The sequence below is a fragment of the Leptopilina boulardi genome, unplaced genomic scaffold (genome assembly GCF_019393585.1).
Source record: "Leptopilina boulardi isolate dan_hultmark-lab unplaced genomic scaffold, ZJU_Lbou_2.1 LbouV2_210, whole genome shotgun sequence".
Taxonomy (NCBI): Eukaryota; Metazoa; Arthropoda; class Insecta; order Hymenoptera; family Figitidae; genus Leptopilina; species Leptopilina boulardi.
The window spans coordinates 1,676,463-1,748,551 of record NW_026137764.1 but is presented as its reverse complement, the minus strand read 5'-3'; the positions used below and the strand labels follow the sequence as shown (position 1 = coordinate 1,748,551).

The 72,089-nt window shown below is 26.1% G+C and overlaps 1 protein-coding gene across 2 annotated transcripts; it reads left to right on the top strand.

Annotated features, from left to right (window-relative positions):
* Positions 1-13,767: 13,767 nt before the first annotated feature.
* On the top strand, positions 13,768-68,723 carry LOC127278666 (uncharacterized). Of its 2 annotated transcripts, none has more exons than XM_051300479.1 (18): positions 13,768-13,979; positions 23,365-23,425; positions 26,526-26,643; positions 28,670-29,142; positions 31,405-32,102; positions 38,067-38,185; positions 40,789-40,921; positions 44,352-44,500; positions 45,455-45,653; positions 48,467-48,619; positions 54,102-54,392; positions 58,311-58,452; positions 58,785-58,969; positions 59,301-59,490; positions 61,638-61,797; positions 61,988-62,111; positions 62,218-62,366; positions 68,372-68,723. In XM_051300479.1, exons 2-18 carry the CDS (start codon positions 23,373-23,375, stop codon positions 68,558-68,560), a joined length of 3,525 nt encoding a protein of 1,174 aa, XP_051156436.1. In that variant the 5' UTR covers positions 13,768-13,979; positions 23,365-23,372; the 3' UTR covers positions 68,561-68,723. The 2 variants fall into 2 exon arrangements, with proteins under 2 accessions (XP_051156436.1, XP_051156435.1); XM_051300478.1 differs by having other exon boundaries at positions 61,623-61,797.
* The last annotated feature ends 3,366 nt before the right edge of the window (positions 68,724-72,089 follow it).

Below are 72,089 nucleotides of genomic sequence, written 5' to 3'. Positions count from 1 at the left end.
ATACCTATTTGAATGAGATTGCTTAAATAGGTTTAAATATATCATGTTACAAAGTTGAAAAAATAATTGTAATTTTTTGCTTATTTCCTACCTTGACTTTAACCTCTTGCATGGTCCACGAAAATCGACGAAAAAAATTGTCCTTTAACATAATTATTCCTTGAAATCTAAGATTTCCATTGATTCCAAGAACAATAAAAAAATGTTGACGGGTTTGCCAGTAATTGAAAAAAAAGGACGAGCGTGCACGAAAAAAAATTCGACCGTTAATCGCTCGATTTTCCTGTCTCGCTGCCTCTTTCGTTCGTGCGCCAGGGCCGAAACAGAGGATTTTGACTAGGCGCTTTCTGGGCACCATTAACCCCTTCACTGTTACTGACCTCTATAGAGGCAAAAATAAGTCGTGCCACCAGTGTGCATGACCGCTATAGCAGCATCTTAAAAATAAAATAGTTTTACTTAATATAATATTAATGTTAATACATATTCTTAGGTTTTTCGGGTCGCTGAATCCGAATCTGAAGTCAAATTTTCAAAATTGAAGATGGCGGATCCAATATGGCGACCGAAAAAATTTTAAATTAAACTAATCTGGCTGAAAATGTTTACTCGAGAGTTTTTGGGGTCGCTGAATCCAAATCTAAAATCAGAAATTCAAAATTTTCTAAATTCAAGATGGCGGATCCAATATGGCGACCAAAAAAATTTTAAATTTAACTAATCTGGCTGAAAATGTTTACTTGGGGGTTTTTGGGGTCGCTGAATCCAAATCTGAAATCAGAATTTCAAAATTTTCAAAATTCAAGATGGCGGAACCAATATGGCAACCAAAAAAATTTTTAATTAAACTAATTTTGATGAAAATATTTACTTGGGGGTTTTTGGGGTCGCTGAATCAGAATCTAAAGCTAGAATTTTAATATTTTCAAAATTCAAAATGTCGGATCCAATATGGCGGTTAAAAATTTTAAATTGAACTAATCTGGCTGAAAATGTTTACTCGGGAGTTTTTGGGGTCGCTGAATCCAAATCTGAAATCAGAATTTCTAAAATTTTCTAAATTCAAGATGTCGGAACCAATATGGCGACCAAAAAAATTTTAAATTGAACTAATCTGGCTGAAAATGCTCACTCTTGGATTTTTGGGGTCGCTGATTACGAATCTGATTTTACTACTTCAAAATTTAACTACAACAAGATTGCTTCTTTACATTTTTTAAGTCATTTTCAAGCCATAATTTAAAATTTTTTAATTTCAATTAATTTTTTTAATTTTGTCATTTGCCATATGTGATCCAATATTTTGAATTTTGAAAATGTGACGTCTGATTAGTAATCAGCGACCCCAAAAACCCCCGAGTATCAAATTTCAAGCCAATCCGACCAATTTTTAATTTTATCATCCGCCATATTGGATCCGCCATTTTGAAGTTTGAAAATCTGACATCGGATTCGTAATCAGCGACCCCAAAAATCCCCGAGTGAACATTTTCAGCAAGAATAGATCGATTTTAAATTTTTTTGGTCGTCATATTAGATCCGCCATTTTGGATTTTGAAAATTTTAAAAATCTGATTGCTAATTTGGATTCAGCGACCATAAAAACCCCCGAGTAACAAATTTCAAGCCAATCTGACTAATTTTTAATTTTGTCACCCGCCATATTGGATCCGCCATTTTGAATTTTGAAAATCTGACATCGGATTCATAATCAGCGACCCCAAAAACCCCCGAGTGAACATTTTCAGCAAGATTAGATCAATTTTGATTTTTTTTGTCGCCATATTGGATCCGCCATTTTGAATTTTGATAATCTGACATCGGATTCGTAATCAGCGACCCCAAAAACATACAATATGGTAATATAAGATTTAAAAAAAAAAAATTTTTTTTTGCACACTGGTGGCACGGAAACACGATTTTTGCTTCACAGCGAAGGGGTTAATTACATTATTTTTACCTTTTTGTGAACATAAATTATTTGTATAACGCGAAAGATATCATAATTGTGTTATAAGTTAATTATACAGTTATTAAAATTAAATAATTGTAATAAAACTTATATATTTCATTATTAAAATATTTCACATACACAAACATAGAGTTATCTTTATTTTCACGCGAGTATGTTTTTCAATGACTCGCGGTGTAAGCGTTCGCACAATTTCGGACGGTAGTGTATTAGGTATACAATATATATATATATATATATAGAACATGAACTTGTTCCAAATTCGTATGTATTTTCCTGTACATGAACTGGTCAGAACTTGTACAAGTTCAGTTGCTGATCCTGTACAGGAAATTGTACAAGATCTTATACAGGGATTTTCAGTAGGGTAAGACCTATATTGCACTGAGAAAACTGTTTGGTATCATCTACTGAAGTTTGGTTCTCCAAACCAAATTTTTTATTTGATATATGTGCAACTAATCCGTTTGGTTCGGGCTACTAAATTTTTTCGTTGAATCATTTTGTTCGGTCTACCAAATTTTTTGTTTTGCACAACTAACTTATTGTTTTTAAGCAAACAAAAAATTTAGTTAAATGAAAAAAATTTTGTTCTTTTCTCAACCAAATTATTTTTTGGCTCACACTTATATTTTTTATTTTTCACTTAATTTTATCACTTTTGTTATCCTCTTTTATTACCCTATGTCTACTTAAATTAATTTCTATTGCGGAAAAACCTAACACTGCAAATCAAGAACGCTGACCACTACACTAAGAATCCTAGTGACAATGTGATAATGTGTGTATAAAGTATACAGGCTGGAGAAAAACTTCCGTTCTTTTAACAAGCTTTTTTCTCTCTGTTCGATATGCATCACTACACACACTTTTTTACCGAATTTCTGAAACACATAAAAATCCCGAAAACACTTGAATAAAACTGGACGACACGAAGAGCGAAGCATGGTTAACGTGTGACATATTTACGAGAACAGCGCATGCGCAATTGAGCATTCAGACGGTTTGGTTTGGAGAACCAAATTATTCAGTTAACAGACGCAAAAGCTTGAACGAAATTTTTGGTACAGCCAACTAAATTTCTCGATTCATTGCTTCTTTCGTTACTGTTATGTCAACTAAATTTTTGTAATCTTAACTAAAAGTGCTCCACCAAATTATTTTGATAACATTACATTATTATTTTTCTTAGTGTGTACTTAACATGTTAAAAACATACGTCTTAGGCTGGTTACTCTTGATGTAGAATCAACCATATAGAAAGCGGTGAAATTTTTTTATAATATAGAGATATATAAATAAGAATATAGAATCGCAATATCTAAAAAAAAAATAATGGCTTTACTTTTTTAAAAGGACACTCATTCTATATATATATATATATATATATTATACAAAAAAATTTCCAATTATATGTATTTTCTATTCGTTTTTATAAAGAATTTTCAAAAGAAGTTATTAATGTATTATTGTTTGATTTTATACCTATTTAAATTACAAAAATATAAAATCGTTATAAGAATGTTACTTTCGATAGAATATTTTTTTCAAGTGCGTAATTTATTATTCTGCTTTTAATCTTATTTTTTTATTATTTTCATTTTTAATTTACTTTTGATACATTTAATATATTGATTATTTTTTGAACTAGATTAGTGTTTCTATTAATTTTTTTCTTTTAATGTTTATTTTTATTTGAATAATAAAATAAACTAGGTATATTCAAATTAATATAATTTCTGTATTTTAAATAAATACCGTTCAATATAATAATAATAATAAAAAAGAAAATTTTTGGAGTTGAAAAGGTTGCAGTGTAAGTTTAGTGCAAGATTGCAAAATAAAATTATCGAAAGATTGCTCAGTAAGGTTGCACGGCAAGCTTGTAGCAAGGTTGGTGTAAGATTGCCAAATAACCTTGATTTGAACCTTAAAATTTTTTTAAAAAAATGTTTCATCCAATTTATAATATAATAATAATATAATATATAATAATAATTTATAAAATTTATATAATAAAATTATATAAACATTTTTAAAAAAATTTTAAGGTTCAAAGCAAGGTTATTTGGTAACCTTGCACGAACCTTGTTACAAGCTTACCGTGCAAGCTTACTGAGCAATCTTGCGATAGTAATATTGTGCAATCTTGCAGTAACCTTACACTGCAATCTTTCGCTAAGCTTACCATGCAACCTTGGGTTCTAAAAGAAGTCGACTTTTATAGAATCCTGTTCGGAGTTAAAATCTAACTACCTTTTTTTACGAACAAATAATTTTGTATATAATGTTAGTAACTTTAGTTTTTATTGATTTTTGAATATAGAAATAAGTTGAAAATTGCTTGATAAATATATATTATATTAATTTTATTTATTAATTATTTTTTTTAAAAAAGCCAAAAAAAAATTGTTTTTCAAAATAAAATATATATTTGCTCAGAGTAGGTAGTGGTATAAGCGAGGGAAGAACGTATAAATCATATCGATCCTAAGGAAATTTTATTGAAAGGATGTACCCGAATGAAAGTATATATATGTATATACACATACGTATAGAAATGAGAAGAAGAGAAGAAAGATTTCTTTTGCAGCTTATGCTCGTGCCATCAAAACGTCTAAGTTGTCAGAACTTTAATTCCAACGTCCTTCTACTTTCTTCCCTCTTTCCTTCAATGTCTAGGCGACTCCTGCGTCTGGAATTTATCACTCTACACTTTTCTGAAGACTTTCTTCCAGTCACTCTTATAAAGTCTAAATGATCCTGTGCGTATCAAGAATACGAAATGAAGTCTCGCTGGAATTTAAGGGCAATGACATGAAAAACTCAAGTATATATATATATATGTATTTAAAAAAAAGAGCCGCCATTCTATCACAATTTATTCATTAAAAGCAAAATTATCGACCTGACAATCGGATGATAAAAAAAGTCAATTAAAATATTTGATACTCTCTACTCTCTAAAATTTTAATTAGTTAAAGGCAACTAATGAAAAATAACTAATTATTAGCCAAAAAATAACAGAAAAATAATCAAATTTCACTGTAATTGAATTAATATCTGATAGAAGTTTCGTTAAAATTTAAGTTATTTTTACGTAACTTAAAAATGAATTTAACTGATAATTAGTTATCTGTGTTTGACGGTATTATCTACTGGATTTGTTTGCCAAAAAAAAATTTCAATTGTTCTATTGATTTTTAGTCAAACTGCGTGTTGAAATTTATTGTATCAACTGTCTGACTAAAATGGCATAATATCCCTTAAAAGTTTTAAGGTCTATTCCTACAGTAGTTTCATTTTGTTTGAATCAGACAAACTTTAACTTTTTACTATCAATTAGCATAATGTTAAAATATTTTTTAACGATTAAAAGATTCATGATAATTATTTTCCAGTAGTTCAGTCAAACGGAATTTAAATTCATAATTATGAATCGTACTGGCGAAATTTCAATATATATCTTTTGGCTTTAATTTTATATTCTTCCAATTTTCAGTAGTAGTACACAATTTTGGTCAGACAATCATCAATTTCGTCATTTCTATTGTTTGACTAAAATATTTTTTTCTTCTTTTAAATTGTTTATTATATATTTTTACAAGTTTTTGACTTTAGTCGCAGACTTTATCAAAATTTACGGTAAAAATTTTAAATAATATATTTAAAAAGTTTTAGTTTTATATTCTGATAATTCTGTTTTTCATTTAGTATAGTTTATTTGGTTTAAGTCAGTCAAAAAAAAAAAGTTGTAAAATTTTATTTTATAACAATATAAATTTTAAAAATTTATTATTTTTGCCTTAAATATATGCCATATTCTTTGTCAATGAAAATAGAGGCTAAATTATATTATAACTTTAACTTCTAAGAGGTCTTTAGGGAAATAATTTCGACTCTATTGAATAATATTTGAATATTTGAATCGTTTGATGATTATTTCTAGAAACAGAATTGCAAATCAACGTCAAACGACATTGAAATTTTCTTTAACGTGCTTTTCAAGAATGTATTAAACCGTTTCTTAATTGCGCAAACATGTTTTGGGAAATTTACTTTCCTTGAATACAAATTTTTTTACTAAAAAAAAAAAAAAAAAATTTAACTTCTAGTTTTATAATTTAAATTATTATTTACTATAAAACTAAAAGTTTATCAAATTCTTCATAAAAAAATCTAAAAAAATAATATAACAGAAATACCTATATATATATATATTTTTTTTTATCACAATTTCACTTTTCCCAGAATTTACGTGGAAATTCTTCTTTGTCTCAATTTGTCAACGTCGAGAATCCATAGTTCGCCTTGAACTCCATGAAAAAAATGGAGAATAAAGAAGGAAAAATGAGATTTTTCTACATCTTTCCTCTTTTAAGTTACACAATCACATCCTTATCATTTAAGTGTTTATTCTCTACTCAAAAAAATTTGTAGATGTATTTTATCACTTTTCAAAAAAAAAAAAAAAAAAAAAATGAAGAAAAAAAAAGCTATTTTAAAACTTGACAAGAAAATTTATCTTTGTTATTTATTTTGTTAAAATGTAACATATATATGTATATATAATATGTGAAAAAATAATAAAATTCATTCATCTGTTTTTTTCAATCACTTGTTTTTCCTACACATACAAATCCATTCATCATATAAAATTGATGGCAAACAAATCCAGTTCGCAACTTCTGTAAATACTCAAAAATCATAAACATTTCGTTAAAATGGAAAAATTCGACTTTTTTCATTCTAATATATTTTTTGCATTTAAAAAATATTTCAGTTTTATAAATAAAACATGTATATATATATATATATATATATACAATTTTAAATTGAAAAACTTTTTAATTCAATTGTATAAAATAAAGTTTTGGAAAAATAAATTTTATTTAAATTTTTCAAATTTCAACTTTTCTTTTCTTTTTTTACACACGTATTTTTTATTATTACCTTTTGTATCTTTTCGTTACATTTCTTTTTATCATATCGTTCGTAGCATGCAACATGGAAATTTTGCCCAAAAACTTTTGTTAAGAAGTATATATGTCTTACATTGACAGAGCCCAGAGAAGAAAGTTGAAACTTTATTTCAAAAGTGCACCCGCAAAATATTGTATTTTATATAACTTTATTATTCTGTCTCTGATATATATTGAGTAGAAATAATCGAGAAAGAAAAAGAATATTTAAAAATTTAAGAAAATTCCTTATCGAATTATTATTTTTAAAACAACTGATCGCGTAATATATGTTATTTTTGCATATATGAAATTTAATATATTTATTTTTAAAAAATTCATTTTTGAGAATTTTATATAATTATATATATATATATATATATATATTAAATTAAAAAAATTTCTTTATTGTAATTTGACGGACACACTAAACGAATATAAAAGGAAAAAAACTTCTTTTTCTCTCTCTTTTTTTTTCCTTAAAAATACCATAACTAAATCTGGATTTTCTCATTACGGATGCTTACGAAGCAGAAAAACTTATATAAATCGGTATCTCCGGTGCTAACTTTCAACGTTTCCTCTCCATGTCGCGCCACAGGAAGAAGTCCTCTTAAAATGCTGCTTTTTGGAGAAGTTTACTCCCCTGTAATCCGTTTAAACGTCGTCTGGAAATAGCTTTTATACTTTATTTTTGAAGACAAGTTTAAAGCTGCGCACTCGCAAGTCCTTAAATTGCCAGGTTTTTGGGGAAAAAAAAAAAAGTTACTCGCCTGTGTGCAATACATTGTCTTTATTACTGACAATACCGACAATGAGTTTATGTCGACTGCGATTTACCGACTGCAGTTTGTTTGCCATTTCGTACGTGCAAATTCAACTTTGCCGGATGTAAATATTGATTTACTCTAATTATTCACCGATAATTAAAATATAATTATAAATTTTTAATTTAAAAAAATAAATTTTGTAAATAAAATTAAAAAATATATATTTTTAATTAAATAATAAAATTAAATAAATAAGAATAAAAAAAATTATTATTTTGTGTTTGTTAATTGAAATATTAACAAAAAAATTACAATTAATTAATTAGGAAAATTAAAATCGATAATTATAGCAAACAAAATTAAAAAATAAAAAACTATATTTAATAAAGTGAATTTGAATTTATACATTGCATATACTCGAAATCATTATCAATTTTAATTAGAGGTAAAAATACTTTCAACGTTATTTTTTAATTGAAGTAGAATTAATAATTGATAGTATTACGCAAAAAAAAAAAATTACAGCTTAAATACCTTTTTTTTATCGATAAGGCGCATCTGGGTCAACGCAGCAGGGGTTGAACTTCTGAAAAGCTCAACTTTCTCGTATTATTGATCGATTGGTGGTTTGACTTTTTTAATACATACCTTTTGGTCTTTTTTTCTACTATTTTCTTTTTTTTTCACTTTTTTACAGTTTCAGAGGACTTTATAGAAATCGTAAAAAAAAAAATGTATGTACCAACACTTATTATGTCACCATGCTTTCAATTTTATAAGATTTATTTATTTATTTTTTTTTTTGAAAGAAAATATTTAAAATATGAGACAGATATAAATGAAAATATAAAAAGCAAATAACAAAATTATTATATAAAATATATATTGAATAATTGAATAATAATTGAATTTGATGCGTTAGATCATTAAGTTTGAAAATTCTCGTTTAAGGCAAAAAATTATACCATAATTTAGTTAAAAAGCGAAAAAATAGTTTATTTTTTTGTTTTAATTACAAAGTGAAATATTTTAAACATTTTTAGTTGTTTAACATAAAAAAATAGAAAATTTATTTGGTAAATACAATGAAAAAAGGTATATGAAAAAAGAAAAATAAAGTTAAACAATTTGCATATATCAATTTTTATTATTTAATTATTTTTTATGTAAATAAAATAAATTTTCAGAATTTTTAGAAATCATAAAATAAAAAGAAAACAATACACATTTTGTTTAACGAATAAAACTTTTCGAGTTTCAATAAAATTTTTTTTTTCGAATTTATATATAGTCTATATGAATGACAATGTCTCTGTAAAATTTATATTCTTCAAATCCCTCAGCAATACCTATCCACAACGATTTGAATTTATTCAGTTTACTATGTTAGGTTTTATATATATATATATATATATATATATATATATATATATATATATATATATATATTGTAAAAAATAAATTTTATTCGACTTTCAAAATTTAAATACAACAGACAAATTGAAACTAATTTATAAAACAGACGAAAATCCAAAAGTATAAATTAATTTCTCTTGATGCTTTAATTCGAGAGTATTTATTTAAAGTATTTGATTTAATTAACAATTTAAAACTGTAATTAAAATAAAATGTTTTAATTTATTGCTAAGTTTTATATATATACCAATATAAATAAAAGAGAGAAAATCTGTGTACCATGATTTGTCATTTACATTGCGAATGTTCTTATTGGGTTTCTGGAAGCCATGGTGAACTTTAATTTAGGAAAAACGTACTTGGTCCATACGGGTGAATGAGGGAGTTTGAGGAGGCAAAATTATTTGTTTTGGCGCTCTAGATTTATACGTATATATATATATATATATACGTATATATATATATGTGTGTGTGAAATTAAAAAAAAGTTACAATTATTACTTTTTCAAAATTTTTAAGTGGAAAAATAATAATAAAAATAAAATTCATAATCAAAAAAAGAGAATCTTATTTTAAAAGAGGAAATATGTCTTATTTTAAGATACAACATTTTTGAAAAAGTTCAAATTGAATTTCTGAATAGTGTAAAAACTGATTATCAAGCAATTTTGGCGAGCCCAATATGGCGGAAAAATTAAAAGTTGATTCGATTCGTTCAAAATTTAGGACTCGGGGGTTTTTTGGGTCACTAAATCCAAATTTGATGTCAGATTTTAAAAATTTTAAATGGTGGACCCAATATGGCCACTTAACATAGTGGAAAAAATTTAAAATTTATTCGATTCGTTCAAAATTCGGTACTTAGGGTTTTTTTATGAAAATCAAGTCAATTTTTAAAATTTGGACACCATATTGAGTCCGCCATTTTGAATTTTTTAATTCTGACCTCAAATTCGGATTCAGCAACCCCAAAAACTTTAGTATACACTCAATTCTAATTATGTTTAGTATTTGTTTTCTAATGTGGACATATATGTCCAAAATCACAAAGGTGGCACGACTTTTTTTGGACATATATGGGTCATCAACAGTCAAGTGGTTAACTGTGATATATAAAAAAATAAAAAGAAAAAAAAGTGATAAAAATTATCCAAGAAAATCTCGTTTTTTAAATAAAAGAAAAAAAATTTAGAAAAACCAAGCAACTGACAATCAGTAGATTGTATGGGATCTTTGTCGAAATAGTTTTATGATGCATTCTTCGTTCAATTACAGCCATAAAGAAATAAATACACACACGTCTAGTTTGTCAACCTTCCTACTATACGTTAGTTCCTCCCTAAAAGAGAGACTACTGGAGCCGTAGCGCCAACCAGTCTAGCCAAATAAAAGTTGTGGAAGTCATCCACTCTACTTATATCTCTATATAGGTATAGGATAATTCTTATATAAAATTTTCGTCTACCAAAATATTTAATATTTCCTTAGCTTAAGGCTCAACTTTTAATTTATTAAGGAGAATTTTTTTTCTCCACTTCCTCTCGAGAATAATTTTTCGTTTTCATTTTATTTCGAATGTGCCTATAAATTTATTATATTATTTGATTTAAAGTAAAATTTTAACAAATGTTTAAAAAATAATTTTTTATACCTAATTAATATTAAATAAAAAATTATTTTACATACAATGAAAAAGCATCAGATTATTTTCGTATTTTCCTATCGTGACACACATGCAAGATATGTTTTTTTTCGAAATATTTTTTTTTTTTCTCTAACATATAGTCGAGTTTTATATATTATGTACATATATTCACAATTTTTCTCTTGTATTTCATTTTTATATATTTTATTTTCCTTCTAGAAAAGCTCATACATTGGTATTTATGTATTGGACTGTATGAAAATCCCAAAGCTCTTTTTCTGCTAGGATGATTGCAACACAAATCGGGGGCTTTTCACATGAAAAAACTAAAAAATTGTCATATGTACTTTTTAAAAAATATAATGATAGAAAGGGACTTTTATGAAATTACGAAATCTTCTTTTATAATGGATAAAAAAACCAAGCTGTTTTTTTAAAAATACAAAATGTTTTTTTTTTAATTTATAATATATTATACCTATATCTTTTTATATTAAAAAAAAATCGCCATCGCTATTTCAAGAATCAAATAAAAACCTCAAAATTTAGACCAAATGTCATAATTCAAGAGGTGGATATAACCTCAAAAATTAGGTTAAAGCTTAAACGGCGAACATAACCTCAAAATTTAGGTCAAATTCACAGGTGAACGTATGTGTATCTTCAAATCTATTTAAATAGAGAGTTTGACGCGAATTCCAATATTAAATTATTTCAAAATGAATGAAAATGCTTTTTAAAATACGTGGAAGGTTTTTTCTTTTAATAATAACATTTAAGAGAATAATTCTCTTGTATTCTTTCAATTATTGAAGATTTATCAAAAAAATCATTGGTACTTTTACATCAGGGACTGGGAAATGCCTCGACTATATCAAAAGCATCATGTCTTTATACATCAAGAGTGATTAGTGTCCACCCTCATCGAAAAGTACAATGTAGAAATGAACGCGCAGAAAGTGGATACTTGAGATATTTTAACGCCTGTCCTCGAGGCTGTAAAGCAAGTTCACTTGCGTTCATCGGAAACTGTCTCGACGTCGATCAACGATCACGTTAAGCACTTATCGAAAAATTCAAGTGCTTCTCTACAAAAAAGCTCTAGGTGTATATATATATATATATGAGGCATTTTACGTGTAATGTCCTGAGTTAAAAAATTGATTTCTTGAAAAGAAGTGAAACTTGGGGAAATTGTTGTCCTACCTGATAGTAAAATATCCCAAAAAATTTTTTTGACTTTTTGCAAATTTTGGGGGAGATAGAGGGGGGTCAATTTTATCAATTTTCCCTCACACCGCTTACTATTTAAATTTTTTATGTCTATAAATGCAATTTAAAAAAGTTTGGCTAGTAAGTTTTCTGAAGGTTTATTCATGCTCTTTCCAGTGGTGAATTTCGGTTTTTAAAATTTTTGAATTTTGACCTTGATTTTCTATAATTAATCATAAATTTGCTATTTTCACTAAAATCGATGCGTCAGTACATCAGTACTACATCAGTACTACATCAGTACTACATCAGTACTACATCAGTACTACATCAGTACTACATCAGTACTACATCAGTACTACATCAGTACTACATCAGTACTACATCAGTACTACATCAGTACTACATCAGTACTACATCAGTACTACATCAGTACTACATCAGTACTACATCAGTACTACATCAGTACTACATCAGTACTACATCAGTACTACATCAGTACTACATCAGTACTACATCAGTACTACATCAGTACTACATCAGTACTACATCAGTACTACATCAGTACTACATCAGTACTACATCAGTACTACATCAGTACTACATCAGTACTACATCAGTACTACATCAGTACTACATCAGTACTACATCAGTACTACATCAGTACTACATCAGTACTACATCAGTACTACATCAGTACTACATCAGTACTACATCAGTACTACATCAGTACTACATCAGTACTACATCAGTACTACATCAGTACTACATCAGTACTACATCAGTACTACATCAGTACTACATCAGTACTACATCAGTACTACATCAGTACTACATCAGTACTACATCAGTACTACATCAGTACTACATCAGTACTACATCAGTACTACATCAGTACTACATCAGTACTACATCAGTACTACATCAGTACTACATCAGTACTACATCAGTACTACATCAGTACTACATCAGTACTACATCAGTACTACATCAGTACTACATCAGTACTACATCAGTACTACATCAGTACTACATCAGTACTACATCAGTACTACATCAGTACTACATCAGTACTACATCAGTACTACATCAGTACTACATCAGTACTACATCAGTACTACATCAGTACTACATCAGTACTACATCAGTAATTCTAAACCTATGCCTGGAAAGTTACATGACTTTATGTAGCAAAGTTTTAAACAATTATTTTTATTTGAGGTATATATATATAAATATAAATTTCGTTGCTTATTTTATCAGGGAAAGTTAATATTAATATATAGTATTCAATTTGCCCAGGACCTGAGAGAGCATATATATATTGCCGGTTGTGAAGATCTCGTAAAATACATAGTGTGGTGGCCGACCAGGTTTCGCCCTGAAACAGGGGCGCAAACTCGTTGTGACGATAGGGGTGGTTTAGGGACGAGGCTGACATTGCACCAAGTCCTTTACGCGAAACGATACTCGGCAGTACGTTTCCACCACCCATGCACGTAGTACGTACGCAGGCACGTGAGTTTTGGCGTATCAACCATCAATTTGCCACATTACCCCCCACCCCCTCTTCTCCCATTCCGGCAACGACTTACATAAAAATACAATTTAACTGTATTTTGCATATATATTTAAATATTTTATTGGCATAATTTTTTAACAAAAAAAATAACTCAAGATAAAAAAAAAATAAAAATATTTTTTCAATTTGTAAAAAAAGAAATGCTTACAATGAATGTAATTATAAACAAAGAATAGATAATAATGGAAATCAAGTAGCATCAATTTTTTTGCATCATGTTGCGATTAATTAACTTTTATACTAACACGGATCAACCGGTCGAATTCTGAAACGCGTCGCGTGATTATGATAAAGTTCAAAATGAAGTTAGATCTATTGATTTTATTCATCAAGAAATCACTTGGATTTATATTTTATTTTCCATTGGAAGTAATCGCAATTTTTTATTCTCACTGAGGCATTCGATTTTTACTACAAAATTGTAAGTATAATGAAAATTTAAAACTTTGTTTCTTTTTTTTATATATATTTTCATTCACTAACGAAAATATTTTCTATTATGAGTTTTGTTTTCAATATATCGTATAAGTAATTAATTAATTGTTTAATTAATATTTATTAGTTTTTTTACAATAATTGTGGAAATTGAAGAAAAAGAAAATTGTCTTGTTAAATCAACAAGTCGTTTAATAATAGAGGTTTGGTATAGTAAGTTTAATAAGATAAATTGTAAAATTTACTAAAAACTTGTATAATTTAATATGAAAATTTTGTTTATATATTTAACAGACTATTGTTATGTCATATTTACAATTGAAATTTAAAGCTCTATTGGAAATTTTTATTTTTTCAAACGATTGAATAATTTAAGAATTGTAAATTTCAGTAATATAATATTAAGTTATTAAAAATAAATAATAAAGTAACAAAATAATTATATAAATTAATTCCTCTGAATTTGAATTGTGTTGTAAAAAGTTCTTTACTAATTTCAATTAGTGGAAATTTTTAATAAATTTAAATTAGAGGATGACTTTCCGCTAATTCAGATTTAAATTCAATTTAACCAATATTTAATTATTTGTTCTCTAAATCTGAGTTAGTAAAAATTTTAACTAATTTGAAATAGTGACTGAATTTTTGTTATGAATTAGTTAAATTTTACTAATTTAGTAAGAAAATTTTTGCTAATTTAATAATAACTTTTTTTTATTTGTAACAAAATATTTAGCCCATAGTCAAAAAGACTATTAACTATTAAAGTTTATTAATACATTATTTAGTTCGAAATTAATAACAACATTGAAATAAAAGATCTGTATTATAAAATAACAATGATAAATTAACAAATTTAACAAATTCTTAGCAAACATTTAGTCACTAATTTAAACTAATTAAAATTGTATATATTAATTCAGATTTAAAGTATAGTGAAGTTTATTATTTAATTAAATTAATTAATTTATTAAGTATTATTAATATTATTATTACTAATTATTATATCCTATTCAGTTTTAATGTCATAAAATAATAATTGAATTATTTTTTCTCTGAGATAATTCTTGATAGGTGTTAAAATTGTTTAAAAAAGGTTTTTACGATTGACGTGAAATATATAAAAAAAAAAATGCTTTTACGACGGTTGAACAAACTTGAGAAAGTGGCCAATGAAAATATATATATATAGTTACCAGAGCAATTAGTAAAATATGGTTCAGACATTTATTGGCTGTAGCAACCAATTGTTTCGTTTTACTGAACGTTCGCAACAGTTCGCAGCTTGACTGATCCAACCAATTAATTGATTGTCAACCGCAATAGTTTCTGAGGACCGATTTCTTGCTATAGTTACATAAATCCTTAACATCACAATCAAAATTTGAAAATTACTTGAATACCCAAGTAGAAATATCCGTAGCTCGCCGTAATTAAACACCGGCATGGTACTGATCCAATACTGGCTGTCGGTATTGACTTTCAGTACTGGCAGTGTACTGACTAATACACTGAATCAGTACTATGTCGGAGGTAAAAAAATATTAAAACCAGTACTGGCAGTACACTGTCATTCACACCGAATCAGTACTATGTAGGTGATAAAAAACATTAAATGAAAAAGTCTTTAAATTATTTCAATAGGTAGAAAACGATGATTTTTTATTTAAAAAAATGTATATTAATTTCTTTCGAATACTTTCCCTCAAAATTTTGGATGTAATTGTAATGTATTATTATATACCTATATAAAATATATTTATGTTTTTTTAGTTATTTTAGTACTCATTGAAATATGTGCATTAAGTTATTTATCATGCATACAATAACAATAAGTTGAGAATTTTTTTCTAATAGTTTTAAAAATAAAGCAAATGTAATTTTTTCACTGTAATTTTTAAATATTATTAATAATTAAATATTAAATTTAAAAAATTTTTCACCATTCATATTTTACAGTCGTCTTTTATTAACTTATTTTTAATTATGTAATTCATCAATCATTTTTGTCTGTTTTAATATTATTTACGGTAAAAATAATTTATTAAAAATATTTAACTGAAATTGATATCCAGTTTTATTTCATTAAATCTTTGTAAAAATTGAAAAAATTTTGTGAGTTTAAAAAATTTAAGAATAAATTCATTTTATTTTCGTGATCAATAGATAATACAAACTTTGAAATCAAAACTTTTGTATTAGGTGAACTACTTCAAGTCAGCACTTCAAGCCAGCGCGGCTGTGCGGTATGCGTATCTGACTTGCGTTCTAAGGGTTTAGGGTTCGATCCCCCATGCGTGCGAGATTTTTCGTTCTTAGTTTTAAGTGTTATAAGTACAATATTTGTTCATGTGTAATATCAATTATTAAATAATTATTAAATTAAGTATAAGTGCAAAGTAAAAAAAATTAAATATTATGAATTTAAAAAAATAAAAAAATTTACAACACAAATTATTTTTTGTAAAATAATTTATTAAAAATAAAATAATTTAATTAATATAAATGATCATTATTATTTTAATTATTTATTGTTAATAATATTTTATATATTCTAAATAACATTAACTATTATTGGCTTCACATTACCTGTTCGTGGTAAAAATGGGAGTAATAAGCTAATAAGGATGAAATTTGCATTGGAAAGCGTGCTTTAGCATTTTGTAAAAAAGTGAGATTTTAAGTCCGGATGAGTACTTTGCCAGTATTATGCCAGTATTATTCTAGTACTACGTTAGTACTGGTGAGCGGGACAAAATCAGTACTGGACAGCGTTACCAGCCAGGGTTGGTCCACTACTGGCCCAGTACGGCAGTCAGTACCGTTATACTGACTGGCAGTGTTGGGTCAGTACTATGCCAGTGGCACATTTCTACTTGGGTATATATAATTATTTTTTCATTATTTAGTTTTGAAGCAGTTTACAATTTACTTTACTTACTCCCTAAATTTAAATTAGTGAAAATTTCTACTAATTTTTAGTCATTTTTTTTACTAAAACTTTAGTAAAAAAAAAATTCTTTTTAAAATAAATAAATAAAAATAAAATTTGTTTTTAAAAAAATGTTTTTTTTTATTTCAATATAATTTTTATGTAAAGTCATTCATTAAATTTTTTGTAAAAGATTTACAGAAAGATTATACATAAATATATATATATATTTGAAAAGTTTTGCAATTCTTTTATCCAGCAGGGATGAAAAAAATGATTTCTTCTTAAAATTTGCACAGCCAAGATTACGTGACAAAACACGATATAATAATTATCTCGACAAACATAAATCTTTTAAACGCAATATAGAAGGATTCTTTTCATATATGTATAGAGATTTTACGCAATTGAAATATGCAGCGAGAAAACAAAAATTTTATATTTCTTTTCACAACTATGTAAACTTATACTAATGATGGTAATAAAAATTAATCTCGCCATTAAAAAGTAATGAAATATAAAGAAAATATTAAGAGATTAATAAATGAGAGCAGAGATTTTTTGCAGCAACCTATTGACGAATATATATATTTCAATGCAATTTATTTATTTGTATGTATATTTTTTTGATTTTTGAAGCTATAATCCTATGAAAACAAATAGTAAAAAAAATGTACATCTTTGCGGGATAAAATAAGTTTGTACGTTGACAAAGGTGAGGAAAGAAAGCGGATAAAGATAAAGAATTTTGTCTGAATATTTCGAGATTGTAATATCGCATTTCTTATATTTGTATTTTAAATCGCATATTTCTATTGAGCAGTCAATAAAATTTGTCAAAAAAAAAAAATAATAATAATTAATAAAATTTTAAATCCTACAAAGAAAGACATGAAAAATATTTTATCTTTTCCATTGAATACCGAAAACAATTTATTATCTAAAAATTAATCATTTATCCTAATTTTGAATAATTTAATTTAAATTTATTCTTAAATTTAGTATATGCCGAGGGGGAATTTACTAGTAAAAATTGTATACACTTGACTACAACTACACATATTACCATTATTACCTTAGTATTATACTTTTTACAAGTATTACATACTACTATACCAAAATATTACTGTATTACAAAGTATTACACATATATTACTGAGTATTACCCTTTATTACAAAAAATATTACAGGTCAAATAGCACTTTCTTATATGTATAGAACTTTCAATAAAATTACTTAAAATTATTATTTAAGAGTAAAACTTTAAAATAAGAAATAGAGAAATAATTTAATATTTTTAAATATTAGGGTAAGTGCATCAATTACGACGAGAGCATCAATTACGGCGCGTTCATAAAAAATAACTATTATCACTATTATATTTAATATAACTGTTGCAAAATGATTAAAAAAAATTATTTTAATCTTTTTTTGATACAATTATTAATGAAGATGCACATTTAAACAATTATTAATTAAATTATTTGAGATCAAATTTTTTCCCTCGCAGTAATTGAAACATTTTTAATACTTCCATTGGCTCCAATTTCGACGGGCAAAGTATCTTCAAAGTACACGTAATTTTGGTCACCGAAACTGATACAAACGCGCCGCAATATGAAATTACGGTATTAGTTTTAATTTCTCATATTTGTTTAAATAATCGATTTTTATAAAGTTAAACATTTTTTTTAACATCTAAATAACATAACCTTTTAGTTTAATAAGTCTTAAATTGAGTTTATACAATAGAAATGTCGAATTTTTTATTTCAAAGGTGTTTTAACTTAAATCGCGCCGCAATTACTGCATTTACCCTACTTATAAAAGAAAATAATAAATTTCTCTTTTTTAAAACGTAAATAACTATTATTTCAAATGTTTTGAACTTTCTTTTAAAGAACAGGATAAATATAACTTATATAACTCCCGCGCTACATTTGAACAAGTGTTTAAAATTTTTACTTATATTAACATTTTTTGGTTTAATTTTCTTTAAATTTTTTAAAGTATTACACTATAATACCACAATATTACAAGTATTACACAATATTACATGGTATTACACAATAATATACACAGTAAAAACAAAGTCTTAAACCGTTTACACCTTAAATTAAGCCCATATATTTTGCATAAGTCTGTCCTTTTTTAATTGGTCTGACTCCGTTTACACCTTAAGAGCATTTGAACCTTCGTGACGTCACAAATCATGGCGCATGACACGCAAACTTCTCAGGTATGTGAAAAGCACAATTTTGAATATTTTTTAAAAAAACCTTTTGGAAAATGTTCAGAATAACATAGACTCTGTCTGTTATGTGCGGAAAATTCGAAATTTTGCGTTTAAAACGTTTTTTAAACAATGTTAAGGTCACAAATCATGGCGCATGACACGCAAACTTCTCAGGTATGTGAAAAACACAATTTTGAATATTTTTTAAAAAAACCTTTTGGAAAATGTTCAGAATAACATAGACTCTGTCTGTTATGTGCGGAAAATTCAAAATTTTGCGTATAAAACGTTTTTTAAACAATGTTTAAGTTGGTTATCACAAGTAAGGAAAAAAACACGAATTGCTTATATGTAGGCATTGTTTAAAAAACGTTTTAAACGCAAAATTTTGAATTTTTCGCACATAACAGACATAGTCTATGTTTCTCTAAACATTTTCCAAAAGGTTTTTTTAAAAAATATTCAAAATTGTGTTTTTCACATACCTGAGAAGTTTGCGTGTCATGCGCCATGATTTGTGACCTTAACATTGTTTAAAAAACGTTTTAAACGCAAAATTTTGAATTTTCCGCACATAACAGACAGAGTCTATGTTATTCTGAACATTTTCCAAAAGGTTTTTTTAAAAAATATTCAAAATTGTGCTTTTCACATACCTGAGAAGTTTGCGTGTCATGCGCCATGATTTGTGACGTCACGAAGGTTCAAATGCTCTTAAATTCAGCCTCAAAAATAGGCTGAAATCAAGATTTCTTTTTTAGTGTGTACTTATTATTACAAGACATTACAAAATATTACAGATATTACATCTATTACCGAGTATTACCAGGCAAGTGTACACTTGACTACCAGAGTAAATTCCCTCTCGGTATATGTCATATTCTCAAAATAAAAAAAATATATTCCAAATTTAAGAATATATTTCATAAATATTAACTATGTTTTTTAAATTAGAATATATTCAACTTAATTTAAAAGTAGAATATATTAAATTTAAGAATAAATTGCATTTAGATATTTTTAAATAAGTGCATAAATATAAATTAAAAAAAAATTTTCTTCATCTTTTTTTTTTTATTAGCTCTTTTATAAAGTTTAATAGTAACAGTGGGAATTTTTTGACTTTTGATCATTTTTTTTTTTATATTCTAAAGATAAAAAGGGACATTATTCACTTTAGCCTGCGAAGAAGAGTGAAAAAGAATTTTGGTCTGAAAAGAACCGTTTTCAACTTTTACGTATCGAGTCACTATCGAGGATTTGAAATTGCTATGGTTATTGGAGGGTCATGTAATGTTCATCATTAAATTTATAGGGAAAGCCCATCATATTTCGTATCGCATATATATATAGAGAGAGCAAAGTAAAATTTTTATACCAACATTTTTTATCTAAGGTATAATCCCTAATATTGTATATTTATATGACAATACTAACAACTTTGATTTATGTAATATATTATCTTTACTTTTTCATTCATTTTTTTTTATTTTTTATTTAAAAAAAATATATTTAAAAATTTTTTGTTTCTCGAATTTATAATTATTTGTCTATATTTACCTATAGTTTATTTATTTGATTTTTTAAAAAATCGACATTCTCTTTTATATTCTCTTTTATATTTACAGTTTTATAATATTCTCGTTACGAAAAACAGAGATAGAAAATATTTTATAACAATTTCAATACATGAATTCCAATTTAATTGTAATATACGTGAAGTATTTTCAATCATCAATAATTATACAAAATTTATTATTTTTAAATGTTCTTCATATGAGAGAGTTTAATTAATATATTCTTTTTTTCAATATTCATTTATCATTGCGATAAGTATTTTTATTTAATTTTTTTTTTTTTAAACAATTTTTAGTAGATTAAGGAAGGTCACGTAGAGAGAGAGAGAGAGAGAGAGAGAGAGAGAGAGAGAGAGAGTTTTGATATTGAGATGCTCGGAAAGCATGCAAACTGAATCGTTTATATACAGTTTATAGTGTCTGGAATGCAAAAAATTTTTCTGAATTTATATAAACTTTTTTAAATTCTCGACCATTTAATGTATTAAGTATCAGTCTGATTACACGGTTCACTTAAAGCGCTATTAAAGCGTATTAAATTCTACATCCAACGAGCCCTATTTGAATAGATTTTGTAAAAAATTAACTGAATTATTGTAGTTTTTCTCTTTACATCTCTAGTAGCTGATTCAAGAACATTATAGTTTTCTTTTCTTTTTCATTCTTAATTGTTTGTGTATAGTATTTGTTAAGTTCTGACAGTTTTTATTTCATGTTAGTCATGCTAACAATAAGTTTTTTCAACAAATATTAATTTTACAAATGAACTGTAAACAAACACGATTGGATAAAAATACTCCAAGTTATGAAGGTTTTACTAATTTTTATTTTTTGTTATTTTATTTTTTTTTAATTATCTTCTTGTACATGTTCATTTATGCACGGAAAAAAACAAAAAGTAATTTTTACTACTTTCATAGTAAAATGGGATCTGTCCGAAGTTTCTGCGCATCTCTGGCAACTTTTACTCCAAAAATAGTAAAATTTGCTCCAGAAATAGTAAAATTTACTCCAGAAATAGTAAAAATTATTACAAAAATAGTAAATTTTACTATTTTTTGAGTAAAAGTTGCCAGAGATGCGCAGAAACTTCGGACAGTTCCAATTTTACTATGAAAGTAGTAAAAATTACTTTTTCTTTTTTTCCGTGTGTCTTCGTTTAATAAAAATAAAAAACCTTATAGACAGCGGAGTAGTTTTCTTACAACTTTACAGCTGTGCAATAATTCTTAGCATACATAAGTTTTAATGGTTCTAAATTAATAAAATTTCAAATTTTTTTTAAAAAAAGTTTTTTTCAAATGAAATTGTACAAAGACATGAACGATTTCATGTGTGAGTACATGTACATGAACCTGCATAAGAATATGTAGAAGAACATGTACATTTTCTTGTATACTAATATTAAATGTTTTTTCTTGTACAAGACCTGTAAAGAGAAAAACTACAATAATTCAGTTAATTTTTTACAAAATCTATTCAAATAGGGCTTGTTGGATGCAGAATTTAATACGCTTTAATAGCGCTAGAAACAGTTAACATCAGTTAAAGTTGAAAAATTGCGAGAAAAATGACAACTTCTGAACATTTTTGTAATTTTTCTCATATAAATATTAATTTAAACAAAAATATCGAATATGGGCTAAAAAGCTCTGTTTTTCAGCTTCAAAATGAAAAAAAAATTTTGAAATCGGTGCAGAAATAAGAAAGATACAAAGGTTTTTATGCATAAACATACGTAAACATGGTTTTCTGGATCTAAAATAAAAATTTAGGGGTGTTTGGAGAATTTTATATATACCATTCTTCTTAGTTTTTTGTGACCTACAACCTCCAATAGGTTTCATAAGAAGTATATTTAAAAAAAATTTTTTGTAGCACCGTGTTATTATTTTAAAAAACTGTGCATTAATTCGACATTTTTGCCAATTACATAGTAAATAAATAAATATTTGAATAAATTAATAATTGAAAAATTATACTCTGTTCAAAAAAATTAAAGAATATACATTGAAAAAAATTTTTATTTAATTAAATTTAGTTCTTCATTTAAAAATGTGTGGCTAAACTCATCGACAAAATAAAAATAATGAACAATATTATAATTAAATTTTGTGAAAACTTTTAAGATTTTAATTAACTATTTTTTAACAAAACAAATTTATAATTTGGATTAGGTTCTTCAATTTAGCTTTGCCTAAGAATAGAACATAAACAAAGCTGATGGTGACGTAGGGAGAAGGACTAAATATGCGTTTCTCATCATAACATTAATAAACTTATACAAACTTTGAAATCGGATTGTTTCTTGGTATAGAGCGCGAAGCGTAACCATGGAAAAAACGAAGGGAAAAATTTCTAAAACGCAGATCTCATAATATTATGTAACGCAAAATGATTCAATGTACTTATATTTTTATTTTGTTTGCACTTATTTAGAAAGAGAATAAAAATAAAAAAATTAATTAATTTAATTTTAAAACTTTACTTAATAATTTTAAATACATATTTGTTTAAATTTAAAGAACATTTTACTTTATTCCCAATTAATAACTAATGAAATACTTCCAAAAATTTACCAACAGTTTATTTTTTTGACATTAAAAAATTATTTCTATTGTTTTAGAAGCCAATATGTCGGGAATGGAAGCACGTGGCGATGACACAAGCCCCACTCGTGAGCCTAGGTGAGAAATACAAGTATCTATATATCTATATATAAAAACATTTTAAATAAAAAATAATATCAGAGAAAGCAACATTATTTCAACTTTTTTAGCCCCCACAGTGCTGAAACTTTTCTAAAGATTTCCTAAAGATTTATTTGAAATGTTCGGAATATTTAATTGCAATGTTTAGTGAAAATTGTGTAAAAATTTAAATGTTGAATAATAGGCGAAAATTTCATTTAAATGTTCAGGAAAGTTTCGCGCTAAAAATTTATTCCAGTGGGACATTAAAATCTTTACATAATTTTCACTAAACATTGCAATTAAATATTCCGAACATTTCAAATAAATCTTTAGGAAAGTTTCGATGCTGTAGGGGAGATAACTTCAATAATAGTTCATTAATAAACTATTTATCACATTAACTATTCGCATTTATTACATATTTTTATAAATTATTTTTTAAGCCAATAAAATTAATTTTAGTACAATTATATTATTACAATAATAATATGTTTGTTTCTAGTAACAATCAAAGAAAGTTTTTATTTAAATTACAAAGGTAATGTGAATATTTGAATTAAATAAAATGTTTTGTTTGACACAAATAAACACTTCTTATATTATCTCAACACTCAATGATAACAAAATTTATTTCATTTATTTGGACCGTTGCGGAGAGCAACACTTGATTCATTTAACATAAATGCGTAGGCATATTTAATTACTGTTGGAAATGCAGGGGAACGTCCTCCTACAGGAGAGAGTTATATATGAGAGATTCTTTTTCAATCGCCCCAGCCCAAAAAGTCAATGTTCTGGGATTGGCTTCATACTTTGGTAAATTGTTCTCCTATATGATAGTAATAAATCCCTAAAATATAAACTAATTAAAAAAATATTTGTAGAAAGTAGAGGGGGTTGAAGTTTTGACGTTAAGGGTAACATTGTCATTTTCAAATCCGTTTAACTATGACAAAAGTTAATGGATTTTAATTTATCTATAATGAATTTTATTGCATTTTTCACGTACTTTTCAAAAATGTATACGAAATTTAAAAAAAAAAAATTTTAACCCCTTTTTTTTCAAAATCAACCCTTATTTTTCGATTTTCACCCCTTCGGGTATTTTTTTTTTTTTTTTTTTTATTTTCATTGGAAAGCTGAGGTTTTTTCCCATGAGCTATGTAAATATGAAAATGGGACAACAATAATTTTGTGAGTAACAGAATATTAAAGTAGGCGGTGCCGATAAGGGGTGTACCTGGAGATCATCTTTGAGGATTTAGATAGGCACCGCCTAATTTAATATTATGTTTCTCACAAAATTATTGTTGTCCCATTTTCATATTTACATAACTCATGGGAAAAAACCTCAGCTTTCCAATGAAAATAAAAAAAAAACAAAAAAAAATTCCCGAAGGGGTGAAAATCGAAAAATAAGGGTTGATTTTGAAAAAAAAGGGGTCAAAAAATTTTTTTTTTTAAATTTTGTATACATTTTTGAAAAGTACGTGAAAAATGCAATAAAATTCATTATAGATAAATTAAAATCCATTAACTTTTGTCATAGTTAAACGGATTTGAAAATGACAATGTTACCCTTAACGTCAAAACTTCAACCCCCTCTACTTTCTACAAATATGTTTTTAATGAGTTTATATTTTAGGGATTTATTACTATCATATAGGACAACAATTTACCAAAGTATGAAGCCAATCCCAGAACATTGACTTTTTGGGCTGGGGCGATTGAAAAAGAATCTCTCATATATCTATCGTTCCTCGTATATTAAAGTGATTAGTAAAATTATTTTGAACCCCATATAGACAATATATTTGTTCCAACACGAAATGTTTGAAAATAAAATATAGATGATTTTATTATTCTTAAATTTCCGTGCAGAAATTGAAATGTGGGCCTCATGAAGTACTGATCAGATTTCCCTATCTCTCATGCTTTTTTTGAGATTATTTTTATTTTAAATAAATGACAGTTTTTATACTTTTTTTGTTTCTTACTTATATTCTATTTAAAATTGTTACATATATACAGTATATAAAAATACATAAAATTAATATTGAAATATCTCGAACACATGGAGGATCGAACCCAGGACCCTTGGGTTGCGAGCCGTGTACTCTAACCACACAACAATGTTAATCTTATCATTAACACGTCTTCTTTTTGAACACTAAGACTCTATATTACCTTTTTTTTTATATAACAATTTCTGCACGGATTATAAAGGTGAAAAAATGAATTTATTTAGAATATAATCTTTTAGTCTAAATATATATATATATATATATATATATATATATATATATATATATATATATATATATATATATATATATATATATATATATGAAAATTAAATGAAAAAAAAATAATTCTTTTAAATAATTGAATAACAAAATTTTTGGAAAAAATTTCGATAATTTTTAGACGCCCTTTTGATTGGTTAAAGGTATTTAAAAAAAATTTTTTTAGACAAAAAAAATGAAAATGAAAAATAAATTTGACTTTTTTGGATGAAAAACGGGATTAAATAAAAACGTTAGCTCGGGTTGTTTCTTATAAAAACATATAGTTTCACCTTAGAGAAAAAAATATCGTGTCTTTCACTCCAAGAAAATCGAATTTATTTTTCATTTTCATTTTTTGTGGTCAAAAAAAAATTTTTATTCAAAAATACATTTTATCAATCGAAAAGGCGTCAAAAAAACTATCAAAAACTGATAATGGAGAAAATTTGTTTTTTCACCTCGATCACTTTACCTGAAATTTATCACATAATATAGGCCTCGTGAAGAAAAAAGCTTTTACAGTAATTTTTTTTTTCGTCACTCATCCATGATATTGTCATTTTGATTATTATCGATATATTCTAAAAAAAAATTTCATAATAATATTACAAGTAAATAAAAACAAACAAGTTGCGGTGTTTTAGTTTTGCAATGCAAAATAATTGTTGTCATTTTGAGAAAAAAAAAATTGACAATGAAAATGATTAATTATAGTCAAAAGAAACTAATAAACTTTCACTCATATATTTTGCTCTTTTTGAGAAAACTATTTTAATTGGGGTATGAAATAAATTTTCTATATTTAGAAAGATCAGAACGCACAGCGTCGCATTACCAATAAGGACATCACTACTTGCAGAACCACCACCTAAAGGAAATAATGGAGCACCACCAATTCCACGACGTCATTCTGCAACCCCAACGGTACACTAAATTCTAAATTGACATAAATGTAGTTATTAGTCTACTACAAATATAACATTCTTTAATATATATATATATATTTTTTTTTTTCACCTTATTATATATCTAATAATAATTTCATATAGAATTTATGAAATTTTTCACATGTTTACTTTATTGGAAATATATATTATTTTTTAATATAAATTGGTGTATTTAATATTAATGGAGATTATTAACTGAAATTCAATTATTTCCATAATAATGGATTATTGGCTTTTCCGCTATATACAAGTAGATAACTTGATACAACTCATTAGATCCGATAAATATAAATTAAAAAGCACATACATATTTATTTGAAACAAATATATTGTATCTACTTGAACAATTATTAAATAAATATGTATTTGTAACAGAGCTACAATAAACAACTATTTATTATAGGATTGAATAAAATTATTATTTGGAACAAATAAAATTTTATTTATCACAAATAAAACATTTTTATTTGAAACAAATATATATATTTTTTTACCTCTAATATATACAGATATTTAACTTTAAAACTGGAAAAAATATTGATAAAATAATATTATATACAAAAGAAACAAATTCGTTTCAATTAAATGTTTTCTTATTTTTATTTTAACAACAGTAAGGTAAGAAAATCGAATTTTTCCAATCGAAATTAATGACTTTTTTCCCAGTTGAGTAATCCCTCTTAAAACAACACTCAGGAAACTTAAATATTTACACACTGACAATAACACGTAAAATGTATTTTTTTCTTCAACAAAAAGTATTTGCGATATTACAAAAATGTATATGAATGTTTACCATATTAATTTTTACACTGGAAAAAAATTTATTTGATTCAAAAAATCGATTATTTGACTCTTATCAAATAAATATTTACTTGAACCAAATAATTTTTATTAGAATTAAAGAAACTGTATTTGAATCGGGCAAAATTATAGTAACCAGTAATAAGCCAGCACTGGTAGATATTCAAAATTCAGGGTTCTTTTTGCTTTTTACATTAATTGAGCAGCTGGAACGAAGAACCGACTCTTCGCTCGAACCATTAACTATTAATAATAATAATAAATTATTATAATAACTTTTAAATTGTTATTTTTTTATATTAACATTTTACTCTTTATTTCATTAGTCAAATAATTTATCTTCAAATATTATAAAATATATATTAATTATTTGTATTCGTTTAAATTACCGAAATTGACTGAAATTATTGGTTAAAATAGAGTTTATTTGATTCAAATATATTTTTTAAGTGCAAGAAAAAAAATTTGAGAACTTCATTAATAATGTTTTTTTATTATTAAAAAGTTTTAATATTAAATTTAAATTTCATAATTCCGTTTTTTATTTGATTCAAATATATTTTTTCAGTGTAAGAAAAAAAATTTGAGAACTTCATTAATTATGTTTTTTTATTAAAAATAATTTTTTTTTGTTAAATTTAAACTTAGGTAAATAAAAAAAAATTTTCAGGATGAAAATTAGTTTCAACATAAACCTCATTTTAAAAAATTCTGTCCAAAATGTAAATTGAGTTAAAATTCGGTTAAATAAAAGTTTTGTTAAATGTGAATTTGAAATAAAATGGTTTAGATATGAAAATTTGGTTTAAAATAAATTTTACTTTAATATACGATTTAAGGTATACACTAGTGTTGAATTATCCTGAATTATCTGAAGTATTGTGAATTATCATGAATTATCCTGAATTATCTCGAATTAATATGAATTATTCTGAATTATCTGAAGTAATATGAATTATCATGAATTACTTTGAATTATCTCAAATTACTATGAATTATCTTGAAGTATATGAATTATCATGAATTATCTGAAGTATCGTGAATTATCATGAATTATATTGAAATATGAAGTAGACCTTTTAGTAGGTCTTTACATTGATTTTCAAATTCTTACATTAAATAAAACTCGAATTAATATATAAGTTTTAGAATATAATACTCATGCATTTGTTTTACATTATTTATATAAATATTTATAGGTAGCACCTCCACCAATACCATTGAGGCCTCCGGTAATTCCAAAAAGAAATAGAAATGAACGTCCCCTTCTTCCAGCAACGAAAACAATTAATCGTTCAGAAATGAAGAAAAAAACAAACAACGAGACAATTATTACATCGTCCGGTGGGTATTTGGGTCCAATGATGATGATGGAGACATGGCACAATCATTCTGATGTGCAGTGTGAAAAATTGATTAATATCGAGCAGCCGATCAACTTAACAGGTCCATCCAGATTGGAAGCAAAGGAATTTGTCGACAATTCCGATAAGCTCGATTTCAACAAGACACTACTTAAGGACGCCTCGAGCTTTGAGGAACTTCCGAAGACATCCAGGGACATTGAGAATCGTCCTCACGAGAAGATAATCAAGGGTACGGATCTAAACATCGGGGAACTTAAAAAAGTCGAAAACCATTCACAACAATGTTCAACGACACAGAAGTGCAGGTAGGATTCTTGAATTAAATTAAAATATTATATAGTTAATACAAAATAATATTTATGGGTCAATCCATTTTATTTAAACTCACTGACAAAGAAAAATATTTAGTCCGAGCAAACAAAATCTGTTTGGCTAAAACAAATAATTTTGTTAGTTTTGTTAGCAATCAAACTGTTTGGTTGAATAAACAAAATTATTTTGTGGAGTGTTTTTTAAAACGTTTCCATATCAATTACTTCATCTATTGAGAAAATATTTGTTTTTAATAAACATATGGAAATATACGCCTAGCGTAAATTTAGTCTTAAAAGATAATCGAAATAATAGCATAACTAGGTATGACTCAAAATGAATAAAATGTCATTTTTTTTGTGGTTATAATACGGATGCCCGTCGGACCTCGGTACAAATAATAACAATTCAAATTACAGATGAATTCGAAAAACGTATGTTTACATAAAACAGAAAACATCTATATTACCTATTTACATTAACGAAAGAAATACAACGAAATTTAACGTAAACGATCGATACAAAGTAATAGAAAAAGAAGTTAAAACGATCAAAATAAAGAAAACGTTACGTATTGTTCTTTACGCTAGAAGTTTGGTAACGACGCCATTTTTAGTCGCCTTCTACGCAGGTTGATCGCGATTCGCTGACGTGGTAAAACCATGCAGTAAAACTGCTCATAAGGTAATACCTCCTCGTCTGTGGTAAAACCATTTATTGCATCCATATGGGCTTGTAGTAAAATTACTACTTTGAGGTAAGACCTCTTGCCCGTGGTAAGACCACTTCGGACTGCGTGTCCTACTGCGGTAAGACCGATGAAATGCATGCTCGGGATTTCGGTGGGGACCACTACAGCAGCGCGCGTATCGTGAATGGATACTACATATGGTTTTGCTTCGCCGGTAACGTAATTATCGACCTCCGATAAATTTACAAAATAAATATATTATAATTTTCAAACTTTCGTCACAACAAAAACAGCCTGTTTTGTTGCGTCAATCAAATTGTTTTGTAATGCCAACCAAAATATTGTTTTTACAACCAGTAATGATCAACTGAACGATTTTGTTTAGTTCACTAAATTTTTTTTTCTCAGTGTAAAGTTCTCGTCGACTAATTTTGAAAAATTACACTAGGGCTACAATTTCTCAAACGGTTTATCTAAAATTAATAAAAAATTTTTAATGTTAAATGGTTTTATATTCTTTCTGTAATAAAAATAAAAAGTTTCTGAAAATATTATAGAACAAAATAGAATTTATTTATTAAAATTATAAACAATAAAAATATTTAGATGTTTTAAATTAAAAACACAAAAATTAATTCCCAAAGTCTTATATTTTTTTGTTTTTTATTTTTATTATCGTTTTATATTTAATAATAATTAAAAAAATAAATGTTTAATGAAAATAGTATTTCTGCGGAATATTCGAGTGATATATAAAGTGAACAAGTAATTATGAAAGTACTATATATCTTCATGCGCCATTATTTAAAGATTAAATCAGTCATTGTGGTTATGCAATAAACAATTAATTGAATCATTCTATGTTCTAAGAGACTTAAATGTTACAGTTTCTGCATCAGGCTTAAGTCTTTTAGACAATATATAACGGTCGACTTGATGTGCAATGAAGTTTTCATCCGATGGTTTCAGATGCAATGAAATTAGAACGATAATACGCATTTAATGAATCTCTCATATAGACGCAAATTTAAAGTCATTTTATGGAAAACAGATTATGCAAGTTAAAATTGAAATTAAAGAATAATTATCACATCACAATTTAAATTAATTTTCTTTCTAATTAAGAAAAAACATTTTTAAAAAAAACTCCATTCAAAGAGAAAATAATTTTATCAACATCAAAGTAAAAAAAAGATCCATTTTAAAGTAGATAAATTACATTAAGAAAATTAAATCCGCCTTTCTCAGATGAAATAAAAAAAAGTTTACAAAACAAAACAAAATTTATCAAAAAGTTTAAATATAAAAAAAAAGTTTGTTTAAATCGAGGAAATAATGTTGAATAAATTTTTTTTTATTTTAAAACTATGAGTATCCAAAAAATTATATATATATATTTTTTTATTCTTTGTATATAAAGAAAAGAAAAAGATAAAAAAAAGAGAGAGCTTTGAATCGATCGGTTCACAATTGACTTTTGTTACCTTTTAAAAGGATGAAAACATCGCGAAAACCTTTTAAGCAAAGTTTGCTTTCATATATATATATATTTTTTTTTCTTTAGAGGCCAGAACGAGAGGTCAAACCTCCTCGATGGAGATGGGTTATTGAGAAAAAAAGGTTTCTCGCGAGATAAGACTTTTTTAAATAGAGAGATAAATTTTGAGAATATTTCTTGTTTGGCACGAAATCGGCAAGAAATTGAAAAACATTCTAAATTTGAACAATTGCAGGCGGCATCACAAAATTTAGAAAGACATCTTCATCATGATGAAACGTCAACTGTTGTTTATCAACATGTTACAAATAACAATAATGTTGATGATTCTCAAGGATTGCGTGACGATATTGAGAGACATTTTCACGAGATATCACCGAAATTTGATGAATTACAAAAAGCATCACACGAATTAGAGAGAAAATTACAGGAGAAAAGTGTAATTAGTGCAATTGAAAAAACATATCGTCTTAAATATGAGGCAGAATTGGAGAAAGCACGTGTTATGCAAAATAATAATAATTTACACAAAGAAAAGAATAATAGTGAAAAATTAGAAAAATTACCAAAGGCAACACAGACTAATTTACCGCCACCTTTGAGTTCCATTTGTCAAAATTCATCAGTACCAAAGCCCATCAGTGTTCGACAAGACAGCAATGTGTCTTCTGATAGTTTCAGTCAAACAAGTTCACCAAGTTATACGAGTAAAACCATGGAGGCACCATTAATACCACAAAGGCAATCAAATGGGAAAATTCCAGGTAAGAAATTTTTTTTTTAAATCTACAATAATTAGGGGAGAGTGCACAACAATAAGACACTTTAATTTTCTGAAAAAACGACTTAAAAAAATTGTCCTTACTCTAAATGTAAATCATGTTTATATCTCCAAAAATTTTAGCTACACTGATTCATTATTTACAAAAAAAAAAATGAAAAAACTGTTTTTACCATAGCAGAAATTTTTTTGCTTAAAATACAATAATGATTTTTATATAAATATAAGACAGTTTTGTTTTTAAATTTTACTTACTACTTCGTTTACTTAGGCTTCGGAGTTATAGACAATTAAAAAAAGGTAGTCAGGGTTGCACTGTAAAAAGAAAGGTATTAATTTAATACCGATTTCAGGTACTAAATTGTCATTTGGTACCTAAAATCGGTATTGTTTTAGTACTTTCTTTTTACAGTGTGAGCCACTGTAGAAAATCAATGAAATATGCAGATAAATGATTAATAATGACCTTTAAATGATAGAATGGCGCTCAAATACACTTGGAAATGAGAAAAAGAACCATGAAATTGAAATAAAAAGCCCTTATTAAATGTCGACATTTTTGCGATTAGATTTTCGCTTATATCACAAAGCTGGTCTGAAAAGTGAAAAAAGATTTTGAAAAATTTGTATTTCCTTTCTTTCCAATGAAAGTGGAGTTTTTAACACATCTTTAAGTCGAAAAATGAATTTCCATTGCAAGAACGCTTCATAATTGCAAAATTTTGGGTGGCTCAATTCTGACTCACGCGTCGTTTAATGTTATATCACACACAAAATAAACGCGTGATACAAACACCAAATTACGCTCCTTATTTTCATATAACATCTTAATAAATAATTCTAGTCAACTTACTTTGTCTTTGACATATTTTTTCTGTACTTAATTGTCTTCTTTTGAAAAAACAAAAAAGTTTTTTAATGTGCGTATAGCACTGACTCGCATAATACGTCTTTATTGTTCGCATACTTTACTGCAACACATGTGAAAAGTTCGCTGACATTGCTAACAAGTACTTACATACAAAGACAGATGGCGCTAGTGTGATAAAACAAAATAAACGCGATGGCTCAACTCTGACAACTGTCCAACCCTGACTACTATCCCCTACTTTCTTGTAATTGCTTGTGCTCAAAAATTAACCCTTAGATTGTAAGGTGGTTTTAGATCTACCTTGACTGTAACCATAGGTCACTCGTGCCCGGCGCTTTAAAAAATCGGACAAAATTCATAATGTTGCATTAACTATCGTAGAATAAGAACCAATCATTATATTGTTGAAATGTTTATTTGTTTAAATAATATATTTGTTTAAACAAACAAAAATAAATTTTTCCAAAAAAATCATAATTTTTAATAAAATCAATATTTTTTAAAATTTCAAACGCCATGAGTAAAGCTTAAAAGTGGTAGTTTAATGGGGCCGTCCAGATACCACGTGGACAATTTTTCATCACTTTTTGACCCCCCCTCCCCCCCTCGTGGACAATTGTGGACTTTTGACGAACCCCCCACCCCCCCTAAATGTCCACGTGGACTTTTTTTGGTGAAAATTTTTTGTTTGTATGTTTCATATTTTAAAATGGTAAATAAATAGATATTTAATAGTTATTAGAAAACATTTAGTCACTGTTTCTTTTAATTATAAAAATAATTTTCAAGTTTACTGCTAGTAAACTTAAAATTTTGCTAAGCAAAATAACATTTTTGGTTGAATCACATAACAATCACATTGGTAACACATCTTAGAATAACGTTTACCAACTAAATACCATTATTTTTAGGGTTCCGTACTCGGTTCGGAACCCTATTAATATCGGTTTTTTTGAAATCGTGTACCCCCCCCCCTAGCGGCCACATAAATTTATCTGGAGGGCTGAAAATTAGTACACATATGTATTTTCGCGTGTAGATTACAGGAAAATTATAGCGAACTTGATTGGAATTGATTAACATAGCGTTGTCAAGGAAAAACCATGAATTTTTACGAAAAATGCCTAAAAATGACTATGTACCCCCCCCCTAGCGGCCACATCTTTTGACATAAAGAGCTCAAATTTGACACACTTACGTATTTTTACGTGAAAATTACAGGAAAATTATAGCGAACTTGATTCGGATCAATTTACATAGCGTTGTCAAGGAAAAATCAAAAATTTCGAAAAAAATAATTTATTCTCCCTAGCGCACACAATATTCAACCCAGACAGATCATATTTAGTATACAAATGTATTTTTACGGGAAAAATACAGGGGAAAAAAAGCGGTCACGATTAGAGTTGATGATTAACTTTTTATCAAGTTTTTCAAGAAAAAATGACAATTTTAGAAAAAAAATGTATTTTTCCACCAAAAACGAACAAAATTTTATTTAAAGGAAATTAAATTTATATATTTTAACGTATTTTTACGTGTAGATTACAAGAAAAATATAGCGAGCATGATTGGAGTTGATTATCATAGCGTTGTCAAGGAAAAACCATGAATTTTTACGAAAAATACCTAAAAATGAGTATGTACCCCCCCCCCCTAGCGGCCACATCTTTTGACATAAAGAGCTCAAATTTGACACACTTACGTATTTTTACGTGAAAATTACAGGAAAATTATAGCGAACTTGATTCGGATTAATTTACATAGCGTTGTCAAGGAAAAATCAAAAATTTCGAAAAAAATGATTTATTCTCCCTAGCGCACACAATATTCAATCCAGACTGTTCATACTTGCTGTAAAACTCAATTTTTGCGTGAAAAATACAGGGAAAAAATGTAAGCGCGATTGGAGTTGATGATCAATTTTTATCAAATTTTTGAAGAAAAATGATAAATTTCAGAAAAAAATGTATTTTTCCGCAAAAAACGAAAAAAGTTTTTCTACAGTGATTCAAATTTATATATTTTGACGTATTTTTACGTGTAGATTACAAAAAAAATATAGCGAGGATGATTGGAGTTGATTTTTCTGGAATTAATAAACAAATTTTATTTTTTAGATAACTTTCGATTTTTCCTTGACAAGCAGCTACTAGCCTTATATCAATATCTTAAGTTTTATCTCTTTTTGACTTAGAAAGATAAAATTTAATATTCAATATATTTTTAAAATGTAAATACAATAAAAATATTGCGAGTTGAAATAAAATTATGTTTCTTATATTTTTTTAGTAAAATATTTTTTAAAAAATAAAATCGGACAAGTGCGAGTTACACTCGCACTGAAATCGAGGGTTCCGTACTCGAAGCGAACTTATTTGGTATAAAAACAAATGTTTAAAAAATATGTGTTGTATGACAACTAATATAAGTGATACAAAAAGGAACAATTTTGTAAAATTCAAGAAAATTGTTCCTTTTTGTATCACTTATATTAGTTGTCATACAACACATATTTTTTAAACATTTGTTTTTATACCAAATAAGTTCGCTTCGAGTACGGAACCCTCGATTTCAGTGCGAGTGTAACTCGCACTTGTCCGATTTTATTTGGTATCGTGAAGATATTTTTGGCAAAAATATTTCAAATTACTCTACAAACTAAAAATACATAAATCTTTTTGGCAACAAATCTTAAATTATTATCGATCACTATAACTAAAAATACAATGTATGGTAGAATTAAAATATTTATGCCAGGAATATCTGAAAATTATCGTATAAAATAAAAGTAGGTAAATCTTTATGGTAACAAATCTTAAAATAATATCGAAAAAACCACAAATCTACTAATCGTCATCTATATTATCATTGCTGATCCATGGTTGTGTTAACCATTCGGCAAGATTATCAGTTGCGAAAAAATCAATGGAGCTCTCTGAAGTTACATTATATTTTCCATCTCTACACAACAAGTTCCGTTTCTTCATCCCAATCCTCTGTATTTCTTTTACGTTGATTTTTATATAATATTTTAACGTGAGTAGTTAAGTGCGACTTTGCGGCAAAATAAAGGCCACATTCACTGCATATGCATTTTAAAATTTTAAAAACAGTCTGTTAGTTGATTAAAGTATTTTGAGTCAATAGTAGTTTCAAAATTCAAGATGTATTTCAAATCAAAATTTGTTACGCTGAGTATCAAAATTTTTTATCGGAGTCCTATTTGTGGAATCTTTTTAAGGGGTCACTTACCTTCCCAGTAAAAAATAAAAGATACAAGAAAAGTGGATTCCGGTTACAAGCTCAATAGCTGGTAAACGAATCCCTGAGAATCTCGGATACAAGCACTTTTCCGTATCCAAAATGCTCATAAGTTTGTAAACGCACTGAAACGAACGACTTTTGTAGGGCTTTTAATCAAGAAAAACAAGTAAATGAATGCAGAAACGTTGGGAAATTAAATTAGAAGCAAAAATAAATAATTATGTTTTAAAGAAACGTACACTTAAACAAAAAACAATTATTCTTACTAATTCTAACTTCTGCATTAAAAACATTGTGAAGGCAGTGTTTTGTTGGCGATTTTACCTTGTTATTCGGAAAATATGGTTTTCTATCTTACCGACATTGGATATTAATTTAACGCGGTTTTTTTTGATTTTCTAATTTCAAAAGCAATTCAAAATAATCAAAATGTTATTAAACATAATTAAGTGCTAATTTTTAATTTCCTTTACCACTTTTTATTAAATAATTTTATATTTCTATTGAAATTGAAAATTCGACAAAACCTGCGTTAAATTAATATCCAATGTCGGTAAGGTAGAAAACCATATTTTCCCAATAACAAGGTAAAATTACCAAGAAAACACTGTTTTTCCAATGTTTTCAACGCAGGGGTTAGAATTAGTAAGAATAATTGTTTTATGTTTAAATGTATTTTTCTTTAATAAAGAATCATTTATTTTTGCTACTAATTTCATTTCCCATCGTTTCTGGATCCATTTAATTGCTTTTTCTTGATTAAAAGCTTTACAAAAGTCGTCCGTTTCAGTGCGTTTACAAGCTGTACATCATTTCGGATATCGAAAACTGCTCGTATCCGAGATTCTCACGGATTCGTTTACCAGCTATTGATCTTGTAACCGGAATCCGCTGTTCTTGCATCTTTTATTTTTTACTGGGTTGCAGTACAGGTAGTACTGAAGGGCAGTACAAATCATAAGGGAGATTTTGAGGTAAATCATTCACAGTAGGTCTTAAATTCATTAAAAATGAAATTGTAATTTATGAGAATTCGGATTTAGGCGGGTTTGTTATGATTTCTCACGTGTAGCACACCAGCCGGCGTATATTGATTCGATAAAACTCAAACGAAATCGATAAAAATATCGAATGACTTGCGCAGCGCTGCATAATACACTGGCGCGAAATTTAAAAGAGGGATAAAAAACAATAAATAAAATTTCATTTTTACTGGGTCCACGTGGATATTTGCTTTGACCTCCCCCCCTCGTGGACAATCGTGAACTTTTGACGAACCCCCCCTCCCCCAAAACTGTCCACGTGGTATATGGACGGCCCCATTAAGGGGAAAAAAAATACTGAAAGTCTGTATGAATAAAAGCTAGCAAGGGGTGTCATTTTTCGAAAGGCACGAGTGACCCATGGTTAAGGGTTAAACACTCAACAATGAGACAGGCAAAAGTTTAAGTTTATGAAACAGAGAAAAAAAATTTACGTCTGACTAAAACTAATCTCCACTACTATGTAATTCCAAAATATGAAATAATAATATGTAGTTCCCATAATGGTCAATATTAACTGTGGAAAATCTTTTAAAATAAGTAAATATTTATAAATATTAATAAAAAAACATTTATCAGTTAAAAAACCCAATTAAATTATTCCTATGACTTTTTAGAAAAATTTAAAAAAATGGTCATCAAGCAAATTACTGAAAATTATTTTTGTACAGAATTTCTATACATTTTAAAAAGTTGAATAAAATAATATATGAAGAAATAGTTTGAAAATATATAATTATGAATGAAAGTTTTGTTTAAATTGCAGATAGAGCATTGACTGAACACCCACCAGGAAGCCCAATCACAAAATCTATGAGCACTCCAGCTAGTTTACAAACGATTGTGAGATTTCACAGTGGCAGCAATATGTCCTTCAACCATAAAGTGAGTAGTCCTTAAATTCCCTTAAAGTGCATTTCAGAATCGATCTTTGAAAGAGAATGAAACTGTATCTATATATATATGTATATATATATATATATATATATAGAATGCTCAATTATAGTTTGAGGAACTTTAATGATCATTGTTTGACGTTCCATTTTGATAATAACTACACATTGTCTTAAATGGGGCGGTATAGATTCTACACAAATAAACCCTACACGAGAAAATTGCGCACCGATAATTTTACAAAAAAAATCCTACACTTGGACAATAAGCAAAATAAAATTAATTAACAAATTTTTACTTTACACAATTAAATCAAACATAATTTTATTCTACACATTCAATTGCACACAGGAAAACCCTACACCGTTAACTCTGAAAAAAAATCGTGTAGGGTTTTCCTGAGTGCAATTTAATTTGTACGGTTATATTTTGTAGTATTTAATCGTTTAGAAATTTTATTATTTGTTTTTAAATTTTATTCCGCATATTATTGTGTAGAATTTTTTTTTTCAGAGTTAACGGTGTAGGGTTTTCCTGTGTGCAATTGAATGTGTAGAATAAAATTATGTTTGATTTAGGGCCAGTTTCATCAACTCCGGTTAAAAGTTAATCAGCTATTAAATCCCTAACCGACCAATCATGAGCGGTTAAATTGGCTTTAATCGCTGATTAACTTTTAACCATAGTTGGTGAAACCGGCCCTTAATTGTGTAAAGTAAAAATTTGTTAATTAATTTTATTTTGCTTATTGTCCAAGTGTAGGATTTTTTTTTTTGTAAAATTATCGGTGCGCAATTTTCTCGTGTAGGGTTTATTTGTGTAGAATCTATACTGCTCTAATCAGACTTTAGTTGGCACAACGAAAATTTAGTTGAAACAAAAATTTGGTTGCACATTATGATATTAAACAAAATATTTTGTTGTCAACTAAATTCTTTTTTCTCAGTGCAAATAGTCTATTGTGCCAGAAAATGTTTATTTATTTAATTTTTAAGTAAAAATATAGTCTATACACTGAGAAAAATGTTTAGTATCATCTACCAAAGTTTGGTTCTCTCTACCAAATTTTTTATTTGATATATGTGCAACTAATCGATCCGTTTGGTTCGGGCTACTAAATTTTTTCGTTGAATCATTTTGTTCGGTCTACCAAATTTTTTGTTTTGCACAACTAACTTATTGTTTTTAAACAAACAAAAAATTTAGTTAAATAAAAATTTTTTTTTTGTTTTCTCAACCAACTTATTTTTTTGTTTCACCCTTTTCTCTTTATATAACCTATACCTATGCCTACTTAAATTAATTTCTATCGCGGAAAAAACCTAACACTGCTGGGGCTCGAACCCTCAGACTACGCAACGCTAGTCGAGAACGCTGACCACTACTCTACGAATCCTACTAACAATTTGAGATTAAATCATTTTCACAATGTATAAAAGCTGGAAAAAAACTTTCGTTCTTGTAACAAGTTTTATTTATTTATTTTCACTACACAAACTTTTTTTTTTAAAAAATGTCTGAAAAACATAAAAACTTCAACACTGAAACTTCACGACGCGAACGACATATGGTTAATGTTGACATCCCGTGAATGGGAAGCGACGCCATATTTACGAGAAGAGCGCGTGCGCAATACAGCATGTCAGCTATTTAGTACTGGGAACCAAACTATTTAGTTCGTAAACATGAAAGCTTCAAATATATTTTTTGGTAGAGCCAACTAAACTTCCCGATTTATTGCCACTTTCTATTCTGTTGTGACAACCATATTTTAGTAACGCCAACTAAAAAAGCTCAACTAAATTATTTTCTTATTATTACGAAATTATTTTTCTCAGTGTAGTTTAAGAGTTTTTGTTTTAAAGAAAAACATTATTTTATAACATAAATAGTTAAAAGTTAATTTTTAACAAAAATAGCCATATTTGTAAAATATTGGAGGATAAATTCCTAAACTTTGAAAAAAGTTCATTTTGGGAAAATTTTTACTATTCACCAAAGTTTAGCATTCAAAAAAAGATATAGGTATATGTTTTTTTTAGAAATCTTTTTTCCATAACATTTTTATTCTAAAGACACTTTATTTTCACTACGCTGTATGTAATGGAGTAATCATAAGTAGAAAAAGCAGAGTTTCGTCAGACATATATATATATAATTTTCTTATAGAAGACGAAGTTGCATTTGTTGCAGAAAAAAATTTAATTTCTAACAATAAATAAAAAAATATTAATGTCAAAAAAAGATTTGACAAATAACTTGACGAAATATACAACTTTTTAAAGTAGAAAAATTACAGTTTTGTCAGACGAATTTTTTTTTTGCATTTATAATTTTAAATGGTTAATACAATATTTATCTTAAAAAGTTGGTAATATTCTATTTTAATATTTTAGATACTAAATAAATTAATTTTGCAAAAAAAAATCCATTTTTAAGTAGAAAAAGTATACAATTATTTTTTAAGTGAAAAAAGCAACATTTTTGTCAGACAGAAAATGATATTATACAATTTATTATTATTATTAAATTATCTATCTTTAATGGATAAAATTAATTTTTTTTTCAAAAAAATTTTTCTTTTTATTGTGCAGATAATTAGAGATATGAGAAGACCCAGTAGTCATTTTGTAACGAGAGGAAGATTTCGATTTAGGTTTGCTCAAGTTCTCGCGAACGTAATAGCATTAATGGTCATTGCTGGTGGCTTGGCAGCATATTTTAAAAGTAAGTGCAACTTCTTTTTTCATGAAAAGTGTTGTCAAGCATATTTACTGATGCCAAAAATAAAAAAAAACAAAATGTCTTCAGATAGTTTAATACTCTTTTTATATTTTTATAAAGAATGATTTACTCTCTAAATTTGAATTAGCTAAAATTTCACTGTTTGAATCAGCGAATAAAGTTTTCACTGCAAATCAGCGGATACAGCTAATAAAATAGCGAAACACGAATCGGCGAACGTCGGTCATTTTCGTCGGAAGATAAATTTATTTTTAAAATGGAGTATTTCGCTGATTGAAATAGTTGTTAGTCGCTGATTCGCAGCTGCATACTTATAGCTTTTTCAATCAGCGACTATTCGCTGCCAATCAGCGGATTTTAGCTGATTCAAATTTAGAGAGTATTCGTAAAATTTAACAAATAATAATGCACTCAGAGAAAAAATTTCTTTCATTTAAAGAAACGAATGTTTTTCTTTTATTAAAAATAAAATTTTCTTTGAATGAAAGAAATTTGTGCATTAAATCAAAGAAATGCTAACATTGATATAGGGTCAAACACAGTTCAAATGTAAACTTGCAGCAACGTTGCGGCAAGCTTGCCGCGCAATATTGCCAACCTTGCACGGCAAACTTGCTGCAAGCATCAAATATTCCACCAGACCCAAGATTACCGAAAGATGTCAGTGTAAGGTTAATGCAACCTTGCTACAAGCATACCGTGCAAGCTTACTGAGTAATATCTTGCGATTATCTTATTGTGCAATCTTGTAGTAACCTTACACTGCAACCTTTCGGTAAGCTTACAATACAAGTGAGGGTCAGGTGGGACATTTAAAGCTTGCACTGAGCTTGCGGTAAGTTTGCTCTACAAGTTTGGCAATACTGCGCGGAAAGCTTGCCCCAATGTTGCTGCAAATTCAGGTGCTATTTGGAAAGAAGCATTTATTTGAATTAAATAAAAAATTTATTTGAAACGAAGATAATTTTTTTTTTAATCAAAGATAGTTTGTTTGAAACAAATATATTTTCTTTGTATCAAAGAAAAATTTGTCAAAGAAATTGATTTTTTCATTCTAAAAAATTATTTCTTTAATAATCGTTTATCATAAACGTTGCGTACTTTAGCATCGTATAATTTCTCTATTTGAAACAAATATCATTTGATAATTATATGATACAAATAAATATTTATTTAATAATAGTCAAATAATCAATTATTTGAATCAAATAAATTTTTTTTCAGTGTTAAAGTAAATATATATATAGAACGTGTCTACGAATAAAGAGAGAAATTTAAAATCGCATAGTTATCAAAATTTTTGTCTTCATCACACAATACCATATATATGATTTCAAGAATATGATGACTGTTTCAAAGTGTTCTGGAAGTTATTATATTGGCATCTCGAATGAAGAGAGATACAAATGTTCTGTCTTTCTCTCTGTGTCGTATATCTATGTTTATATAGACGAGAGAGGGAGAGAGAGAAAGAGCGATGAGCTTTGTAACCAACGAGGATCAATAGTCTTCTCATGTACCAACTTCTGTCAACAAGTTCACAAATACTATATATATATATATGTATATACAATATTGACAATGTGGTACAGAATCTTACATATCAACTTTTTACTATACATCATTATTCTAAATTCAAATGAAAAAATATTCCAAAACACTCTCCTCTGCTAAATATATTATAGAAAATATATAAATTTATCATTAATCAATAAATATTTTTTATTATTATTTACTATGAATAATAATAATAAATATAAAACAAATTAAAATTTTGATTATAATTTCTTTTAATCAATTTTGCGAAAAAAATGATTTTTATTGATTTACTTCATTTTTGAATTATATACGAGAGATTAAAATTAAACTCCATTATAATAGCAATAAAAAATTTAAACTTTCTCTTAATCTTTTAATCATTTAACGAGAGAGGGAGGAAGGGAGAAATCTGGGTTTACCCTGGAAAGTGAATTGTAGGAGATATGTGTGTACGTAATCTGTGGACCATTTTGAAACCATCTCTTTCTATATATATATATATATACCAATATATACAGATATATATATATATATAGAGTTGCTGGTGTACTATATAGTGGTTTAAATTACGATCCGGGAAAGAGAATAGTAGTTACGAAGGGGATGATTTTCGTATGAGTATATTGCTTCGGGATTTCTCTTTTTCGACTATTTCACATGACCAGCAAAACTCGCGCACTGTTATTTAACGACATTTTTCATTCACTCTTTAACTTTCGAGACAGCTATCTATGTACATGATTCCCATAAATTGATCAAGTCGACAATTTTAACCCTCTCTTGGAAATATTTATATATCTCCAAACTCTATATACGCTTTGCAGTTGATTTAATTTCACTTTTTATTGTATTTTCAAAATTTACTTCTTTAATCAAAAAAGGTGTTCTCTTCACATTTTCAAGCGTTATATACACTGAGAAAAAAATATATTTGATTCAAATGATCGATTACTTGATCAAATAAATATTTATTTCTATTAAATAATTGGTTGTGATAGGTACACTTTTTCTAAAAAATAATTTCTATTTTTTTTTTAAACTTTTTTTTTAACAAAGTTTAATTTAAAAAATTTTTTTCTATAAACAAATTCAATTTATAATAACGAATTTAAATACAAATATTACAGTTCAGATTGAAATTAAATAGAAATTGTTTTTTGTTATTCGTAAGGGAGAAGGCATATCAGTTGTTCGTTATAAAGTCAAAAATAAAATATTTGAATTTAAAAATATTATAAACTATTACAACAATTTTGAGAATTAAAAGTTTTCAGAAATATATATTTTAAAAAACCAATTTTGATAGAAAAAACTTTTTTTTAGAAAATCGATTTCATTAGAAATTGCCTTTTTTAGAAAAAAAAAGTATTAGAAAATATTTTTCAAAAAAAGTGACCACTTACCAAATAATTATTATTTGTGTCAATTAAATGGCATTTGTTTTGAATACAAAAATTGTTGATTCAAATATACAATTTATATTGTAATACAAATTTATTTAATTCAAATAAAATTTGTTTGATAATAGTCAAGTAACGAATTATATTTGAATGAAATAATTTTTTTTTAATTATTTACGTAATAAACTTTTATATAGAGAAAAAAAAATTTAGTGCTTATACAAAAAAAAAAAGTTATTTCTTCTCTGAAAATAAAGATTTATTCTTTCAACTCAAAAAAAGTAATTTACTACCTATAAATAATACAATTCATTGAAATTTTGGTCTTAAAAATGAATCATGAAAATTTAAATTTCCCAGAAAAAATTGTACAAAACAATATATAAACCAGAAAAAGAATATTTTTTTTTTTTTAATTATGCTTTCAATTAATATTATGATTATTATGAAATTACATATTAAAATTCTCACAGGTTATACCACAAATACTGTAAGAATGGAAAATATATACACGACAAGTACACTTATGGTGCCAAAACCAATTAAATCTGTGATGGAAGAAAAAAATCCATCGCCCGGTGTATGCCTCCCAGTTATCGTTAACTTCTGCCAATATCACAAGGTAAACTTTTTCTTCTTTCTAATTTTATCGTTATAAAGAAATTATAAAGATATTTCTATATAATTTAAAAAAAAAATTCTCAGTCACTAACCGTTGTAGGTATTAGTGGTGAATGTAAATCAATACTATTTAACACTTTTTTTTTTTGATAAACATGTCAGAGGAAAAATATAGAAAGTTTCATGAATTTGAGAAACTTAATTTCATCTTATCTAATGTCGCAGAAAATGACATTTTGCAACTCCTCTGTACCTATACTTTCATCGATCCACCAGTTCTCAGTTGAATGTCGTACTAAAATTCGTAAAATGAGGTCATTATGAAAAGAGAATTTCATTTTCAGAAGAAAAAAATTCTTGGTACACTACTTAAAAGTTATTCTGTTAGATAATTTGACGCTTCTTCTTGTAATTAAAACAAGTTCTCGAATTAAAAAAAAAAAAAAAATTCATAATTGATAGAAACTTTTTTCATATTAAGTAATTTTAGACATTAATAAATTAAATTAATTTTTAAAATTAATTTTTAAATCACTATAAACGAAAAAAATTAATTCGACTTTTTGATATAAAAAATAAAAAAATATTAACAAATTCTGAAATAATTGATTTCACAATTTGGACTATTATAAATATTATTTTTATAGATACAAAATTTTACAATAATCTTTTTTTACAATAAAAAACTCGACTCTTTGAAATTTATTTTTAGCTTTCATAAAAAAAAAAAAATGTAAAAATGAATGTATGCATTTGTAACATGTCGAGATGAGGGCTTTTAAAAAAAAACGTGTAAAAGCCATTTACACCACAGGGGGAAAAAATTCAAATACCTTGTGAATTCATTTTTCTTATATATATATATATATGTTTCGCATACAAATTTTTTTTCTTTAAATAGAATATTATTACCAAAATTAAAAAAAATAATTTTCTTTAATTATTAACTGTTTAGATACCATACAATTTCACAATGTTTCCAAATTTTATGGGTAACTTTGATCAACGCGAGGCACAACATGAATTAGAACATTATGATGCAGTTGTCGATGTAAGATGTTATGAATTAGCAGCTTTATTTTTATGCACTGTTTTTGTACCAAAATGCGGTCCTGGTGGTAATTTAATACGACCCTGTCGAAGTCTCTGCTATCGTAAGTAAAAAAAAAATTCATTTCAAATAATTGCAAAATAAATTAATTCTTTTAATTAATTTTTTAATGTATAATGTCCTATGTAAAATTTAAAAATTTTTTTATACTGCATATACATTTTAGAATATAAAGCCGTTAAGAAAAAAATTACATTCAATTAGAAAAAAGTTAATTAATAATAATTATTTACTTAAATAATAATTACGTGTATTGAGATATATGAATTTGAATGTTAATAGCGCATTGTTTTCAGTAAAGATTTTTAATTAATAAAAATAAAAATTTATATTAATTAATAAAAATATTAATTATTCAATTATTACATATAATTAAATAATAAGTAATTTATTAATTAACTTCTTTCCAATTAGTGTTATTTTTTAAAGAATTGTATGCGGAATACAAATCAATTTTTAAATTTTACATAGAACACAAAGAACACTGTTTTTTATTAACATTTTATAAATGAACAATTTAAACAGCTATTTAAAATAAAATTGTCTTTAAAACAAAAAAAAAAAACTCGTTTTTGTAGGATATTTATTTAATTTTAATTTAATAATTTACTATAAATTTCAATGTAAAATTTCTATTTTATAAGTAAAAATAAATAACGAAAAAATTAATTTATTTTGAAATCATTATTTTTGTTGATGATTATTATTTTACTCCATTTTCAATTAACTTTGATTGAAAATTTTTTACGAGGCCTATTAAACGGTTATTATATTTGCTGTTTATTGAAAATTTAATGTACAATGTTTCGATGCATTGTCCATCCTCTTCAGGTATAATTTGTTATTTCAAAATATCAAACATCAAATATAAGGCCACGTGGATATTAAAAGAAACACCTATAAATTATTACCCACACAGCACAGTATATTGCTGTAAGCTTACCTCAAGCTTACATGTAATTTTTGTAAGCTAACCCTGTAAGCTTCAGGTGAGGTCGAGGTAATATAAAAATGTCCGCCATACAGTAAGCTTACACAGTAAGGCCATAGTAAACTTACATGGCAAAGTCACTGTAAGGTTACAGTAAGCTTACACGGCAAGTTTTCAAAGGTATCAATAAATAATTTTTTAAAAATATTTATGCGCAGTAGCTTTCTATGGCACTTACGAATGCGCAGTAAATTTTTTTAAGCAAACCTTACTGGGGTTTTTTTTATATAAATGACAAAATAAATATAATTGTGCAAAACAATTTATTGTTTACTGTAAGTTGATAAATTAATACTTTGTTATTTGTTAGCAATTAATATAAGCTTACCGTGTAAGCTTACTGTAACCTTACAGTGATCTTACCGTGTTAGCTTACAGTGCCCCTACCGTGTAAGCTTACCATGACTTTACCATGTAAGTTTACCATGGCATTACTGTGTAAGCTTACTGTATCGCGGACATTTTTATATTACCTCGACCTTACCTGAAGCTTACAGGGTTAGCTTACAAAAATTACATGTAAGCTTGAGGTAAGCTTACAGCAATATACTGTGCTGTGTGGGTAGAATACATTAGCAAGAGCGATCCTACACGATATTTAAATAAATTTAAATTTAAATGTAATACACGTATATTAAAGTTACCTCATAAAGAGGGTTTCTAAAATTTAAAATTTACATTTTTTTTAGAAAATTTTTTAGAATATGTCAAAAAGTGTCAAGAAAATTTGAGGTTAAGTTGAATGAAATGAAATATAGAGTGATAATCAGATAATTACAGGTTAAAATCGATTACAATATCTAAAATGTGAAATAATTGATTATTGATGTTCGACTATTGATCTAGATTTAATTTGAAATTAATAGTGAAAATTTGAAATTAATATAGTATACGATTGACTCATACCTGCAATATCAGTATTAAAATTTACTGTTGAGTTTAAATTTTTCTGTATGTGTATCATTTCCAAATATTTTCTTTTAAACTCATTAGTTTCAACATCCAAAATTGAAATATCTTGAAAATTGAAACAATTTTTATATTGAGTAGCATCCCGAGTCGAAATTTTTCCCTCTTTTCACCCTCGATTTTCTCAGCTTCTTTTCAGCCTGAAATCATGCGCTTATTTCCAAATCTGCATGTTTAGAGGTTGAAAAGAGGTCTTGGAATTTTTTCTTAATTTAAATTTTTCCAAGTTTTATTCCTCCTAAAAGTTTTATAGTATTACGACAAAGATCAATAAATATATCTTCAATAGGGTCAAAAAATAATGTCCATAAGAAAAAAAAATCCAATTTTTACATTTTTTTAATTTTATTTTTTCGTTTTTTTAACCTCTTTTACGCCTCTCTAGTCATCTTTAAACCCTCCTTTCAGCCTCCAATATAGTAGATATTTCCACTTTTGCAAATTCGAGGTCGAAAAGAGGGTATGAAAGTGTTGGAGAGAATAAAAGGAGGTTTTTAGAGAACTTATAGAGAATCTAAATTTCGACTCGGGATGTGAGCAAAGGCCAGTGTTAGTATTTTTATTTTGGACGGATCTCTCGTGCTCATGAACTCTATCACCTAAATGACGCATAGTCTGACCAATGTATAATTTTTCACATTTATTACATGGAATCTCATAAACACAATGATTTCTTTTCATTAAAGGAACATTATCTTTAAAATTATGTGGCAAAAAAATTTTTTGCAAAGTTTTGTCTATTGAAAAAACTATTGTTGAGTTTGTTTTTCATTATTTTTGTTTAAAAATATAAATTTATGATGAACATTTAATTGAAAAAATAAAATAAAAATAAATTGCAAATAATTTTTGAAAGATTGTAATAATTTTTTTTTGTTTAAATCCTATTTTTACAGAGACAAAAAGACGCTGTGGTTTTTTTTTGAAAGTTTTTGGTCTGACATTACCGGATTACATGGAATGCGATTTGTTTCCGGAAAATTCGGATTCGAATGTATGCGTTGGACATAAAGAGGTTTTGGAAGCTGAGAAAAGAGCTGAAAGACCTGGTGAGTAAAGATTACATAATCTTTGATTTAAGTTATTGCGTGAGAAACACTGTTGCAGTCAGGATATATAAAATTTTTTTTTCATTATACTAAAAAAAAAAAAAAAGGAAAAAAAATTGTCCACAAGAAACAAGAATGAGGATAGGTTTCTTATTACCCATGGTTCTAAATTTTAATCTAAAATTCAAGTGTCACATTAATCTTCTCATATAACCGCCTTCAACTAACGTTTCCCAAAGGGCTTGAAAATTGAAAAATGAGAGACACGATTTATACGTCTGTGATTTTTGTCTTCAAATAAAAATTACGTTATAAAACAAGGTTAACTTGAATTTTTTTCTTTTTTTAATTTAATTTCGAGAGAGGAATTTTATTAAAGATTCATTTTTTTTTTAATTTGCTTGAAAAAATATTGAAAAATTAAATGGAAAAAGAATTAATTAATTAAAAAATTAATTTCAAATTTCACAATTATTATTCTGCGAGAAAGTTTTTTACTTCTCTTGAAAACTAAATGGAAGTTATTTGTCGATGTCAAAAGTGCAAGTAAAGGGTGTTTTCGCGTTGGTGAAATATCCGAGCGAGAGCGACAAAAGACGCGAGAACAATGCTTTCCGGGCAATATTTATGTCAGCCGATCGGAAGATAGAGGAGATCTAACAGTGCGCGAAACCCCTTTTGTCTCTCACGGATGGAAGACTTTTCCTTCCTATATATAGGTATATAATCCTGATTCCCATTTCCGCGTGTATTTTTACTCCGATGTTTTCAGGAAACAAGGCTAATTGTCAATATAATGCTATTGACTCACTTGTTTTCTTTATGAAGTTTTTATTTTTCCGAAATTAATATAACAAAAAAAAATATAAAAATTTAATCATATAGATATATTGAAAACAAAAAATATATATTATTATATAAAAGATAAAATCACAGTTAATGAGCTTTCAGCTACTGATTTTCTCTTCTTTTTTTTTAAATCGGCTTAACTTTGTCTGCATTCGAATTTATTTGACATTTTTTCATTCATTTTTTTAAATTTTTATTCTCAGTGTATAATGGAATTTTTAAATTGATATTTTTACTCATACTCATAAATAAATCCATAAAAAATAAATCTAATAAATAAATAATCCATATTCTCTAAAAAGTTTAGAATTTATTTTTTAAATTGAAATTAGTGAAAATTTCTACTAATTTGAATTAGTGAATGAATTCTCTACAAATATCTGGAATTATTTCACAATTAAATGATACAATAATTGATAGATTCTGTTCATGAGTAATTTTAATTACTGTTTCAATTTTTTTTTTTTTTTTTTTTTTTTTTTTTTTTGATTAAAAATATTGTAATTTTGAATTTTTTTTGTTTGGAAATTTTAATTAAATTATAATTAATAATATAAATAAATAACTAATTTAAAAAAAATGGCTTTTAAAGGATACTAAAATTTAAATATAGTTAAATTAAAAAAAGTTAATTCAAACATTATCGCAGATTTTGAGAAGGGAATAAACATTTATGAGATTCTTTAATATGAGTTAAAATAGTTGAATGTGAGCAGTATAGAATTAGTGTGATATGTGAATATATATTACAAAAGAGAGGCATTTTAATTTCCTAGAGAAGTAATTATGTTGCGACTCGACTGCATTTCTGTATGGGACGTTAAAAATGTTTGCGCTTGACGTTTAACAGTCATATATTATGAATAATATATACGAATATTATCATAATCAAATAATTTCTATACTAATGGATATTTAATTATTCGTTTTTCAATGACAATTTCCTATTACACTTAAGCAAAAATATTATATTTTAAAAATTAAGAATAAAATTGCGTGTTATGTTTATTATCAAATTTAAAATATTAATATATAATAATATTAGTATATGTTATAAAAATAATAGTCAAATTAAGCAAGGTCGGTATTCATTACACGGACGGAGAATTTTTAACGAGACAACGTCTTTTTTAATTAATTGAAATATATTTTATAAGATCTTTATATTTAGTATTTATTACGTATTTAAACACACTGAATAAAAATTTATTTGATTCAAATACTTGATTACTTGACTATTATCAAATAAATATTTATTTGATAATAATCAAGTAATCGATTATTATTTGAGTTAAATAAATTTTTTTTTTTACTGCATAAAATTAGAATAAACGGAAAATATTTTCCAGACAATTAAATTAAAAAATTTTTTAAACGAAATGCCAAGAATTGTGGCACTGTCAGCAGTCAGCGCTGTACTAACATGTTAAATCTTTAACCGGTCGGTAATATAGAAAGCTATAAAAAAATTTCATTTTCAAATTTCACAAAAATTAGTGTGGCATAGAGATTAAACCTAAAGTAATCGAATAACAAATAAATTTTTTGTAATAAAATTTTTCCAATAAATTAAAATATTTACCTTAATAACGAATTTTCAGCTTTAAGGAGATTCTTTCAAACTAAATAGCCCTCGGAGATCCCTACTTTCAAGTTAAATTTCCATTCAAAAAATGTGAAAAATAACTGTTAAAATAGACCGAGTTCTAAAAAGTCTGAATATGAAGAATTTTGTGTCCTTCTTATTTTTGCCCTTATCTTTGAAGTACGTGACATCACATGCCATTGAGGTTAGAATCTGAAAAAAAGAAAAATTAAAATACTGTCAGCGCTGTACTAACATATACTTAGTTAAATCCTTAACCGATCGGTAATATAGAAAGCTATAAAAATTTAATTTCCAGACATTTATCTTCTATTTAAATTCAATAATATAAAATATTTCTTATATTCATATTATATTTCAAAAATTCATGAACGAAACAAGAAAATTTCCGTGTGGCTTTTGTTATGAAAAATTTCACTAAAAAAGTTTCACAAAAGAACAATAGAATTTACTAACAATAAATTTAACCTTATGTGTTATATTAATTATGATGTATATTGAATTTATTTAACATTTTTGCGTCTTTTTTTATTCGCATATTATTTCTATTGTATATTTTTTATTGAAATGAAATATAATAAATTTATAATTGAGCATGCTGTTAGTAATTTTCATCATTTATACATATATATCTGTCAGGAAGATACTGACTTGAATATCGATCAGCAGCGTGAACTGCATCACGAATGAATTTAGAGGAGATGAAATGAAAGAGACACTAAAGCAGAGAGGTGCAGGAAATATTTAATATTGTTTTGTTGAGAATCCACAATTATCCAAGTGTAAACAATTAAATTAAAATGACTAAATACAAATTTTGGTATACAATCAAAATCATGAATGAAAGTTAATTTTCCGTTAAAGTTATTATAAAACATTACCACTATATTATAAAGAAAATACAAAATGCTCGACAAAAATAATTATATAAAGTAAATCTCTTTTAATGTTTATTTTTAATTAATTGTAATTTTAATATTTATTAATTTTTTTTTAATTTCTTAATTGAATTTATTTTATTTTGAACAACATTAGGTAATTTACAATTATATTATTAAATTATTTAAATGATAATAAAAAAAGCTTAAACAAAAAACAATAATTTCACATTGTATACTATGGTTTTTATATCTTTTTTCAATTTGAAATATATTTTTTTTTATTCCAATTGATTTGATACAATTCATTCGTTTCATTTTCTCATCACAATTTCATTTATTTTCTTCGGCAAGTCTGCGAGAAATTTTTATTATATATTTTTCATTGTTACTTTTTCCATATTTTTGTTTTTTTTTTCTTTTTCATATAGTTGCTTTATTGAGTTGGAATATAATTTTTTTTTATTTGAATTATTTTACAATATGTATTGAGGCAGTTGTAGAATTACAATCGTTAAAAGAAATAATTAAAAATGAATTTTAACAGTCTTATTTTTGTAAAGAAATTGAAAACAATTATTATTAAATAATTTTTTTCTAATTGAGTGTTATTTTTTCACAACGGTATTTAAATCTTACATAGGACCCATTGATTGTAAAAAAAAGTCTGTCATACTTATTATATTCAAATTAGTTAAAATTTTTAACTATATAAATCAAATTTAGAGAGATTTATCACAGTTAACTTGAATGTATCAAATTGATCCAAATTTTTATATTAATTTGATTTTTTTAAACTTAGTGTAGAATAAATTTAACGTTAGAATTTAATATTAGTATTTTAAAGAAAATATTTTTATCGAAGGGAAGCAAAATCTGTTTTATGTAGTAATAGAATAAAAATGTCGTTATTCCCTTGTTTCTGATAATGTAGTGTGAGAAATTTGATGTGTTATAGGATAGCTACATTGCCCGAAGGATTTTCCTTGGGATTTTCTTTACATTGATATATATATATATATATATATATATATATATATATATATATATATATATATATATATAATATATATATATATATATATATATATATATATATATATATATATATATATAATAGCAAGTTTGTGCTTTTTGAAAACTGAATAAGGATTGATGAGAAATGTTCGTGAGAAAGTGCAGATGGATAATATATATAGAATCGAAAATTTTAACTTTAACACTATATACAATACTTTTTTGGATCATCTGGAAACTTTCTCAACTATATTCTACTAAAATTTATAATCAAAACATTTGTAAGATTTGTGAAGTTTTTTTTTAATCTAAATATCCGAATAATGTAATTTACCTTCGCGAATCAAAAAATAATATAATTAAAAACAAAACTTCTAAAGTCGAATGGATTAAATTGAAAGATATTTTTTTCAACATTTTTTACGTCGCACTCGACACGAATATGAAAACAGATTCTAGAAATTCAAAATGTCGAATCCAATAAAGCTAATGATTTTTTTTCCAAATTGAATATATATATATATATTTGCCTGAAACTTGTAACTCAGAAACTTTTTTTTTTTTTCTAAAAGAAATTTAATTACTTTTCCTTAATAAATTTTTTATTAAATTGCACTCGTGAAAATTATGATATAAAATTAGAATATATATTGTGGTTCACAAAATGATTATTAGTAACATCAAATAACTCAGCTCTAACTACAAGCAAACAGTTTATCGATTAATGTCAGCTTGTTGAGTTCTCTCGAGTTTATATATGTATATATATATATACAGATGCGGTGATATTGATGTTGCACATCTAATTAAGATTTTTATATATATAAATAATCTGCAAAAAAAAAAAATTCTCCGGTGATAAATTTCTTTTATACAAATAATAATTAACTCTATAACCAAACATTCTATTTATTATTAAATAATAATAAAATAATTATTAAAACAGATAGAAATTTCACACATTTTTCTGAATTTTTTAAAAAATAAAAATTATTTTAATTTATAGGTATAATTTTAGGAAAATAGTCTGATAGATATTATTTAATTGCAGCAATTTTTAGAACCAAAATTTGAAATGATTTAACTTCTATTTAATTCGATTCTAAAACCTTCTAAATTATCTGTGTTGCAGTTTGCATCGATGGTTTCCAATGCGACTCAACTAGATGCATTCCTGTTGATTGGAGATGCGATGGACACGTGGATTGTGCTGATCAGTCAGACGAAATTAATTGCGGTGAATGTGGACAAAATTCAATGGTCGCAACAAAATTCAATACTAAAAAGGGTAAAAAGAATAGTTCAAAAAATTCTTTCCCAGAATTGCCAACACTTCATTGTGGTCAAAGAAGATGCATGTCATCTGGACATGTTTGCAATGGAATTATGGATTGTCCATGGGGACAAGACGAACGAAACTGCTGTAAGTTACATTTAATAATAAGCATTTAATAATTATTTCACTAAATTATTCACATTTCATTTTATCTGCATATTCCTGTTAATTTAATACCAAAACATTCAAATGATAATAATCACAGAAAAAACCTGAATTCAAATTGAGTATAGATTCTATACTCAATTTGATTCGCAACAAAAATGAAACTGGTTGTCTCATTTCGAGTTCTAAGGTAAAAGTATCAAAATGAAACAGGCAAGTTTCATTTTGAGAAAAAGAAAAATGGAAAAATATTGTGAAATAACGAATAATTTTGCACAAAAACATGAAATATAATAATTACAAAGAAGTAAATAACACGCTAGACTTAATATATTTGATTAAAAATTGCTTGTAATCGCGTAATAAAATAATAAAGGAAATATGTTTTTAGGTTAGAAAAATGAAAACATGTGTTTTGACAACAGGAACGGTACTGCCAACTTAAATAATAGCGGTAAATTTAAAAACTTATGAAATTAATTATTATCTACGTAAATAATAATAAATAATTTTTATTTAAAAACTTCTAAATATTCGTACTAGTCAAAATAATCTTTCTGGTGTTGTTGAAATATTAGAAACAATAATTGAAATACAAAATTACTCTGCTTATGATGCCAACTTAGAAATCTCAAATTCCAGCCAATATCATTTTGAATAACATGAAGTTTGTCCCATACTCATTTCGATACCCAAAAGAAAATGAGTTGCAACAAAAATGAGTCCAAGTTTTTTCTGTGATGTCAATTCAACAAAATAGATTTTTTCATTATGAAAATTCTACATAAATTATTATATTAATTTATTATAATATAATTATAATTAATCAATTAAGGAGACTTTCCAGTTTAGAATATTGACAAAAGAACACAGTTTTCAAAAGATTTTATTTAACCCTCGCGTGCCTGAGTTCATTTTTTGACGTGCGTGGCTAAGCTGTGTCCGAGGGACCCAGTTTCTTAAATTCCATAAAAAACAAGATTTAATAGAAAGATAAACCAAATTTTAATTCTAAATTATAGAAGAAGAATTTGTAATGATTTCGTCTGCCTAAGAGAAATTAATTATTTTTTGGAAACATTTTTATGATTGGTTGCCTTTTTGGTGGTAATAAAGGTCTTCCTCTACTCTGATCTGGTTGTCAATTATTTTCTACACTTTCAGGTGTATTTTGTGCCAGAATTTGCAATGAAATCGTCTGCCTAAGAAAAATTAATTATTTTTTGGGAACATTTTTATAAATATGGTTGCCTTTTTGGTAGTAATAGGGGTCTTCCTCTACTGTGATCTGGTTGTCAATTTTTTACTACACTTTTAGGAGTATTTTGTGCCAGAATTTGCAATGAAATCGTCTGCCTAAGAAAAATTAATTATTTTTTGGGAACATTTTTATGATTATGTTTGCCTTTTTGATGGTAATAAAAGTCTTCCTCTACTCTGATCTGGGTGTCAATTTTTTTCTACACTTTTAGGTGTATTTTGTGCAAGAATTTGCAATGAAATCGTTTGCCTAAGAGAAAATAAACATTTTTTGGGAACATTTTTATGTTTATGGTTTCCTTTTTGGTGGTAATAAAGATCTTCCTCTACCCTAGTAGAAATTTGTCCCAGTAATTATCGTTGCACTGAACAGTTGCGCTAGAAGCTGTCTAGTAACTTAACACTGCAACTGGCTAATTACTCGAATGGAATGTCACGCTTTTTTCGTCTAGTTATTGTCTAGCCCAACTTGATAAATTCTGATCAACGGTCCGTTAGAAAAACTAGACAAATTATTTCTTTTAAATATTCTCAAAATTTGTCTAATATTAAGATTTAATGTAAGAAACTAATTATACAATAATAAATTATATAATTACATTAATTTTTTTAAATTATAATCTAAATTATTTGAAGAAAATATAATGTATAGTAAATTGTTAAAAGCATAGTATTTGTCAATACTGTTTAATTTTTAATTTAAAAAAAAAATTTTATCTGTGAAAAAGGATCACAAATATTTTCTGGTACACTGAAACATCCACTTTTTGATTGCACTGTAATGACGACTGTAACAAATATTTTTGTATTAGTTATTTATTATACAATTATAATTATCAACTTTTAAACACGAAGAGAACGCAATTTCAACGAAAAATCTCGGGGGTATCGGGGAGCGAACACGGGTCCGCTGGGCGCGAGGTACGCATGCTACGCAATCTGCTATACTAACGATATCCATCAAACGAAAAATATAGCAGATATATTTTAGTTCAGTGCTGTAGCTAGAAATGGCATGCTTTATATAAATATTTTTACTATTATCTGCCAAAATACATATTTTAGAATTTTAATTTTTTATAATTTACTGAAAAATAAATTTACATTTGAAATAACAATTTTAATCAGCACAAATTTCATTAAACCATTATTGTATTAAACAATAAATATTTTACATTTTCTAAAAATTTAATTTTTAATTTTTTACAACTTAATTTTAATATTTTATAATTTAAAAAATTTTTTAATTTAGCTATTAATCCACCTATTTTTAAAATTATATATTTTATTTAAAAAGATTTTAAAAATTTAAGACATAAAAACATTTTAATTTAAAAAAATAAAAAGAGAAATAAAATATAACCTATCTATGTAACAACGCATATTTTTATTATTGCATTTTGATATTTTTTAAAAATAATTACTATTAAAATTATTATTTATTGTTTTCTAAGTGAAAAACTCAACGAAAACAGTAATTTTTATTGTTTTTTAATATCAAAGGATAGAATTTATAGGTTAGGTTTTCTAAATTACACATTTTTTCAATATCAATTGAGAATAAACTTTCTTAATAAAAAAATATATGATATATAAATGGAACAATAAATAAAATGCCAATAATAGATAATGGAATAATTTAATTAATAAAAAAGAAAAACATACTAAATATCATGTGAATATAGATTTTATTTATTTATTATATTAAAATAATAAATTATGTTAATTTATATTTACCTGAATTAATTAGAATTTTATTATTTAAGAAAATAATGAAATAATATAATAGTTACATGAACACAGATTTCTAGCACTTTTTTGTCTAGTTATTAGACATGTACTGCAGCGCTGCTGCCACGAAAGAAGACGAAAGTATAATTTCTAGAGACACTAGACAGTGCCATTCAAGCAACTGGACAAAAGTTGAATCTAGCCAATTTCAAGTTCAACTTGAATGTTTTCTAAGACTGTTGGTCAAGTAACTTTACAGTAATTGTCTAGTTTGTCTAGAATCAGCGTTCACGAGAAAAACTGGCTAGTTACTAGAGTATTTCTAGTGCTTCCATGACAAATTTCTACTAGGGTACTCTGATCTGGGTGTCAATTTTTTTCTACACTTTTAGGAGTATTTTGTGCCAGAATTTGCAATGAAATTGTCTGCCTAAGAAAAATTAATTATTTGTTGGAAACTTTTTTATGATTATGGTTACCTTTTTGGTAGTAATAGGGGTCTTCCCCTACTTCGATCTGGGTGTCAATTTTTTTCATATATTTTGTTTTTTGTTCATACGATCTATGAAATATTTTATTTTTTGTTTATATAAATCTTATGTTGAAATTAGGATCTTATTCTTTATTTTTTTTCTCCAGAATGATGAAAAACTCTATTTTTGTTAAGATATAGATCTTATATAATAAGATTATTTTGTAATCCTGATATAATTGAAATGTGTTTGACTTTTAATGGTCTTTCGACTGTGGGCTCGATATTTTGTTACAAATAAAAAAAATATATATTATAATTAAAATAATTATTTTTGAACAATAATTAAAAAGTTATTTTTTTTTATTTTGATGGATTCGCTTTGTTCCTGTGGACTTTTTCACATTTGGATTCATTGAAAATTTATATATATATAGTGAGATTGAGCGAAGAGAATGGAGATATTGGGAAAGGAAGACTGGAAGTATATCACGCAGCTGAAGGAACATTTCTCCCTGCTTGCATTAAGCACTGGAATCCCAATTCAGCGCAGATTATTTGCTCTTTGCTGGGATATACGTAAGTCTTACATTGTGTATTAAAATTTTTGAATTATTTAATATTTTATTAAAATGTTTATATTTTTAAATAAGAAAATTCACGGTTTTGTAAAAATGGACTAAAATTTTTAGATTTTTGTAATTTAAAAAAACAACTATTTTTTATAATAAATAAATAAATAATTTATAAAATAATTAATAAAATAAAGTTTAAATGAAAAATTAGCATTTCGAAAGAATTTATAAAACATAAAATGAAATATCAATTAATTTTTAATTTCACATTTTTCTAATTACTTTTTAAAGAAAAGAAAAAATGTTTTATATTATTTTTCCCCCTAATATTTTTAGAATTGCAAATTCATCGATTCTAATAACGAAATCAGGTGACAATGACTCGTTTATTGAACCTAAACTACAGACATACCAACAATGGAGGGGAACTCTGAACAGCAAAGTAAATCTGTTGAGAGAATTTCAAGAATGCGAAAATCCAAGGGATCATTCGACTGTCGAGCTGTCCTGTTCTCAATATGGTATTTCGTTTTATACTTATCTCTTGGCAATATGGCTTTGAAAAATCCTACTGCATTTTAAATATAACCCCTCCTCTCTCACCCAAGAAGTAGCTTCTGAAAAATATACTTTCTTTTGTTGATACGAGATAAATACCAAAACGATCAAGATTCAATTTTGTTTTGTATCATATAAATAAACTTGCTTTTGTACAAGTGTATTGTGACTAAATATATTCAGAATCTTATTATATATATCTTTTATCAAAAGAGATAATAATTAAGTGACATCTTTAATTCATATTGAAGAAAATTTATATTTGCAAATCTATTGAACTTTTTTTCCTATTAGCGTGCGGTCGAAGGAATATAGTTTATGGCCATTCAAATATTAAAACGAGAATTGTGGGAGGCGTTGAATCATCTCCTGGGGATTGGCCTTTTCTTGCTGCACTTCTGGGAGGTCCGGAAGAAGTTTTTTACTGTGCAGGAGTCCTTATATCAGATCAATGGATACTCACTGCTTCTCATTGCGTTGGAAAGTGAGTATTGATCATTATTTAATTTAATTTTCTTTCATGTCACTCGTCAATTCATTTCAATGGTCGATGTTTCACTTTAAAAAAATAAATAATCGATTGATTTTTTTAAATATAGCTTTGAATTATTCTACTTCTTTCGTAGAGAATTTTTTATTAAAATATGTGTGTTTGAAAATTATTTTTAAGAAACTATAGTAATGTAATCCACAGTTATTTCATAAAAGAAAACAAATTCATAATTAATAATAATAAATATAGCACCACTGAAAAATATTTGAATTGAATTTTTATGAGTATTGGTTTAATTTAATCTATAATTTATATATTAAATATGTTATATGTTTTTTCTTCTGAAAAATTAATAATTGAATCAACGTAATTTAAATTCAAGACATTTTTCTCAGAAGCTTTTAAATCTTTAAGTAAATTTTTCAACATTTTGATTTTCAATTTATATAATAATTTATTTATTAGAGCTGGTCAAGTTTTTAAAATTCGAACCGCTCCATAAGAATTAACATGGGCTCGAATTGAATATTCGATCCGAGCCCATACAAAATTCGAACTTTTGCACAGCTCTATTATTTATTCTTTTGCCAATATAATAAAAATTGTTTCTTTTGTCTTGATATTGTCATAATTACACTGCATTACTTACATTACTCACATTTTAGTAAACAAATTTCAATTTATATAATGTTTACAATAAAAAAAATTTTTAAGGCTGTTTTTGTATTCTTTTTTACAAAAATTAATTTAATAGATATAATTTTAAAAAAATTCCATTACATAATTGTCGAAAAAAATATTTATTCATGTGTCACTTGAAAAAAACTTCTAGTTATAACCAGAATTCTGGTTGTGGTATATATTTAACATTGTGATTCTGGTTAGGTTAACCGCAGAATTCTGGTTATTTTGACAAGAATTTTGGTTAACTTAACTAGAAAGTAATGTTAAATATAGCCTATCTAGAATTTTTTTTCAGTATATGCCATTAAAATTTTCTAAAAATTTCAAAAAAACTATTTACTCAAATTGTTTCTATGCCAACAAAATTTTTAAAATAATTATATTTTGTCATTGATTATTACCTATTAAAATTTTGTCATTTTAGAGAACTGCTTTGTTTTTAAAATAAAAATATCAAATAATTTAATAGTCACATTTTATAAATGTTATTTAAAAAAATTCTTTTTGTGCTTCTGTAGATAAAGAATAATTATTTTATGTCAATATGAATTCAAATATTTTTCCATCTATATTTATTTATATTTATACGTATATATATTTATATTTATTATGTTTTTTATTTGTAAGCAATTTTTGATAATAGTTTTTCATTACTAAAAAGATTAAATGATGTTTTTTTTTTTATTTGCGCAAGCGATAATTTTTTTTAATATAATTTCAACTTTGTGAAAGAATAATAATTTAATTTAAAAGAAAGGTTAAATTATATACATTCTTTCATATTTTTGAAATTATATTTAAAAAAATTATAGCTTGCAAATAAAAAAACAACATTTAATCTTTTTAGTAAAGAAAAACTATTATGAAATTTTTCTTACAAATACAATAAATATAATAAATATAAATATATATATGTACATATAAATAAATGTAGATGGAAAAATAAATAATATTTCTTATATATATATATATTAATTTTTCTAAACACAAAATTCACATATCACATAATAAAATTCACTTTCATCATATAAAATAATCATTTTTATCTGTATAAGCACAAAAATGATTATTTTAAAAATTAAAATTTACAAAATGTCAATTTAAATTTTTTGAAATTTTTATTTTAAAAATAAATTAACGTAAAAATTTATTAACGGAAAATAAAAAAAAAATTTTAACGAAAAATTGACGATTATTATAATTATTATATCTATTTTTATTTTTATACAGAACTAACTTTTGAAATTTAAATTCAATCGATATATATAATTTATTTGGAAAAAAAGAATATATATAAACGTATATTTTTTTGAGATGATTTAAAAAAGAGATGAATTTGTCTTCTTTTGTCAATATTTCATTTCTATCGAACATGTCATTCTGTGTCATCTTAATCGTTATCATTCATTCTCAATCATTTTCGAACTGCCTGTGCCAAGGCCGAAATCTGGTAGTTTTAGTCATTCGGAAGTTTCTGGATGGACAATTCAATTGGGAATTACAAGGAGATTTGCACACACTTACTTGGGACAAAAGCTCAAACTAAAACGAGTTGTACCACATCCGAGTTATAATTTGGGAGTCGCACATGACAACGATGTTGCTCTCTTTCAGGTAATTCTTTTTTTTTTAAGTGTTTTTACTAAAAATTTAATTGTTTATAGAATACTTGTAATTTTTTTTATTTTATATATTAGATTAAGATAATTATATATGTGAATATATTCATGAATAAATTTTAACTAATATATACAATTTATTAATAACTGCTTATAATTAATCAATTTAATTAATTTTTCTGAAGTTGGAAAAGCGAGTGACATTTCACGAGCATCTGAGACCGGTTTGTCTGCCTCCACCTAACATTGATTTAAAGTCGGGAACAATTTGTACTGTGATTGGTTGGGGTAAAAAGGAGGATGCAGAAAGTGAGTTAAATATTTTCTAAGAATCTTCATCTTATTATAATTTAGAAACACCCCCCTCTTTCTTCCTTATATTAGATATTAACAAAAAAATTGTTTATGTATTTAGCTTCTGAATATGAGCCTGCAGTGAATGAAGTTAATGTCCCAATTTTGGAGAGGGAAACATGTAATTTATGGTTGGAGCATAAAGATCTTAATATAACTGATGGGATGATTTGTGCTGGATATCCGGATGGTGGAAAAGACGCGTGCCAGGTAGAATTTAATCGATTAATTTCAAACAAAGTTGAATTTCTAGATTATTTTTTTTAATACAATTTCTAAATTTTTTTTCTAATTTTTAATTCCTACAAACGAATTTAAATTCCTAAGGAAATTCAATTCGAAATTATAGAAATAATTTTTTGTTATTGGCAACAAACTTCAGAGAAATCTTATCAGGTCTTTTTCCATCCAAATCAAAATCTTCAAAAAATATATTTTTCTTAAGGTAAAGGAGAGTCGGGTAACCACGGCCATGGTGTAGCCGTGGACACACACGATATTTAATAAATTCTTATACTTACGATAATAGTACATTATTTTTTTGATTTGAGATGTTCTCATAATGTAAATTTAAAATTATTTGAATAAATGGTCGTCCTAAGAGAGTAAAAAACCTTGTCTAAAATTTTGTCTTCAAAAAACAAGTCAATTTACTAAAGTTGCGCTGACTTATTTATCTATTATTTTTATATTCTATAGGTTTTTAAATTAAATCTACTTTTTTGTCATGAAGCTGAACTATCAGTTAATGAATAATTCATGCTAATTTATTTTATTTCTTAGTAATTTGTTCATAAATTTATAACTGCTAAAATATGTTTTGTCGGCTTGCCCCGGCCACATAAAATACGGGTACTTCCGGACAATTTTTCAATGCAATTTTCAATTGTTTATACTGCTACTTCAAGTAGCACAAAACTTATTATTAGGGGAGAGTGGGGAGTTATGCAACGGGTTTTGTTTTTGCTCCAAAATATTAAAATTTTTTTTTGTACATATTATCATATGGAACTTGTAGTACATATAAAAACAAAACTTCTACCATAAAAAATTTTTTAAAAGTAAAAAAATTTAATGATTTTTGCTCATTTTCTTAAAAACCGGTTTTTACTGATTTTTAAAAACGGTGCACAGTGGGGCAGAATGCATAAAAAGTTGGCAAAAAATGAAAAATTGAAAAATTCAATTCCAACTTTTAATTACATTATTTCAATAAACAATAAGTCAAAGTTTGATGAAATATAATTTTTAGCCCTTTTTAACTGCGGATTTTCATAGAAATATGTTTTAATGTCGACCTATTTTCAACGGTTATGTTCGCGCTTTTTTGTTTATTTATCAAGGTAAGGTTTGTAACCTGATTAAAACGTACAATGTGACAGATTTTGAATTATTTATCATGGAATCTTCAAATTCAGGTATTTAATTATATTATAGAAAAGATAAAATCGTATTTTATAACATTTTAATTATTAAAATTCTTAAAAGAAACGAGCTTCTGAAATTCAAAAATTGAAAAAATTTTCTGTAAACATTAATCATTTTAGTTATGTTCCAAGCTAGTCCAGGTGTTAATTCTTGAATTTTTTATTATGTTTTAATTCCAGGTTTCTGAATCTGCTTGAAATTTTTGCGAATATTTGCGATTTTTCGAGAAAAAGTGATTTTATTGGACACATTGCAAAATACAGAAATATGTATTTTCAATAATGAGTGTACTTTGTTTTAAGAAAATTTGTTAACCTTTAAAAATTAAACTCAATAAGATTTTGATTTTAAAATGTTTTATATTATTAATTTTATATTTAAAAGTTTATAATTGAAATTTCTAAAACGGGATAAATAAATAGTCTTACAATTTTTGAATTTCTTCGTCGCATAAGTATTTTTAATTTAAGTAAATATTTGTAATTAGTGTAGAAATTAAAAATAAATTATTGTAATTTTTATATTAGGAACGACTTCAAGCGCGCTTCATGCGTAAAGAGAAAAGAACTCGTTGAAATAATGAACCGTTCAAATAGCAGTAAATTCGATGAGAGATTTAATTTTTTAATATCTGCCATTTTGAATCTGCTATTTCGTAGTTTTAAAAAATTGACTTCATATTCGTAATCAGCAACCCCAAAAACACACGAATATCTAGTTTCAAACGATTTCGTTGAAATTTAAAAAACATATCCGCCATGTTGGATCCGCCATTTTGAATTTTTAAAATCTGACTTTAGATTCGTAATCAGCGACCTCGAAAACCATTAGATACTACATTTTATAGAAATCGAACAATTTTGAAAAAAATTGTCCGCCATATTGGATCCGCCATTTTGAATTTTTAAAATCTGACGTTAGATTCGCAATCAGCGACCCCGAAAACCCCTAAATACCAAATTTTATAGAAATCAAACTAATTTTTTTAAAAAATTGTCCGCCATATTGGATCCGCCATTTTGAATTTTTAAAAACTGACTTCATATTCGTAATCAGCGACCCAACAAACTTTACAAATCTTTAATGTCAATAATTTTCAATGAAAAATACATTTAATGCCAACTTTTTTAACATTCTGCCCCACTGTGCGGTGGGGAGTTGTGCAACACTATTTAAAATCATAGATAACGGTCTATTTTATGGAAGATTTTTTATTTATGTGATAAATAATGAAAAAGGAAGAGAATTGAAACAAAATATTTTTCCGTTAAGCCAATCAGTCAATCTCATTTACAATGAATGCATGTATAAAACCCACATGTTAAAGGAGCACATTTCAAATGCACAGCTCGATCACATTTAACGCCATGGATTGAGTTTTTCGGTTTAATTTCTTTGGCATTGTACCTATGCAAATGATACAAAAGTCTTCTTCCTCTTCTTCTTCTGAATCGGGTAAAATTTTTTTTTTGATTTTGTATCAAGTGCAGGACGACCGTGCTTAACTGGTGGTGCTTTAGCAGTTTGTTTCTTTTTTCTCTTCTGTCCTTTTTTCATCTCTTTTTGACGTTTTTCTTCAATTTTCTGGGATAACTTTGACACATTTTCAAGCGAAGTCAAAAAAGTCAATGAAAGATATAGCGATTTTTATATATATGTCTATCAACAATATTATCAATATTAATAATATTATTATGAATTATATTTTTCAACAATGTAATAACAATATTATTAATAGGTATGTTTATCAACAATATCTTTTAAATAATGCGAAATTCGCATAGAAAATGCGAAATCGGATGAAAAACTATTCAATATAAAGTGTTGCACAACTCCCCACTAATTGTGTTGCATAACTGCCCACTTTCCAAATTTTCGAAAAAAACACACAGTAATTAACATATCAAATATTTATGAAAAATTCTTTTACATATCGAAAGAGTATTAACTGCAGATTATTTTCCATATAGTCACCTGTTTTTAAAACTTTAAACAATTACTGAAAATGACTTAAATACAAGAAGCAAAAAAAACTTTTTGAACTAAATTTTAACTCACACTCTGCACGGAAAGAAATTTAGTAGCAATATTTGATAAATCTGATAGGAAATTTTAGTATTCTCTTTTTCAAACGCGGAACATTTGGGTTTGATAACGAAAATCGGTATATTTTTACCAATAGTCTTTTTAGTAAATATATTCCAGAAATTGAAATTATTATTTCGTAAATTGATAAATTTATACGAAAAACCAGAAGTAAGTTAAACCGACGCGCACTTCGTTATTTACTAAATTTATATGAAAATTTGGAAGGATTATTTCGAAATTTGTTAAAACTATACTAAAAATTCGAAGTGGTTCAGTCGTGACAGATGACGACAGAAACACCAATAGATTCTACGCCAAAGTTTTATCTCTTTCTCATCTCGAGGATAGACGAGGATATGAACTTTTAAATGCACACACACACATACACCTCATTGCTTTACATCGATTGGCTTATTTTTATTCCTAACCTATACCAACGATAATACGTATAACATTCGCAGAATAACGCTTCATATACAAATTTACGCTCATGTGAAAAACTGATGTGACCATTCTTATATACTAACCAGACATATTTTTCACCGCTTATGAGAAAGGTGAAATTATATCAAAACATGTTTAAAAATATAAATAAAAATCATTATTTATTGGGAAATAATTAAATATTTTATTATTTTTTGAAGAACAATTTTTTTTACTGATTTATTGTAAAATCTTCGAAATTAATTATATAAAAGAAATTCAGGTCTGTATCAAGATAATAGTAAAAAGGGGCTTGTCTAAAGAGCTTCGTCAGTCTTCGTTACCACTCGGTGAGGATCGGGCAATTCCGAACATTCAACTTTGGCAAATTTCGTCGAATCTCGTTAACTTTGATATTTCTTTTTCAATTTTCATATCAAATATATCAAAATCTGAAATAATTATATCATTTTATAGAATTCTAATTACGAAATTTGAAATATTTGGTTAGAAAAATTGATAAAGAGCTTATTAAAATTTGATATTTTTGTGTTTCAATAAAAAGATTTCAGATTTCGTAAATATTATATCAAATTTTCTTTCCAACTATATTAAATATTCTTATTTTAATCTCAATCATTCTTAAAAATAGTATCGAAAATCGTTATCATGTCAAAATGTTCCGCAATTGTAACCAAATATACTAAAAAGTAACACCATAATATCAAATATTGCTACAAACTTTCTTTCCGTGTGGAAAAATACTAAGAATGGCTGCGCATGTGATAAATACCAGTCAAAAAGTTAAATCTTAATGCGAAAAGAATTTCATATTAGTTGCAAGAGTCATAACAATTATTATTTAATAAATATTAGCGTGTTGCACAACTCCCCACTCTCCCGTATAAATTGAATTATTATCACAAAATAAAGTTTCTTCATCCGTTTATGTTTTAAAATGCGATTTTTATTTGAAAAATGCCCTATTTTTTCATTTCGTAAAGATAAAGTATCCAAAATGCTGACTTTTTAATGATGGCCTGAGGTACCCGACACGCCAACTTGGTAACCTGAATTCGAATTTATTTTGAAATCCTTTTTTTTGTATTTATAAAGCAATTATTTCTGAAATGCTTAAGTAGTATGCGTAGTTCAAACACTTTTAATGATATCTAATCATCGAAACAACTATTTTAACCGATATTACTGAAATAATAACCAGAAAACGTTAAGGTTACGGGGCTACCCGACTCTCCCCTAGTAGTACGGTGTAACACTTGAAAATCGATGCTGTTTTATGAATTTTTTTAAGCGGGTAAATAAATGGCGACCGTTACGAAATTTGGATATGTTTTTATTGTCGTCTTAAAGTATATAAAAAAATTTTTTTTTACAATAATTAATGTTAATTTGTTAATAATTTTAAACGTCGATGTCGACTCCTCGAAAAAGACAGAAATTTTTCGGTACACTCCATGGCCTTTCGCAGTCAGCCTTTTTAAATGTGTCAAGAATAACAGATTAAATTTTTGTCTCAATCGATTAAATAGTTTTTGTTGGTGAGTTTACCGAAACTTTGAAAACGTAGTTTCGAGAAAATCGCGTTTAAAGATTCGGTAGCAGTTTATTAGTAAAAAAAGTATGCTTACATTAATCGGCTATGCCTGGTGCATAGAGTAAACCTTCTATTTTCTAAAAATTATCATTTTCAGCGGCTTAAAAAAAAACGAAAGAGCGTCTGGTCGAAGCAACTACTGTCAGCGCGTCAATATTCGTCTATAATATACTGATCACGGCGCGCTCTCTTCTTTTCACGATAAAATTAAAAGTATTGCAAATTTTGGTTTGGGATTTTGAGGATATATTTTAAATGTTTTTCTTTTAGAAAATGTAATAAAAAAATCGATATTTGACCCCCACACACCGGACTACTACCTTAATTTTTATTTTTTTTTATAACGTCTATTATTTATTTATTTATATGAATACGGATTTACAAAAAGGAAAAACCAGACTTTTCGTATTATTTACTTGTTATTTTTTCTCCAAACATTAAAAATTATTTATATTAATTAATATTTCAGTATTAATAATTAATTGTTCACTTATTTAATTGAGTTTAAATCAACAAAAAATTATTAAAATAACTAAAAAAGAATTAAAAAAAATTGAAAATAAATTTTTTTTTTAAAGAAATTGTCCATCTATATATATATTTAAGTGAAAAATCAGAACGTCTAATCTCGGTCTTAAAATACCAATTTTCTTTTCGTTAGGGTGATTCTGGTGGTCCATTACTCTGTCAAGATGAAGAGGACAAGGAAAAATGGTTTGTCGGTGGAATTGTCAGTTGGGGCATTAAATGTGCACATCCAAAATTACCCGGGGTTTATGCTTATGTACCAAAATACGTATCTTGGATTCATAGTGAAATTGCCAAATACTCGGATGATGAAGCAGGGTAAAAAAATTCACAAAATCACGGTAAGAAAAAATATCAAATGACCATATATATATATATATAGAGAGAGAGAGAAAACGTGTCAAGCCAAATGAAATCAAGAAACATCCACGAAACAACGGTTAGAAGAAATTTTCTCCAAATTAAAAAAAAACAAATATATACATGTATCCAGTGAAAAAAGAAATGTCAAAAAAGAACTGTTAATACAAAAACAATTCTTTTCAATTGAGAATTTTTCAAAAGTATTTTTTGAAAAAAATAACACAAACCAATATTATTTTTGTTTAATATTCTTCAAATATGTTGAATACTCTCTCAAAAAAAATTTTGAATATTCGAAAAATGTTTGAAAATATTTATTCTTAAGGTGAAAAAAAATTTATTGTTCTTGAAATTTAAAACCTAATTTCTTTATAATTAATTTATTGTTCAAAAATATTTATTATACAAGAAAAATATTTTTTGTATAAATTGTAAAATTATTATTATTTTTTTTTTTAATTTTATTTCAAAATTGAATATAATTGAAGAATTGTGGCTTATGTATTAAGGTTTACTATCTTTAACTAACGAAACGACAATCGTAGTCAAAAAGTTAATAGATAGAATAAAAAAGATGCACAATATTTGTTGATGTGCAAAATAAAAAAAAAAAATTAATTAACAGCCAGATGCTCTGAGATAATGTCGAAAACTATTTTCAAAATTTACCAATTCGAGAGTATATATATTTTTCAAAATTTAATATATTTGCTATGTATGACAACATTCATTTTGAAATTTTCAATTTTTACTAATCAATTGTTTTTTTATCAAAAAAATGATTAAACATAAAAATAAATGTGAATTTAGAGATACAAATTTTTAAAAATTTGAAAAAATTATTATAAAATTAAATTATTATTTAATGCGTTAATACACAAATTTTAAATATAATATACTCTCAGATACAATAATGTGAAAATTTTAAAACTATGTATCGGCTGATATATAAAAGAAGAAAAAGTTTGAAAATGACAATATTATATGCGTGTGTAAAAAAAAATGTATATCAAAAGAAGTCAATTTTTCTATATCAAATGAACTTGAAAATCGTGCCATTTTACAATACCCAAAATCGACGCTGCGTAAGACGCAAAAAAAAAAAAAATTAAATAAAAGCTAGGTGATGGAAATGGAAAAACATATATATGGTAGAGATAGAATTATCATGTTTAAAAACTTAATGCGAGAAAAAAATACACAAGTCAAACGATAAGAATATTCTCAATAATAATGATCAGTAAAACTTTTATACATGCCGTAACTTAAGAAAAGCAAGGTTCGATATGAATTTCGTGGACAATACTATTTTTAATAATCTAATAAAAAAAATTCATCGCAATTTCAGTTGGTTATTATATAAAATTATAAAACTATTTAAAATAAGTAAATATTATAAATACTTTTTTTTAAATAATAAAAGTAGTATTTTTTTTTTATTATTAGAAAATTTTACTATAAGTATTATTATTATTATTTTTTTTATTAATTAATATATTATTTATTTTGTAAATAAAAAAATTATATAAAAACCAACTGAAAAGCGTTGCTTTTTTTTATGTGTACTTTTCAGCGACGACAAATCGCGTTTAATGATTAGTAATTTTATTACTAACATGAAATAACAGGAAACATATAAAGTAAGATAATGAACCGCCACTTCCATTGTATTTCTATAGCGAAGTTCAGATATAATATTGCGATCATCTTAATCACACTCTTTTTAAAAATATTCTTCCTTTTTATTTCACACACAAAATATTTTTTAATTCCACTTTCATGGCGATATTTTGCTGTGTAAAAATTTTCAGTTGAAATTGTTGATTCATTAAATTAAAATAAAAAAAAAATTAGATGGAAATATTGGCACAAATTTTTAATTATTTTTTCCGATTAACTATTGATAGTCATTTTTTTTTTTTTGATAAAAAATTTAAATATTTCCCACTAAAATTTGAAGTATGTAAAAATAAAAAAAAATTAAAGTAAAATAAGCTTTGATTGTTTATCTTAATAATAAACTTGATGTGCATTTGAACATATTGCTCTCTAAATCTGAATTAGTAAAAATGTTTACTAATTTGAATTAGTGATTCACTTTTTGCTTCTCAGTTAGTAAAATTTTACTAATTATTAGTTAAATTTTACTAACAATTAGTAACTTTTACTAACAAGTACTAAAATTTAACTAACTCTAAAGCAAAAAGTGAGTCACTAATTTAAATTAGTAAACATTTTTACTAATTCAGATTTAGAGAGTGAATTTCAGTAGTCAATATTTTTGAAACGTTTTTCAAAATTTGTGGTAAATATTTGCAAAAAATAACAATTGTTAAATTTAATTTTGATGAATTATAAATTTTTTCAATTGTTTGCCAATATTTTTTTCCTTTTTTTTATGTCAGTTTCTTTATTTGACGAACGAATTACAATTTCAAATGAAAATTTTTCTCTCATCAAATTATGCATCACTAACGTATAACAAAAGTAAAGAGAAGTTTATTACTAAAAAAAAAGGGAAAAATACGCATAAGATGCGATTAAAAATATTCTTGTAAGTCTTATATATGTATAACTTGAATACAGAGATTCCACTCACCACAAAGTGGTGAATCTCTCTAAGAAAAGGATTTATATTTTTTGTCAATTCCCATTTTTAACAAAATTCTACCCAAAAAAAAATTTTTTGTTATAAAAAATTTTTGGCATATGAATTATTTAAAAAAAATTTCTAATCATTATTTTAATATAGACAAACAAAAATGTGCGCATAAAAAAATTCATTCAACAAATAGAGAATTAGTTTGTCCCATACATATTATATATTTATATAAATAGTGTGTGATTCAAAAATTTATTCCAATTTTTTTAAAATAAAAAAATAAGACACATCAGGAAGATTATTGCATCAAATGCAAAAATTTCCACATAATTCGTGGATTATTGTCAATAAATAATATATTATAAAAATATATTTAAAGAAAAAGGCAAATGTATAACGAAAAAATGTAAAAATAGTTTTACAGTTTTTAGTGTAAAATTTATGTTTAATTTATATGTGAAATAATTGTGAAATAATTATATAATTATTCGACAATAAGAAAGAAAAAAATATGTATAAGATTCTCGTATATATTAATATATGAGTTTCTTGAATCACTTTTTCTAAAGTGATTTATATTTAAATATATTTATTTAATCCAAGATATATGTCCTCAAGGATCGATAAAAAAAATATATATTAAGAATTAAAATAAGGCAATATTTAAAATATGTAAAAAAAAAAAATTAGAAAATATAAAACAGCTTTTAGTATAGGTTTAGTGTAAAATGTAAACGTTCGTATTTATATAATAGTAGAAGAAACATATGTTGACTGAATTCTAGGGATAAAAACTGCACCAGCACTTTTTTGATCTGCACTCTAAATGAAAGAGCTTTATAAAACAAAATATACTTTATATAATGTATTCATATTGTTTATGAGA

Excerpts from the sequence above, each read along its gene's own strand:
- LOC127278666 (XM_051300478.1), top strand. The coding sequence starts at position 23,373 with ATGTCGGGAATGGAAGCACGTGGCGATGACACAAGCCCCACTCGTGAG. Across the intron at positions 48,620-54,101 it reads GAAAAGAGCTGAAAGACCTG|TTTGCATCGATGGTTTCCAA; the intron begins GTGAGTAAAGAT and ends TCTGTGTTGCAG. Across the intron at positions 62,367-68,371 it reads GTGGAAAAGACGCGTGCCAG|GGTGATTCTGGTGGTCCATT; the intron begins GTAGAATTTAAT and ends TCTTTTCGTTAG.